Source organism: Cherax quadricarinatus, chromosome 13 (genome assembly GCF_038502225.1).
Source record: "Cherax quadricarinatus isolate ZL_2023a chromosome 13, ASM3850222v1, whole genome shotgun sequence".
NCBI classification, from domain to species: Eukaryota; Metazoa; Arthropoda; class Malacostraca; order Decapoda; family Parastacidae; genus Cherax; species Cherax quadricarinatus.
In genome coordinates, this window is record NC_091304.1 from 3289974 (window position 1) to 3359994 (window position 70021).

At 41.4% G+C, this 70021-nt stretch overlaps 2 protein-coding genes across 8 annotated transcripts in view; one reads left to right on the plus strand and one right to left on the minus strand.

The window, feature by feature from the left end:
• Positions 1-4610, minus strand: part of LOC128684778 (uncharacterized) — a 7514-nt gene extending 2904 nt beyond the window's left edge. Inside the window, exon 1 of the mRNA XM_053771036.2 lies at positions 4389-4610. The gene's annotated coding sequence lies outside the window, so the exon portion shown is untranslated. The remainder of the gene's footprint in view (positions 1-4388) is intronic.
• A 26825-nt stretch (positions 4611-31435) lies between these two features.
• LOC128688673 (protein AAR2 homolog) lies at positions 31436-60673 on the plus strand. 7 transcript variants are annotated; one of them, XM_053776630.2, is made up of 7 exons: positions 31436-31584; positions 35711-35887; positions 44112-44224; positions 47399-47551; positions 48799-49201; positions 56477-56660; positions 60238-60673. In XM_053776630.2, exons 2-7 carry the CDS (start codon positions 35721-35723, stop codon positions 60490-60492), a joined length of 1275 nt encoding a protein of 424 aa, XP_053632605.1. In that variant the 5' UTR covers positions 31436-31584; positions 35711-35720; the 3' UTR covers positions 60493-60673. The 7 variants fall into 7 exon arrangements, with proteins under 7 accessions (XP_053632605.1, XP_053632604.1, XP_053632602.1 ...); XM_053776629.1 differs by having other exon boundaries at positions 31573-31662; XM_053776627.1 differs by having other exon boundaries at positions 31584-31659.
• Positions 60674-70021: the final 9348 nt, after the last annotated feature.

Genomic DNA, 70021 nt, shown 5'->3' on the forward strand with positions numbered 1-70021 from the left:
ATATATAGAGTTGAAGAACAACCTGAGGACTTTTATTATTTATACTTCTAGATATGAAGCTAAGAATTCTGTTAGCTTTATTGCGAACATTAATGCACTGTTGTCTTGGTTTTAGGTTACTGCTAACCAGAACTCCTAAATCCTTTTCGCAATCGGTAGTATTAAGATCTACATTATTTAGTTTATATGTGGCATGGTTATTTAACTGTCCAACATTTAGAACTTTGCATTTGTCAATATTAAACTGCATCTGCCACTTCTCCGACCATTGCGTCAGTCTATTCAAATCATCCTGGAGTGCTCTAATGTCCTCATTAGAATGAATTGGACGGCCTATTTTGGTGTCATCAGCAAATTTGCTTATGTCGCTAATTATTCCCTCATCTGTGTCATTTATGTAAATTGTGAACAACAACGGGCCCAACACTGACCCCTGAGGAACACTGCTTGTGACGTGCCCCCATTCTGATTTCTCCCCATTTATGCAAACTCTCTGCTGTCTATTTGTCAGCCATGCCTCTCTTACACACAAGTTCCTGTTCTTACTGTAATGTATGCAGGGATATAAGGAAATCTGGCTATACATTTTGCCGTGCCTGGGAAATGAACCCGTAAACCTGTGATCATTTAACTGTGATCATGAATTAATGCTCTCACCAATTAGTGATGTTACAACCTTTCAGGCTGAGATCATAGGCGGGGAGAGCTGATAAATCAGCAAGGCTGGTCCTAATATTCTCCCAAGGTAAGTTGCACATACACAAATAACCTGCACATAGGAAAAAGAAGTTTATGACGACGTTTCGGTCCGACTTGGACCACTGACTAGTCACAATAACGTCAATGGTCCAAGTCGGACCGAAACTTTGTTCCAGTCACTGTATTGTGCCTTTCTGTTCTTTGAAAGCTGGACATAGCAAGGATACACTTTAGAGATTGCATGAAGAAAAGCACTTAGTGTATACTGACATTCATCATCCTCGCCGAGGTAGGATTGCACGGTAGATAAAAGCAGCATTGGAGCAAGTGACTAGTCCACAGAATACCATGAAGGCATTTCCCTCTTGCAAAGAGGTACCTTGCAAGAGCTAAATTATTTTTATAATCATAACTAAGCGCTAAACCCACAAGGGTCATACAGCGCTGAGCTAAAGATAGTGGGATGCTGAGTTCGGTGGAAGACCCTTAAAAGAAATGATTGTCTCTTCACCCAAACAGTACTGGGCAGTGATACGTTCATCACTGCCCGGATATAAACAAAGAAAACTTGTTCAATGACCAAAGTAAGGAGAAAGTTCAAACTCAGTAGAAAACAGAGATCAAGCGGAAGACAAGGAACATTGTAGATTTAAGCAGAAAATGGCATAATCCATGCAAGAATTAAAAAGTGCATATAAATGAGCTAGATCAAGTAAGTCTATGTAAAGTTGAGTCGGGTCCAGGATCTGGTGTTCAACTCCATCAAGTTATTTCACTCACAATGACACAACAGTTCTCCACATACACAGGTTTTGCCTCTGGCATACGGAAAATAAAAACTTGAGCATGATATAATTTCCCTTTCAGGAATGAACTAGTTTTGGTTCACCCAGAGCACCTGCTGACCTTCCCCAGCTGATGCTGCAACTGGCCACGTCCACTTTATGTCGTTTGTAGTTGATAGATTTGATTGTAATTTTGTTTTTATCTCAGGGTACATCTGGTCATTTTACATAATCTGGCATTTTAACCTTTCTCTTTTTGCATGCAACTCGGCTAGGTAAATAGGTTTACACTAGTCTGCTCGGCTACAGACCCCCCCCCCTCTCAGGCATCATGGAAAAAAGAAGGGGTTGGAGAAGGGCACAATAGCCGCCTCTATTGGTTGCAAACACAGTAATGTTCAATATAACTTGTTTGGAGACACGGAAATAACGGACGAGGTGAGCAACAAGTGAAAGTCTTTCTACGCCGCCTGCTTGTTTAGCCCCATCAATATTCTCGTCTACCTTCAACGGGGGTGTGAGGCCGGTGAAGAGCTCTTGTTCCAAGGAACCGGAGTTGCCGTTCTTTTTCCTTGGATCGTCTGTTTACCCTCTACGGTTTTAACGCTCTATAACAATACTATTAATATGTTGTTTAGAACTTGAGAGCCTTCATAGCTCGCATAAACTTAACCTGCTTGAAGTCCCTAGGACTGTAGTCCTTAGAATGTGAGAAAGATACATCATAACTTACACCTGGAAAGATACTGGTGGGACTGGTCCCAAACCTGCTCACTGAAATTACTACTTGGCAGGCGGTGCAGGATATCTCCACTGGAAAGCTGGGGAACGATGACTACATTGAAAACAAACACTAACAGAGAGAACTCAATAAGTGTTAAGGGGTCACGACTTTTCAGCGCCATCTCTTCTTGCATAATCACCAACAAACTCTTGACTGTCTTCAAGATGGAACTCGACAGATTCCTCAGAACAATTCGTGATCAGCTGGCTAATGGTGCTTACGTTGAATTGTGGACGGTGGGCACCAACAGTTTGATCGACCTGGCCAGCAACCAGGAGGCCTGGTCTGGGACCGGGCCGCGGGGGCGCTGACCTCCGGAAGTGACTCCAGGTAACCTCCAGGTAGTTCCTAACTTGTCCGGTTATATTATTATTGTGACTGTTCCTATATATTCTGATCATTACTTTTACTAGTATTATAATGAAATTGTTTTACCTGCTTTTGACACTTAAAATACGATTATTATATTCATGGGGAGAGCACCAAATCCGTAGGGGTCATACGAAGCCTGGGGCTGAAGGAATGGGAGTCAATGAAGTTTGATCCAAGGAAGGGGAGGTCAGGTGCAACTCCTGGAATCAAAAGCCCTCAGCCGGCATCATGGAACCTCTTAAAACCATTTACTATATATGAATTATAAGGTAAATAATTAATGACTTAAATATCGATTAACTAGTATTTCCTTACAGGTCTGACGCATATAAATTACACACTACAACAAATAAAAACATTCAAATTAGCATTTGTGATTTTTATTTTCTTTAAAGACGTATATATTATGGAACGTGTATTTTGGAAGTCAATATGTAAACTCCTTCAAGCAGGATTCAAAGTGCACAGTCTCGTCTGAACATTTATATATTGTTTTCACAATCTGAAATCATGACGGAGTATCAGATATAATGGTTTTCACCTTGTAGTCATAAAGACTGGCCACCACGTCATCCTAGTATTACCGGTATATTTATTATACAAAAATGTTCCACTTGTTTCGAAGGACAAGATTTTTGTAGCTACCACTGAAGAATCAGCTCAGCCAAACAACTAGTCAAGGCTCATTCAGAATTGAAATACCTTTTAGGATTAAAAAACGATGTATTTGGAGATCCAATTTTCCAGGTCGTGGCTGGCAATGGTTTCTTTCAGATGGCAACGGATGAGGTTGGGCAGCTTGGCGTTCGTTTTAGTACATATACAATGTTTTTCTTGGCACAGTCAGCTACGAGGTAATGATAGATCGACTCTATAAGTTACCGACTGGGCTAAAACACTGTGCTCAAAAAAAAAAAAAAGCCTCTGCCTCTCCTCCACTCGTGTCTTTTTTTTCGTGACAACCCGTCTGACCTTCAGCCATATGGTGTAGCACCTTACTGGGATAACGGAAAAAAATGCCCTGATTTTTTTGTGCCCTAATTCTATATAAACACTATATTGGGCATATAATAGCAGAAAATGTACTGTATGACTAACATTAATTAACCCATTTCAAACACAAATAACCAATAGATTATCCAAAAAAAAAAATCTACCCAGAATGAAGTCATGTTGATGTTGAGTTTGTAGTCCAGGTGTATACTAGATAAAAGGACACATGTGCAGCTAATGCGACATTTTACCCGTTATGGCTCCTGGAGAGCCAAACACTACCACAATAAAATGTCGGATTAGCTGGACATGTGTTCCTTTACCTAACATATTGTCAGTAATTCTACCAACAGTATTACTGGCGTAATGTTGCTGCCTGCCAGACCTCCAGCCTCCCACCAGCCATCACTCATCAATCGATGTGATTCCTGCTAAACGTTGCAGTTAGATTCTGAGTCGTCCCACATGGTAGTGTGTCAACTTTCATTAATTTCAACTGGTTGATGTAAATATTAATTTTGAAAACGAGGACGGGTTGTGTTAGTAATGTAGCGTTTCGCGGGGGTGATATATAATGTAATATTCACTGCCGGTTACCCATTAACAACAGAACGAAAAAAAAATTGTTAGAAGTACAAGTCATGTCGCCAACCTGAAAAATCGCAATATATCAGATAACAAAATTCTGGGAATAATGAACGACAGCACCACACAATTTAATGAGAACAACGAACAATAATGAAAGCAGCACTCACTGTGAGGCAGGTGTCTGCTGGTCGAGGTGCGGCTGCTGAATGTCTGCTGGTCTGCACCTGCAAGGTGACGAGTGACTGCAAATGTTGACACAACCCGCTCACTCTGTCCAGTCTCAAGTAATGCCGCTTAGCAAAGACGTATATAACTGTCGACTAACTGTTCATGGGTAATATGCTTCAGTGAGATAAAAGAAAAGGAGGTTGTGTTAGCTAATAAAGAAAATGGAGGACAGGTCCTCAATTTCCTGGAGCCCTGGATTGAGCGTGATGAGGCCGCACCCATCCAGTGCCCTGTAGCGAGCGTAGCCATTACACATTTATTATTGCTATTATGATCAGGGGGAAGCGCTAAACCCCTAGGGAGTCATACAGAGTCTGGGAGAATTTGAGGCAATTATATCCATCCAATGAAGAAGGGGTAGGCTCATTTCCAGTGGATCAAGAGCTCCTTACGAGCACCAGGGCGCCTCCCATGAGCGATTATATGATATGAAAAGGGTTATCGAGTTAGGAATTTCTAATCGATACTTTGTGGCTACCAGGATACTTTCTATATTCCTTAGGAATGATACAGTACTTAATGTTGACGATGGGTACGCCTGTACTTTAATATCATATACATGAAGTCCCTCTCACTGCCTTCCATCACAGGTACTCCAGTACAGCCTTGGTACACCGTACCACTTCCACTTTTTCCCGTTTTTTATGTTACTTTTTATCAGCAAATATTATCAGCAACGCAGTGTGGGACGCTGCAGGATCATCCTGGATCCTTCCAGCAGATCTCACCTTCTTACGCCTCGCAATTAGAAAAGTGCAGTATTTACAAAAAACTACAATGCGATCAGTCATAGGTCAAGACTACATCATATTTACAGCATTCTTATTAAGTACATATTTACAAGTTTGTAATATCGGTGAGATATATGTAATTTTTTGAATGATAGCCTATTTATGAATGAAGCAGCTGTCACCTTAATACATGACAGTCCGTCAAGGTTCTTGTTACATTTAATATGGGGACTTTTAATTTAAACACCAACACCTATACATGCATGGCTATACATACACTTATGTATATACATATAACGCACACACACACACACACACACACACACATAAAGATTGGGGGGAGGGGGTAGAGGAAATTTTGTATGCGAGAGGCTTAGACATCCAGCAGGCGTGTGTGAGCCTCTTAAATAGGAGTAAATGGAGACAAGTGGTTTTTATAACTTGACGTGCTGTTAGAGCATGAGCAAGGTAACATATATGAAAGGATTCAGGAAAACCGGTTAGCCCGACCTGAGTCCTGGAGGTGGGAAGCACAGTTCCTGGACTCTAAAGGACGGGTGGAGACATCCGTAGTATGGGTGGTGACGTGTACTTTTGAACTGTAGTATCAACGCGCCTCTGGCAAGACAAGGATGGAGTGAGTGAGGGGTAAAAGTGTCTCTTTCTTCTTTTTCTGGTCACCCTACCTCGGTGGAAGACGGCTGGTGTGTTTATATATATATATATATTTATATTAAATATAGGGGGTGGTAGGAGAAAATTCTCAAACAGCTTCAGGGAGAACCTTGAGTTTTCCCTGAAGCAAGTTTATTCTTTTCTCTGAGGATGAAGGTCCCTAGGACAGTTCTAGAGGTGGTACCTCCCTATATATATATATATATATATATATATATATATATATATATATATATATATATATATATATATATATATATATATATATATATATATATATATATATATATATATATATATATATATATATATATATATATATATATATATATATATATATATATATATATATATATATATATATATATATATATATATATATATATATATTCGAGTGTGTAAAACCATTCTGGTAGCTCATTGTCATCAATCACTTGGCTAAAAACATATCACTGACGTAATTATGTACCGGTAAGTTAGTACATATACATGTATGTATGTTGGGATTGTGTCTCCGTGTGAGGGTGACTGTGTAAGAAATCCCTCTGGATGAATGCCCTTATGTAAGCTGGTGGCTGAATAAAAGTGTCATTTTTACGGATATATTGAAAAAACTCCAGGATTCTACTACTGAACGCTTTGTCTCATTTTTTTTTATGTTCATTATGCGAAGTGATATGCAATATACTCAGCAAAAGACAAGACGGTGAACTTTTGGAAACCAAGTAATGGTTGGGGAGAGAGAAAGAGAGAGAGAACCTTTACTGTGACCTAAATGAGTCAAGTGAAGTCGTGGGGAAAGTCCTGTTCTGGACCCAACAAGTTTTCCCAAGCATTTATACTTGTCCTCCGGTGAAATGTATATATGGCTGCGTCATGGACAAGAAATTTCCTCACCGAGTTGATAAACTATTTTTTTTTAATTCCATTTCATGGCTCAGGATATGTCTGTTTCCAGCGTATATATTAAGGTCTCCCCAGTTTGTCTCCCATATATTGTCAATGAAATACTGTAGTTCACTGGATGCTTATTCAACCTGTACTAGATTATCAGCAAACGGAGCACATATAAGTCCACGTCTTTTCCTAGTATACAAAACACAGCACCTGCACTAGGACTGATCCTTATGGAACCTCACTCATCACATGCACCTATTTCGATTCCTCGTCACGGACCATCACTCGTTGTTCCCTTCTTCCCAGGTATGCCTTCATCCATTGTAGTGCTTTTCCTGTTATTAGTACCTGCTCCTCTAGTTTTTGTACCAGTCTCTTGTGCAGTACTGTGTCAAAAGCCTTCTTACAGTCTAAGAAAATGCAATCTACCCATCCCTCTCTCTCCTGTGTTTTTTTTTCTGTTACCTTGTTGTAGAACTCCAGTAGGTTTGTGACACTGGATTTTCCATCCCTGAAGCCGTGCTGGTTTATGAACCCCGCTTTACCAGGTGCTCCACCACTCTTCTGATAATCTTCTCCATAGTTTTACGTACTATACATGTTATTAACACTAGTCTGCAGATTAATGCTGTCTGTCTGTCCCTCTTCTTAAAAACTGGAACTACATTTGCTGTCTTCCACACCTCTGGCAGTTGTCTGTGTTTCGATAGACTTGTTGACGAATGTTGCAAGCGGTGCACATGGTTCCTCTGCTCCCTCAGGGCCACGGAGAGATATCATCTGGTCCCACCGTCTTCCAGGTATCTAGCTCACTGCTATATGAACTAGATATCTCGTGTGTGTGTGTGTGTGTGTGTGTGTGTGTGTGTGTGTGTGTGTGTGTACTCACCTAGTTGAGGTTGCAGGGGTCGAGTCCAAGCCTCTTCACTGGTCGCTACTAGGTCACTCTCCCTGAACTGAGCTTTATCATACCTCTGCTTAAAGCTATGTATGGATCCTGCCTCCACTACATCGCTTCCCAAACTATTCCACTTCCTGGCAACTCTGTGACTGAAGAAATACTTCCTAACATCCCTGTGATTCATCTGTGTCTTCAACTTCTAACTGAGTCCCCTTGTTGCTGTGTCCAGTCTCTGGAACATCCTGTCTTTGTCCACCTTGTCAATTCCTCTCAGTATTTTGTATGTCGTTATCATGTCCCCCCTATCTCTCCTGTCCTCCAGTGTCGTCAGGTTGATTTCCCTTAACCTCTCCTCGTAGGACATACCTCTTAGCTCTGGGACTAGTCTTGTTGCAAACCTTTGCACTTTCTCTAGTTTCTTTACGTGCTTGGCTAGGTGTGGGTTCCAGGCTGGTGCCCCATACTCCAATATGGGCCTAACGTACACGGTGTACAGGGTCCTGAACGATTCCTTATTAAGATGTCGGAATGCTGTTCTGAGGTTTGCTAGGCGCCCATATGCTGCAGCAGTTATTTGGTTGATGTGCGCTTCAGGAGATGTGCCTGGTGTTATACTCACCCCAAGATCTTTTTCCTTGAGTGAGGTTTGTAGTCTCTGGTCTCCTAGACTGTACTCCATCTGCGATCTTCTTTGGCCTTCCCCAATGTTCATGACTTTGCACTTGGTGGGGTTGAACCCCAGGAGCCAATTGCTGGACCAGGTCTGCAGCCTGTCCAGATCCCTTTGTAGTGTGTGTGTGTGTATGTGTGTGTGTGTACTCACCTATTTGCTGCTGCAGGGGTCGATTCTCAGCTCCTGGCCCCACCTCTTCGCTAGTCGTTACGAGGTCCACTCTGTGTATGTGTGTTTTAGTACGTGTGAACATACATAGATGTACGTATACATATTCACACATACTTACAAACACACACACACACATACACATCGACATGTGCCTAGGACAAAATGGTGACTAACTAACACACACACACACACACACACACACACACACAAAGCTAAGAGGTATGTCCTACGAGGAGAGGTTAAAGGAAATCATCCTGACGACACTGGAGGACAGGAGAGATAGGGGGGACATGATAACGACTTACAAAATACTGAGAGGAATTGACAAGGTGGACAAAGACAGGATGTTCCAGAGACTGGACACAGCAACACGGGGACACAGTTGGAAGCTGAAGACACAGATGAATCACAGGGATGTTAGGAAGTATTTCTTCAGCCACAGAGTAGTCTGGGAGTGGAATAGTTTAGGAAGCGATGTAGTGGAGGCAGGATCCATACATACCTGGAGTTTACCTGGAGAGAGTTTCGGGGGTCAACGCCCCCGCGGCCCGGTCTGTGACCAGGCCTCCTGGTGGATCAGCGCCTGATCAACCAGGCTGTTGCTGCTGGCTGCACGCAAACCAACGTACGAGCCACAGCCCGGCTGATCAGGAACTGACTTTAGGTGCTTGTCCAGTGCCAGCTTGAAGACTGCCAGGGGTCTGTTGGTAATCCCCCTTATGTGTGCTGGGAGGCAGTTGAACAGTCTCGGGCCCCTGACACTTATTGTATGGTCTCTTAACGTGCTAGTGACACCCCTGCTTTTCATTGGGGGGATGGTGCATCGTCTGCCAAGTCTTTTGCTTTCGTAATGAGTGATTTTCGTGTGCAAGTTCGGTACTAGTCCCTCTAGGATTTTCCAGGTGTATATAATCATGTATCTCTCCCTCCTGCGTTCCAGGGAATACAGGTTTAGAAACCTCAAGCGCTCCCAGTAATTGAGGTGTTTTATCTCCGTTATGCGCGCCGTGAAAGTTCTCTGTACATTTTCTAGGTCGGCAATTTCACCTGCCTTGAAAGGTGCTGTTAGAGTGCAGCAATATTCCAGCCTAGATAGAAAAAGTGACCTGAAGAGTGTCATCATGGGCTTGGCCTCCCTAGTTTTGAAGGTTCTCATTATCCATCCTGTCATTTTTCTAGCAGATGCGATTGATACAATGTTATGGTCCTTGAAGGTGAGATCCTCCGACATAATCACTCCCAGGTCTTTGACGTTGGTGTTTCGCTTTATTTTGTGGCCAGAATTTGTTTTGTACTCTGGTGAAGATTTAATTTCCTCATGTTTACCATATCTGAGTAATTGAAATTTCTCATCGTTGAACCTCATATTGTTTTCTGCAGCCCACTGAAAGATTTGGTTGATGTCCGCCTGGAGCCTTGCAGTGTCTGCAATGGAAGACACTGTCATGCAGATTCGGGTGTCATCTGCAAAGGAAGACACGGTGCTGTGGCTGACATCCTTGTCTATGTCGGATATGAGGATGAGGAACAAGATGGGAGCTAGTACTGTGCCTTGTGGAACAGAGCTTTTCACCGTAGCTGCCTCGGACTTTACTCTGTTGACGACTACTCTCTGTGTTCTGTTAGTGAGGAAATTATAGATCCATCGACCGACTTTTCCTGTTATTCCTTTAGCACGCATTTTGTGCGCTATTACGCCATGGTCACACTTGTCGAAGGCTTTTGCAAAGTCTGTATATATTACATCTGCATTCTTTTTGTCTTCTAGTGCATTTAGGACCTTGTCGTAGTGATCCAATAGTTGAGACAGACAGGAGCGACCTGTTCTAAACCCATGTTGCACTGGGTTGTGTAACTGATGGGTTTCTAGATGGGTGGTGATCTTGCTTCTTAGGACTCTTTCAAAGATTTTTATGATATGGGATGTTAGTGCTATTGGTCTGTAGTTCTTTGCTGTTGCTTTACTGCCCCCTTTGTGGAGTGGGGCTATGTCTGTTGTTTTTAGTAACTGAGGGACAACCCCCGTGTCCATGCTCCCTCTCCATAGGATGGAAAAGGCTCGTGATAGGGGCTTCTTGCAGTTCTTGATGAACACAGAGTTCCATGAGTCTGGCCCTGGGGCAGAGTGCATGGGCATGTCATTTATCGCCTGTTCGAAGTCATTTGGCGTCAGGATAACATCGGATAGGCTTGTGTTAATCAAATTTTGTGGCTCTCTCATAAAAAATTCATTTTGATCTTCGACTCTCAGTCTGGTTAGCGGATTGCTAAAAACTGAGTCATATTGGGACTTGAGTAGCTCACTCATTTCCTTGCTGTCATCTGTGTAGGACCCATCTTGTTTAAGTAGGGGCCCAATACTGGAAGTTGTTCTCGATTTTGATTTGGCATAGGAGAAGAAATACTTTGGGTTTCTTTCGATTTCATTTATGGCTTTTAGTTCTTCCCGCGATTCCTGACTCTTAAAGGATTCTTTTAGCTTAAGTTCGATGCTTGCTATTTCTCTGACCAGTGTCTCCCTACGCATTTCAGATATATTGACCTCTTTTAGCCGCTCTGTTATTCTTTTCCGTCGCCTGTAAAGGGAGCGCCTGTCTCTTTCTATTTTACATCTACTCCTCCTTTTTCTTAGAGGAATAAGCCTTGTGCATACATCGAGTGCCACCGAGTTAATCTGTTCGAGGCATAAGTTGGGGTCTGTGTTGCTTAGTATATCTTCCCAGCTTATATCGGTTAGGACTTGGTTTACTTGGTCCCACTTTATGTTTTTGTTATTGAAGTTGAATTTGGTGAATGCTCCCTCGTGACTAGTCTCATTTTGTCGGTCTGGGGCTCCACGCATACATGTCTGAACCTCAATTATGTTGTGATCTGAGTATATTGTTTTTGATATGGTGACATTTCTTATCAGATCATCATTGTTAGTGAAGATGAGGTCTAGTGTATTCTCCAGTCTAGTAGGCTCTATTATTTGCTGGTTTAAATTGAATTTTGTGCAGAGATTTAAAAGCTCGTGTGAGTGTGAGTTTTCATCAGAGCTGCCTCCTGGTGTTATTACTGCAACAATATTATTTGCTATATTCCTCCATTTTAGGTGCCTTAAGTTGAAATCCCCCAGGAGCAAGATGTTGGGTGCAGGAGCTGGAAGATTTTCCAGACAGTGGTCAATTTTTAACAGCTGTTCCTGGAATTGCTGGGATGTTGCATCCGGAGGCTTGTAGACTACCACAATGACTAGGTTTTGGTTCTCGACCTTTACTGCTAAAACTTCCACTACATCATTTGAGGCATTAAGCAGTTCTGTGCAAACAAGTGACTGCAATGTACAGGCCAACCCCCCCACTTTTGCCTGTTCACTCTGTCACATCTGTATAGGAAATATTGGCTGAGTGTTTAGTGAGGGCCGTTGGAAGGGTGAACGGTTGTGTCAGGCCTAAATAGTGTTGCCATAATAACACTGTGGGGTATTTGAAGAATAAGTGCGACTCAAGACCAGGGAGATAAGAGATATGTATAGATGTGTCAGTAAATACAGTGAGTGAGTGAAAAAAAATAGAAGAACTAGAGACTATAGTGCATACAATAAGTTAGTGGAAAAATTACCGAGAAGCATCAAACTTCTTCAACTTCTGGGACAGGACAGACCCGCAACGTTACTCCACTGCCAGCCGCAAGTAATATTCACCTAGTTTGAGTTGCATGGGGTCAATAGTACCTGTCTCTAGCTGGAATTGGGGGTCACTCTCCTCGAGCTATCAGAATTAGAATAAGCAGTATTTACTGGCATTTAATAGAATTTAGAGGTAGCGGCATATAGGCAAAGCCTAGTGTATTTATTTTTTAATGTAATTTTAAACGCATAAGACAATACAGTGGGAACCAAGAGATCGGGTACATATACAATACATTTGTAGTACGTACATGGGAAATAAGGACTGTTTACATAAACATATGCACACACACTAGGTGAGGACAGATCTGCTGTTAGGCACTTGAATAGCTGTAGCACACATACACACACACACACACACACACACACACACACACACACACACACACACACACACACACACACACACACACACACACACACACACACACACACATGCACACACACATTGGAAGTTGAAGTTGAAGACTCAAGTGAATCACATGCACACACACACACACACACACACACACACACACACACACACACACACACACACACACACACACACACACACACACACACACACACACACACACACACACACACACACACACACACATACAGACACACACACACACACACACACATACAGACACACACACACATATACAGGATTTTACACCTTCCTGTGAAGTGACCCTATAACCCTTCCTTTCCCCCCATCTCTCTCCCTCTCCTCTCCTCTCTCTTCCTCTCTCTTTCTCTCTCTCTCTCTTTCTCTCTCCCTTTCATCCTCTCTCTCTTCCTCTATCTCTTCCTCTCTCTCTTCCTCTCACTCTTTCTCTCACTCTTTCTCTCTTCCTCTCTCTCTCCCTCTCCCTCTCCCTCTCTCTCTTCCTCTCTTACTCTCTCTCTTCCTCTTCTTTTATCTCTCTCTCTATTCCCTTGTCACCCCCCTCTCTCTTACCTTTTCCCTCTCTCTCACTTTCTCCCCCTTTTTCCCTTCTTTTCCCCTCCTCCTAGGCTCCCCTTCTCTCTCTCCCTATCTCTCACTCTTTCCCCCTTTTTCTTTTTCTCTTTCTCTCTTTCACTAAAAAAAAAAAAAAATGGTTGGGACTCGCAGGAATCAGGGATCAGATAACAATGGTACTGGTAGGGAGGAATGGATGGAGGAACAGTGGAAAAGGATAGAGCAAGAATGGGAGAGAAAATTAGGAGAGCTTTCTGAAAAAATGGAAAAAGAGCTCTCTGTGAAATGGGAAAAGAGGTTGGAGAAGGAGACGAAGAATTGGGAGGCACAAGTCGAAACTGCAGTAGCCAGGGTAAAGGTCCTAGAATTTGAGGTAAACAGGCTGAAGCAAGTCTCAGGGGTAGTGACCAGAGAAGACACACCATATGAAGATGAGAGGCTGAACAGGAAGGAAGGAGATATGAATTATGCTAAGGTCATATCAGCCTGCAAAGAAGGGCCAGGGAGTGAAAGGGAAGAGCAGATGGGTGCAGATGGAGAGGGAGATAGGTCGAATGCTGAGGCACAACCATGCTACCAAGAGCCACTGGAAAAATCAAGGGAGAAAATGACCACATACAGACAGGAACCAGAGTCACAGAGGGAGAGGCAATGGGAGAAGGAAAGGGCAAAATCAGTGATTATCCATGGGCTTCGGGAGAGAGAGGAAAGGACACACACTGAAAGACGGCAGGAAGAAAGAAAGGAGATTGAGAAAATCATCACGGAAATAGGGGGAGAAGACATGGATGAGATTGTAAATTTTCAGAGAATAGGGGGGTACTTGAAGGGGAGAAACCGACCGATCAAGCTGATTCTCAGGACAGAAACAGTGCGGAACAGGATCCTCCAAGAGAAACCACGGTTGAAAAGCTCGGAAGAGTACAAGAAGGTGTTCCTAGACAGAGACAGAACACAAACAGAGAGACAGCAGCTGAGGGAGAGGACAAAAAAGCGAAAGGAGCTAGGAAAGGAGACAAGGATGGAACCAGCAGAGGTCAGTCAGAGCAGAACAGAGCAGCAAGGGCAAGCATACACACAACTATCCTCAGAACCCCACAACCTATCACACCATCCCAACACACAATACAATCCATACCCACAGCTTCCACCCAACCCCCAACCATAGAATCCCACAGTATGTTACCAGGTCTCCCACCCCCACAGGCCCCCCAAACCACAGTGTTGGAAAGGAAACTGAAGGTATGGTACACAAACGCTGATGGAATAACAAACAAGTGGGAGGAGTGGCACGAAAGAGTCAAAGAGGCATCACCAGACATCATAGCTATCACAGAAACCAAGCTTACAGGTATGATAACAGATGCCATCTTTCCAGCTGGATACCAGATCCTGAGAAAAGACAGAAGGAACAGGGGGGGTGGAGGAGTGGCATTGCTGATCAAACACTGATGGAATTTTGATGAGCTGGAGAGAGGAGACAGCAGAGAAGAAAGTGATTACATAGCAGGAACGCTTCACTCTGGTGGACCCAAGGTGATAATTGCAGTGATGTATAACCCACCACAGAACAGCAGGAGGCCAAGGCAAGAGTACGACGAGAGCAATAGAGCGATGGTTGACACACTGGCTGCAGTGGCGAGAAGAGCTCATGCATGCAGGGCAAAGCTCCTGATCATGGGCGACTTTAACCTCAAGGAGATCGAATGGGAGAACTTGGAGCCACATGGGGGCCAAGATACATGGAGGGCTAAGATGATGGAGGTGGTACTGGAAAACTTCATGTACCAACACGTAAGGGACACTACAAGAGAGAGAGGAGAGGATGAACCAGCAAGACTGGACTTAGTATTCACCTTGAGTAGTGCAGATATTGAGGACATCACATATGAAAAACCCCTTGGGGCCAGCGATCATGTGGTTTTGAGCTTCGAATACACAGTAGAGCTACAAGTGGAGGGGGAAGCAGGAAGGCCAGGACAAATGAAACCAAACTACAGGAAAGGGGACTACACAGGAATGAGGAACTTCCTGAATGAGGTTCAGTGGGACAGAGAACTGGCAGGGAAGCCAGTTAATGAGATGATGGAATATGTAGCAACAATGTGCAAGGAGGCTGAGGAGAGGTTTGTACCCAAGGGTAACAGGAATAATGGAAAAGCCAGGATGAGCCCATGGTTCACCCAAAGATGCAAGGAGGCAAAGACCAAGTGTGCTAGGGAATGGAAGAAATATAGAAGGCAAAGGACCCAGGAGAATAAGGAGAGCAGTCGTAGAGCCAGAAACGAATATGCACAGATAAGAAGGGAGGCCCAACGTCAATATGAAAACGACATAGCAGCAAAAGCCAAATCTGACCCGAAGCTGTTTACAGCCACATTAGGAAGAAAACAACCGTCAAGGACCAGGTAATCAGACTAAGGAAGGAAGGAGGAGAGACAAGAAATGACCGTGAAGTATGTGAGGAATTCAACAAGAGATTCAAAGAAGTGTTCACAGAGGAGACAGAAGGGGCTCCAGAAAGACGGAGAGGTGGGGTACACCACCATGTGCTGGACACAGTACACACAACCGAGGAAGAAGTGAAGAGGCTTCTGAGTGAGCTAGATACCTCAAAGGCAATGGGGCCAGATAACATCTCTCCATGGGTCCTGAGAGAGGGAGCAGAGGCGCTATGTGTACCCCTAACAACAATATTCAATACATCTACCGAAACAGGGAGATTGCCTGAGGCATGGAAGACAGCAAATGTGGTCCCAATCTTTAAAAAAGGAGACAGACATGAAGCACTAAACTACAGACCAGTGTCACTGACATGTATAGCATGCAAAATCATGGAAAAGATTGTCAGGAGAAGAATGGTGGAACATCTAGAAAGGAATGATCTCATCACCAGCAGCCAACATGGTTTCAGAGACGGGAAATCCTGTGTCACAAACCTACTGGAGTTCTATGACATGGTGACAGCAGTAAGACAAGAGAGAGAGGGGTGGGTGGATTGCATTTTCTTGGACTGCAAGAAGGCGTTTGACACAGTACCACACAAGAGATTAGTGCAAAAACTGGAGGACCAAGCAGGGATAACAGGGAAGGCACTGCAATGGATCAGGGAATACTTGTCAGGAAGACAGCAGCGAGTAATGGTACGTGGCGAGGTATCAGAGTGGGCACCTGTGACCAGCGGGGTCCCACAGGGGTCAGTCCTAGGACCAGTGCTGTTTCTGGTATTTGTGAACGACATGACGGAAGGAATAAACTCCGAGGTGTCCCTGTTTGCAGATGACGTGAAGTTGATGAGAAGAGTTCATTCGATCGAAGACCAGGCAGAAATACAAAGGGATCTGGACAGGCTGCAGACCTGGTCCAGCAACTGGCTCCTGGAGTTCAATCCCACCAAGTGCAAAGTCATGAGGATTAGGGAAGGGCAAAGAAGACCGCAGACGGAGTACAGTTTAGGGGGCCAGAGACTACAAACATCACTCAAGGAAAAAGATCTTGGGGTGAGTATAACACCAGGCACATCTCCTGAAGCGCACATCAACCAAATAACTGCCGCAGCATATGGGCGCCTGGCAAACCTCAGAACAGCATTCCGACATCTTAATAAGGAATCGTTCAGGACCCTGTACACCGTGTACGTTAGGCCCATATTGGAGTATGCGGCACCAGTCTGGAACCCACACCTAGCCAAGCATGTAAAGAAACTAGAGAAAGTGCAAAGGTTTGCAACAAGACTACTCCCAGAGTTAAGAGGTATGTCCTATGAGGAGAGGTTAAGGGAAATCAACCTGACGACACTGGAGGACAGGAGAGATAGGGGGAACATGATAACGACTTACAAAATACTGAGAGGAATTGACAAGGTGGGCAAAGACAGGATGTTCCAGAGACTGGACACAGCAACACGGGGACACAGTTGGAAGCTGAAGACACAGATGAATCAAAGGGATGTTAGGAAGTATTTCTTCAGCCACAGAGTAGTCAGGAAGTGGAATAGTTTGGGAAGCGATGTAGTGGAGGCAGGATCCATACATAGCTTTAAGCAGAGGTACGATAAAGCTCATGGTTCAGGGAGAGTGACCTAGTAGCGACCAGTGAAGAGGCGGGGCCAGGAGCTTGGACTCGACCCCTGCAACCTCAACTAGGTGAGTACACATACACACACACACACACACACACACACACACACACACACACACACACACACACACACACACACACACACACACACACACACACACACACACACACACACACACACACACACACAAATACACACATAACGGAAGGGATAGACTCAGAAGTGTCCTTGTTTGCAGATGATGTGAAGTTAATGAGAAGAATCAAATTGGATGAGGATCAGGCAGGACTACAAAGTGACCTGGACAGGCTACAAGCCTGGTCCAGCAACTGGCTCCTTGAGTTTAACCCTGCCAGGTGCAAAGCCATGAAGATTGGGGAAGGGCAAAGAAGACCGCAGACACAATATAGTTTAGACGGCCAAAGACAGCAAACCTCACTCAAGGAAAAAGATCTGGGGGTGAGTATAACACCGAGCATATCTCCTGAGGCGCACATCAATCAGATAACTGCTGCAGCATACGGGCGCCTGCCAAACCTACGGATAGCGTTCCGATACCTCAGTAAGGATTCGTTCAAGACTCTATAACATTTACGTCAGGCCCATACTGGAGTATGCAGCACCAGTTTGGAATCCACACCTAGTCAAGCACGTCAAGAAATTAGAGAAAGTGCAAAGGTTTGCAACAAGACTAGTCCCAGAGCTACGGGGATTGTCCTTCGAAGAAAGGTTGAGGGAAATCGGCCTGACGACACTGGAGGACAGGAGGGTCAGGGGAGACATGATAACGACATATAAAATACTGCGCGTAATAGACAAGGTGGACAAAGACGGGATGTTCCAGAGAAGGGACACAGACACAAGAGGTCACAATTGGAAGTTGAAGACTCAGATGAATCAAAGGGATGTTAGGAAGTATTTCTTCAGTCATAGAGTAGTCAGGCCGTGGAATAGCCTAGAAAGTGACGTAGTGGAGGCGGGAACCATACATAGTTTTAAGGCGAGGTATGATAAAGCTCATGCGGCAGGGAGAGAGAGGACCTAGTAACAATCAGCGAAGAGGCGGGGCCAGGAGCTATGACTCGACCCCTGCAACCACAAATAGGTGAGCACAAATAGGTGAGTACACACACACACACACACACACACACACACACGCACGATGTATGATAAAGCTCATGGAGCAGGGAGAAAGTGAACTTAGTAGCGACCAGTGAAGAGGCCGCCCCTGCAACCCCTGCGACCCCTGCGACCCCTGCGACCCCTCCAACCGCAATTAGGTGATTACAGACAGGTGAGTACACACTCACACACTCGACCCTGCAACCACAATTAGGTGAGTACACACACAGGAGCTATGAATCGACCCCAGCAACCACAATTAGGCAAGTACAAACACAGACACACACACGACTGGTATCGTCTGGTGAAGAGACGGGGCCAGGAGCTATGGATCGACCCCTGCAACCACAATTACGTGAGGAGAATTAAATCAGACGCGAACCAGACAGGTCTACAAAGAGACCTGGACAGGCTGGATGAGTGGTCCAGCAACTGGCTCCTAGAATTTAACCCCGCCAAATGCACAGTCCTGAAGATCAAGGAAGGGCAAAGAAGATCGCAGACAGAGAATAGGCTAGGAGGCCAAAGGCTGCAAACCTCACTCATGGAGAAAGACCTAGGAGTGAGTATAATACCGAGTACATCGCCAGAAGCACACATTAACCAGATAAATGCTGCGGCATATGGGCGCTTGGCAAACCTGAGAATAGAGTTCTGGTACCTCAGTAAGGAATCGTTCAAGACTTTATACACTGTGTACGTCAGGCCCATACTGGAGTACGCAGCATCAGTTTGGAACCCATACCTGGTCAAACACGTCAAGAAATTAGAGAAAGTGTGAAGGTTTGTAACAAAGCTAGCTCCAGAGCTAAGGGGAATGTCCTATGAAGAAAGGTTAAGGGAAATCGGTCTGACGACACTGGAGGACAGGAGGGTCAGGGGAGACATGATAACGACATACAAAATACAGTGTGGAATAGACAAGGTGGACAGAGACAGGATGTTCCACAGATGGGACACAGAAACAAGGGGTCACAATTGGAAGCTGAAGACTCAGATGAGTCAAAGGGATGTTAGGAAGTATTTCTTCAGTCATAGAGTTGTTAGGAAGTGGAATAGTCTGGCAAGCGATGTAGTGGAGGGAGGAACTATACATAGTTTTAAGACGAGGTATTATAAAGCTCTTGAAGCAGGGAGAGGGAGGACCCAGTAGCAGTCAGTGAAGAGGCGGGGCCAGGAGCTGAGTCTCGACCCCTGTAACCACAATTAGGTGAGTACACACACACACACACACACACACACACACACACACACACACACACACACACACACACACACACACACACACACACACACACACACACACACACACACACACACACACAAATCCTGTGTCACAAACCTACTGGAATTTTATGATAAAGTAACAGAAGTAAGACACGAGAGAGAGGGGTGGGTTGATTGCATCTTCTTGGACTGCAGGAAGGCCTTCGACACAGTTCCTCACAGGAGATTGGTGCAGAAGCTAGAGGATCAGGCGCGTATAACAGGGAGGGCGCTGCAATGGATCAGAGAATACCTGACAGGGAGGCAACAACGAGTTATGGTACGTGATGAGGTATCACAGTGGGCACTTGTGACGAGCGGGGTCCCACAGGGGTCGGTCGTAGGATCAGTGCTATTTCTGGTATATGTGAATGACATGATGGAAGGGTTAGACTCAGAAGTGTCCCTGTTCGCAGATGATGTGAAGTTAATGAGGAGAATTAAATCAGATGAGGATCAGGTAAGACTTCAAAAAGACCTGGACAGGCTGGACACCTGGTCCAGCAACTGGCTTCTCAAATTTAACCCCGCCAAATGCAAAGTCATGAAGATCGGGGAAGGGCAAAGAAGACCGCAGACAGAATATAGGCTAGGTGGCCAAAGACTGCAAACTTCGCTCAAGGAGAAAGATCTTGGGGTGAGTATAACACTGAGAACGTCACCGGAAGCACACATCAACCAGATAACTGCTGCAGCATATCGGCGCCTGGCAAATCTGAGAATAGCGTTCCGATACCTATGTAAGGAATCGTTCAAGACACTGTACACCGTGTACGTCAGGTCCATACTGGAGTATTCAGCACCTGTTCGGAACTCACACTTGATCAAGAACGTCAAGAAATTAGAGAAAGTGCAAAGGTTTGCGACAAGGTTAGTTCCAGGGCTAAGGGGAATGTCCTACCAAGAAAGGGGAGACATGATAACAACATACAAAATACTGCGTGGAATAGACAAGGTGGACAGAGACAGGATGTTCCAGAGAGAGGACACAGAAACAAGGGGTCACAATTGGAAGTTGAAGACCCAGATGAGTCAAAGGGATGTTAGGAAGTATTTCTTCAGTCAAAGAGTAGTGAGGACGTGGAATAGCCTAGCAAGTGAGGTAGTGGAGGTAGGAACCACACATAGCTTTCAGATGAGGTATGATAAAGCTCAAGGAGCAGGGAAAGAGAGGACCTAGTAGCACTCAGTGAAGAGGTTTACCTGGAGTTTACCTGGAGAGAGTTCCGGGGGTCAACGCCCCCGCGGCCCGGTCTGTGACCAGGCCTCCTGGTGCATCAGAGCCTGATCAACCAGGCTGTTGCTGCTGGCTGCACGCAAACCAACGTACGAGCCACAGCCCGGCTGGTCAGGAACCGACTTTAGGTGCTTGTCCTGTGCCAGCTTGAAGACTGTCAGGGGTCTGTTGGTAATCCCCCTTATGTATGCTGGGAGGCAGTTGAACAGTCTCGGGCCCCTGACACTTATTGTATGGTCTCTTAACGTGCTAGTGACACCCCTGCTTTTCATTGGGGGGATGTTGCATCGTCTGCCAAATCTTTTGCTTTCATAGTGAGTGATTTTCGTGTGCAAGTTCGGTACTAGTCCCTCTAGGATTTTCCAGGTGTATATAATCATGTATCTCTCCCGCCTGCATTCCAGGGAATACAGGTTTAGGAACCTCAAGCGCTCCCAGTAATTGAGGTGTTTTATCTCCGTTATGCGCGCCGTGAAAGTTCTCTGTACATTTTCTAGGTCAGCAGTTTCACCTGCCTTGAAAGGTGCTGTTAGTGTGCAGCAATATTCCAGCCTAGATAGAAAAAGTGACCTGAAGAGTGTCATCATGGGCTTGGCCTCCCTAGTTTTGAAGGTTCTCATTATCCATCCTGTCATTTTTCTAGCAGATGCGATTGATACAATGTTATGGTCCTTGAAGGTGAGATCCTCCGACATGATCACTCCCAGGTGTTTCGCTCTATTTTGTGGCCAGAATTTGTTTTGTACTCTGATGAAGATTTAATTTCCTCGTGTTTACCATATCTGAGTAATTGAAATTTCTCATCGTTGAACTTCATATTGTTTTCTGCAGCCCACTGAAAGATTTGGCTGATGTACGCCTGGAGCCTTGCAGTGTCTGCAATGGAAGACACTGTCATGCAGATTCGGGTGTCATCTGCAAAGGAAGACACGGTGCTGTGGCTGACATCCTTGTCTATGTCGGATATGAGGATGAGGAACAAGATGGGAGCGAGTACTGTGCCTTGTGGAACAGAGCTTTTCACCGTAGCTGCCTCGGACTTTACTCTGTTGACGACTACTCTCTATGCATATAAGTGGCTTTGGCATGCTGCTCTTACCTGCTCTTAGTGAGGAAATTATAGATCCATCGACCGACTTTTCCTGTTATTCCTTTAGCACGCATTTTGTGCGCTATTACGCCATGGTCACACTTGTCGAAGGCTTTTGCAAAGTCTGTATATATTACATCTGCATTCTTTTTGTCTTCTAGTGCATTTAGGACCTTGTCGTAGTGATCCAATAGTTGAGACAGACAGGAGCGACCTGTTCTAATCCCATGTTGCCCTGGGTTGTGTAACTGATGGGTTTCTAGATGGGTGGTGATCTTGCTTCTTAGGACCCTTTCAAAGATTTTTATGATATGGGATGTTAGTGCTATCGGTCTGTAGTTCTTTGCTGTTGCTTTACTGCCCTCTTTGTGGAGTGGGGCTATGTCTGTTGTTTTTAGTAACTGTGGGACGACCCCCGTGTCCATGCTCCCTCTCCATAGGATGGAAAAGGCTCGTGATAGGGGCTTCTTGCAGTTCTTGATGAACACGGCGTTCCATGAGTCTGGCCCTGGGGCAGACTGCATGGGCATGTCATTTATCGCCTGTTCGAAGTCATTTGGCGTCAGGATAACATCGGATAGGCTTGTGTTAACCAAATTTTGTGGCTCTCTCATAAAAAATTCATTTTGATCTTCGACTCTCAGTCTGGTTAGCGGCTTGCTAAAAACTGAGTCATATTGGGACTTGAGTAGCTCACTCATTTCCTTGCTGTCATCTGTGTAGGACCCATCTTGTTTAAGTAGGGGCCAAGAGCTGAGTCTCGACCCCTGCAACCACAATTAGGTGAGTACACACACACATACACACACACACACACGCACACACACACACACACACACACCTGGAACGGAACAAGAGTATAAATGCCAACCAGCACGGATTCACGGAAGGCAAATCCTGTGTCACAAACCTTCTGGAGTTTTATGATAAAATAACAGAAGTAAGACATGAGAGAGAGGGGTGGGTTGATTGCATCTTCTTGGACTGCAAGAAGGCCTTTGACACAGTTCCTCACAAGAGATTAGTGCAGAAGCTAGAGCATCAGGCGCATATAACAGGAAGGGCACTGCAATGGATCAGAGAATACCTGACAGGGAGGCAACAACGAGTCATGGTACGTAATGATGTATCACAGTGGGCACCTGTGACGAGCGGGGTCCCACAGGGGTCGGTCCTAGGACCAGTGCTATTTTTGGTATATGTGAACGACATGACGGAAGGGTTAGACTCAGAAGTGTCCCTGTTTGCAGATGATGTGAAGTTAATGAGGAGAATTAAATCTGATGAGGACCAGGCAGGACTTCAAAGAGACCTGGACAGACTGGACACCTGGTCCAGCAAATGGCTTCTCGAATTTAATCCTGCCAAATGCAAAGTCATGAAGATGGGGGAGGGGCACAGAAGACCACAGACAGAGTATAGGCTAGGTGGCCAAAGACTGCAAACCTCACTCAAGGAGAAAGATCTTGGGGTGAGTATAACACCGAGCATGTCTCCGGAAGCACACATCAATCAGATAACTGCTGCAGCATATGGGCGCCTGGCAAACCTGAGAACAGCATTCCGATACCTTAGTAAGGAATCATTCAAGACACTGTACACCGTGTATGTCAGGCCTATACTGGAGTATGCAGCACCTGTTTGGAACCCGCACTTGATAAAGCACGTCAAGAAACTAGAGAAAGTACAAAGGTTTGCGACAAGGTTAGTTCCGGAGCTAAGGGGAATGTCCTATGAGGAAAGATTAAGGGAAATCGGCCTGACCACACTGGAGGACAGGAGGGTCAGGGGAGACATGATAACGACATATAAAATACTGCGTGGAATAGACAAGGTGGACAAAGACAGGATGTTCCAGGGAGGGGACACAGAAACACGAGGCCACAATTGGAAGTTGAAGACACAAATGAGTCAGAGAGATAGTAGGAAGTATTTCTTCAGTCATAGAGTTGTAAGGCAGTGGAATAGCCTAGAAAATGACGTAGTGGAGGCAGGAACCATACACAGTTTTAAGACGAGGTTTGATAAAGCTCATGGAGCGGGGAGAGAGAGGGCCTAGTAGCAACCGGTGAAGAGGCGGGGCCAGGAGCTAGGACTCGACCCCTGCAACCACAAATAGGTGAGTACAAATAGGTGAGTACACAAGGATCAGTCCTAGGGCCGGTGCTGTTTCTGGTATTAGTGAAAGACATGACAGAAGGAATAAATTCAGAGGTGTCCTTGTTTGCAGACGATGTGAAGCTAATGTGGAGAATTCAAGTGGATTAGGATCAGGTAGGACTACAAACGGATCTGGACAGGCTGCAAGTCTAATCCAACAACTGGCTCCCGGAGTTTACCCCACTAAGTGTAAAGTCATGAAGATTGGGGAAGGTCAAAGAAGACCACCAAAGACTGCAAACCACAATGCAGTACCAGTTTGGAACCCACACCTCGCCAAGCAAGTCAAGAAATTAGAGAAAGTGCAAAGGTTTGTAACACGACTAGTCCTGGAACTATGAGATATGTCCTATGAGGCGAGGCTAAGGGAAATCAACCTGACGACACTGGAGAAAAGGAGAGATAGAGGAAACATGACAACGACATATATAATACTGAGAGGAATTGACAAGGTGGATAGGGACAGGATGTTTCAGAGATGGGAAATTGAAAATTCAGATGAGTCACAGGGATGTTAGGAAGTATTTGTTCAGTCATAGAGTTGTCAGGAAGTGAAACAATCTGATCTACGAACCTTGGGACAATGTAGATAGTACTCTGCTCACCATACCACACTGGTCAATACTTTGGTGCCTAGCTTACGCTAGACGTTTTGGTCCAAAGTAGCCAGCATTCAGGAAGGCAGCTTCGAGTTTTTCATCTCTTCCCGTGCATGCATCCACCAACGAAAGATTTTTACGTGGTTTAGAATTCACAGAACAAGCAAAATATTCACAAACACTAATCTCAGGCAGAAGGAGACTCGAACCTACGAACTTTGGGATAAGATAAACAAAACGTCTAGCATAAGCTGGGTGCCGAAGTATTGACCAGTGTGGTACTGTAAGCAGAGTACTGTGTACCTTGTCCCAAGGCTCATAGGTTCGAGTCTCCTTTGGCCAGTCAAATACCACAACTGTGGCATTTGTGTGGCCGAGTGGACTAAAGCACTGCTTGGGAATCTTGACTGTCCCCAGTAGTAGTTTTGAATCCTGCTAACTGCAATCTTTCTTTGTATATACCCACTTGTTTCTGCGTGGTGCATTACACACACACACACACACACACACACACACATGTGTATATATATATATATATATATATATATATATATATATATATATATATATATATATATATATATATATATATATATATATATATATATTATAGCTGATAAACACAATACAATATGAAGTTACAGTCTCAAAAACATTTAAGTATCGTATTACCATTAAAACCTTAGTCAATAGAGGTTGCACTCTCTTCAAGAAAGTTTCATATGTCTAGTTGACGCAAAATGTGGGTATTCTCGGAGGATCTCACCTTCAAGGACCATAACATTGTATCAATCGCATCTGCTAGAAAAATGACAGGATGGATAATGAGAACCTTCAGAACTAGGGATGCCAAGCCCAAGATGACACTCTTCAGGTCGCTTTTTCTATCTAGGCTGGAATATTGCTGCACACTAACAGCACCTTTCAAGGCATGTGAAATTGCTGACCTAGAAAATGTACAGAGAACCTTCACGGCGCGCATAACGGAGATAAAGCACCTCAATTACTGGGAGCGCTTGAAGTTCCTGAACCTGTATTCCCTGGAACGCAGGCGGGAGAGATACATGATTATATGCACCTGGAAAATCCTAGAGGGACTAGTACCGAACTTTCACACGAAAATCACTCACAATGAAAGCAAAAGACTCGGCAGACGACATCCTCCCAATGAAAAGCAGGGGTGTCACTAGCACGTTAAGAGACAATACAATAAGTGTCAGGGGCCCTAGACTGTTCAACTGTCTCCCAGCATACATATGGGGGATTACCAATAGACCCCTGGCTGTCTTCAAGCAGGCACTGGACAAGCACCTAAAGTCGGTACCTGACCAGCCGGGCTGTGGATCGTATGTTGGATTGCATGCAGCCAGCAGTAACAGCCTGGCTGATCAGGCTCTGATCCACCATGAGGCCTGGTCCCAGACCGGGCCGCGGGGGCGTTGACCCCCGGAACTCTCTCCAGGTAGCAATGAAGTGTTTTGCCATACGTTGTAAGGTTTGCATGCTCTTTACAAATCCTACAGGATATGGCATCAGTGACATAATACCTATCCGAACCCTGGACTGGTTTCAAACGGTTTCGTTGTGCACCACCTAGCAGGTTATTAATAGAATATTCAAGAGGTTGCTAGTAGAATTGCAGTAAATAAACCATTCAAATCACTATGAAGCTGTGTGTAGTCTGTGGTCAGTCAAACAAACGGGCTTCCACATGCATAAATTGTCATTTCTGTGGTAATTGGTGTCACGCCCCTTGTGCAGATATCCAAGAACTAGCTACAAGCAGTATTAAAACAGGGAAGTGTTTTTGGGTATGCCCAAATGAGATAAATCTGTGGACTAAAATCACAAGGGTATTAAAAGAGGTCAACATCAAAGCTGCTTTCATAGAAAACCTGGAAGCTTTCTACAACAGATGGGAACATAAAAAGTCCGGGCTGAATGGTACTGCCCTTGATACTGGCCATGTAGTCAGAAACTGTAAGGCTGGAGATGATGTCCTGGTAGTCAGTAAATGGGGGGCTGATAGTGCTGTCCTGGGAGACAGTAATGGGGAAGCTGGAGGTGCTGTCCTGGGAGACAGTAATGGTGAAGCTGGAGGTGCTGTCCTGGGAGACAGTAATGGTGAAGCTGGAGATGCTGTCCTGGGAGACAGTAATGGGGAAGCTGGAGATGCTGTCCTGGGAGACAGTAATGGTGAAGCTGGAGATTTTGTCCAGGTAGTCGGGAATTATACGCAGGAAGGAATACATATGAATGACCGCATAGGGGACAGGAGCCATAGTAGGGAAACAAGTGTAGTCAAAGATAAGATAAAACCAATATTGCAAACTAGAAATACCGCAGGAAATAGCAAACAAGAGGACTCCACTAGCAATAGTGAGGATATATTACCAAAAACAAATGGTGGGAGCTCCATTGTTGGTGCTAGGGAGGATAGAAGTAAGACAGGGAAACATGCACCAACAGGGAATACAGTCACAGAAACCCAAGGCAAACGGAAACCAAGCCTGTGCACATACTATGCACTCGGTATCTGCTGGCATGGGAAATCTGGAAAAACAGATGGGACGTGCAACTATGACCACCCTAGGAAATGCCATGCCCATATGAAAACAGGAAAATGCAAACTCCCTTCCTGTAAGCTTTTTCACCCTAAACTGTGTACCTCTTCAGTACAGGAAAGACTGTGCTATAACTTAAATTGCCAGGCATACCATCTAAAGGGGACAAAAAGATACAAAACATCCAGGCCATGGGAAAACCTGGGTAGCCACAGCCACTCAAGAGGGAGAGGTTTTTTAGTGCCAGGAAGGAAAAAAAACTGGCAGGAAATGGCAGAAATCGTACACCAAATCCAGTCATTCCTGGAGTGGAACCACAGTCGATGGCCTCCACTCCAAACCAACAGATACAGATACTAATGCCGGAAAAAAAATCCCCCCCCAGTACCAACAATACCACCAGTCCGATAACATTCTTCTTTGCAAATATACAGGGTCTAAAGCCAGCAACAAACAACAAAATACCTTTCATCCGTGGACTGCTTGCAGAGGCAAAGGCAATGTTCGCGGCTTTCACTGAGACCCACATAAAGGATCACTTGGACAACGAAATATGGATCCCAGGTTACAACCTATACAGATGTGACAGAGTGAACAGGCAAAAGGGGGGGGTTGGCCTGTACATTGCAGAGTCACTTGTTTGCACAGAACTGCTAAATGCCTCAAATGATGTAGTGGAAGTTTTAGCAGTAAAGGTCGAGAACCAAAACCTAGTCATTGTGATAGTCTACAAGCCTCCGGATGCAACATCCCAGCAATTCCAGGAACAGCTGTTAAAAATTGACCACTGTCTGGAAAACCTTCCAGCTCCTGCACCCAACATCTTGCTCCTGGGGGATTTCAACTTAAGGCACCTAAAATGGAGGAATATAGCAAATAATATTGTTGCAGTAATAACACCAGGAGGCAGCTCTGATGAAAACTCACACTCACGCGAGCTTTTAAATCTCTGCACAAAATTCAATTTAAACCAGCAAATAATAGAGCCTACTAGACTGGAGAATACACTAGACCTCATCTTCACTAACAATGATGATCTGTTAAGAAATATCACCATATCAAAAACAATATACTCAGATCACAACATAATTGAGGTTCAGTCATGTATGCGCGGAGCCCCAGACCGACATAATGAGATTAGTCACGAGGGAGCATTCACCAAATTCAACTTCAATAACAAAAACATAAAGTGGGACCAAGTAAACCAAGTCCTAACCGATATAAGCTGGGAAGATATACTAAGCAACACAGACCCCAACTTATGCCTAGAACAGATTAACTCGGTAGCACTCGATGTATGCACAAGGCTTATTCCTCTAAGAAAAAGGAGGAGTAGATGTAAAACAGAAAGAGACAGGCGCTCCCTTTACAGGCGACGGAAAAGAATAACAGAGCGGCTAAAAGAGGTCAATATATCTGAAATGCGTAGGGAGACACTGGTCAGAGAAATAGCAAGCATCGAACTTAAGCTAAAAGAATCCTTTAGGAGTCAGGAATCGCGGGAAGAACTAAAAGCCATAAATGAAATCGAAAGAAACCCAAAGTATTTCTTCTCCTATGCCAAATCAAAATCGAGAACAACGTCCAGTATTGGGCCCCTACTTAAACAAGATGGGTCCTACACAGATGACAACAAGGAAATGAGTGAGCTACTCAAGTCCCAATATGACTCAGTTTTTAGCAAGCCGCTAACCAGACTGAGAGTCGAAGATCAAAATGAATTTTTTATGAGAGAGCCACAAAATTTGATTAACACAAGCCTATCCGATGTTATCCTGACGCCAAATGACTTCGAACAGGCGATAAATGACATGCCCATGCACTCTGCCCCAGGGCCAGACTCATGGAACTCTGTGTTCATCAAGAACTGCAAGAAGCCCCTATCACGAGCCTTTTCCATCCTATGGAGAGGGAGCATGGACACGGGGGTCGTCCCACAGTTACTAAAAACAACAGACATAGCCCCACTCCACAAAGGGGGCAGTAAAGCAACAGCAAAGAACTACAGACCAATAGCACTAACATCCCATATCATAAAAATCTTTGAAAGGGTCCTAAGAAGCAAGATCACCATGCATCTAGAAACCCATCAGTTACACAACCCAGGGCAACATGGGTTTAGAACAGGTCGCTCCTGTCTGTCTCAACTATTGGATCACTACGACAAGGTCCTAAATGCACTAGAAGACAAAAAGAATGCAGATGTAATATATACAGACTTTGCAAAAGCCTTCGACAAGTGTGACCATGGCGTAATAGCGCACAAAATGCGTGCTAAAGGAATAACAGGAAAAGTCGGTCGATGGATCTATAATTTCCTCACTAACAGAACACAGAGAGTAGTCGTCAACAGAGTAAAGTCCGAGGCAGCTACGGTGAAAAGCTCTGTTCCACAAGGCACAGTACTCGCTCCCATCTTGTTCCTCATCCTTATATCCGACATAGACAAGGATGTCAGCCACAGCACCGTGTCTTCCTTTGCAGATGACACCCGAATCTGCATGACAGTGTCTTCCATTGCAGACACTGCAAAGCTCCAGGCAGACATCAACCAAATCTTTCAGTGGGCTGCAGAAAACAATATGAAGTTCAACGATGAGAAATTTCAATTACTCAGATATGGTAAACATGAGGAAATTAAATCTTCATCAGAGTACAAAACAAATTCTGGCCACAAAATAGAGCGAAACACCAACGTCAAAGACCTGGGAGTGATCATGTCGGAGGATCTCACCTTCAAGGACCATAACATTGTATCAATCGCATCTGCTAGAAAAATGACAGGATGGATAATGAGAACCTTCAAAACTAGGGAGGCCAAGCCCATGATGACACTCTTCAGGTCACTTGTTCTATCTAGGCTGGAATATTGCTGCACACTAACAGCACCTTTCAAGGCAGGTGAAATTGCCGACCTAGAAAATGTACAGAGAACTTTCACGGCGCGCATAACGGAGATAAAACACCTCAATTATTGGGAGCGCTTGAGGTTCCTAAACCTGTATTCCCTGGAACGGAGGAGGGAGAGATACATGATTATATACACCTGGAAAATCCTAGAGGGACTAGTACCGAACTTGCACACGAAAATCACCCACTACGAAAGCAAAAGACTTGGCAGACGATGCACCATCCCCCCAATGAAAAGCAGGGGTGTCACTAGCACGTTAAGAGACCATACAATAAGTGTCAGGGGCCCGAGACTGTTCAACTGCCTCCCAGCACACATAAGGGGGATTACCAACAGACCCCTGGCAGTCTTCAAGCTGGCACTGGACAAGCACCTAAAGTCAGTTCCGGATCAGCCGGGCTGTGGCTCGTATGTTGGTTTGCGTGCAGCCAGCAGCAACAGCCTGGTTGATCAGGCTCTGATCCACCAGGAGGCCTGGTCTCAGACCGGGCCGCGGGGGCGTTGACCCCCGGAACTCTCTCCAGGTAAACTCCAGGTAAACTCCAGGTATCCCCGCTAGTCGTGTTCCTTCCACTTTGGATACCAGAAGGCAGGGCTCGATACAACGTAAGCTGTCAATGACCCTATAAACCCAAGAAGAAACTACGGCATAAGCTGTCAGTGGCCCTATAAACATCCAGAAGAAGAAGATACCGTCTTAGCTACTAGTAGCCCTTTAAACCCAAAGGAGAAAATACGTCATCAGCTGCCAGTGGCCCTATAAACCCCAAGAAGAAAATACGGCTTTAGTTGCCAGTGGCCCTATAAACCCAAAAGAGAATTATTATTATTATTATTATTATTATTATTATTAAAATCAAGGGGGAAGCACTAAACCCTTAGGATTATACAGCACCTGTGGTGGGGGTGTGGAAGGTATTCGGGTTTAATTCAGGGAACTGGAGCACATATCCAATTCCCTAGATCAAGAGCCCTTCACCAGCATCAAGGAACCTTCCTTGAGGGGCCCAAAAGAGAAGATACGTCGTAAGCTGTCAGGGGCACTGTCACCCCCCCAGATAACTCTCTGGGGGTTTTATGGCCAGAGACCATAAAACCTCCAGAGAATTTTCCATCCGGCATAACCCAATAAAGTCAGTGAGTTACCGAAGATTGTATTTCTTATTTTCATTAGGGTCCATTAAGCTTGTCCTCCAGGATGGAACCCATAACGGTCGACTAACACCCAGGTACCTACTAATTGCTAGATGAACAAGGGCAACAAGTGTAAGGAAATATGCCAAAGTTTGCATCCGTGACGAGGATCGAACCACAAACACTCAGTATGTGAGTTGAGTGTATTATCAACTATCAGTGGCGCCTAAAAACTCGAAGAAAAAGATGATGATGATGCGGAGTAAGCTGTCAGTGACCTTATAAACCCCAACAAGACGAGGTATCCTGAAGATTTGTATATCGTGTAGTCAGCGGGAAAGAAACCTGCTAAGCGAACTGCTTATATCGTGAAGAAGTAGTAGTATCTCTTTGTGCATCTATGCAGCAAGCAACCAGCAGACATCAGTGAACCAATACACTACAATTTTTTCAGTTACTGGGACGAAGAAATAACTAAACTTCACGTGACTCACGAAATCGTAATAACAGGATTGTAAACAAACTACGGAATAGGAGGGGTTTGAACCCGTGGCTTGCTCACTGACCGGGAGTTTTACGACTCGCTGTCATGGGTACAAACCCACCCGTTCCATGATTTGTTTAAATTGCACGTGGCCTTGTGGCAAAAGCTGTCGCTTCACACATTGAGGGGTCGGGTTCGATTCCCGGCGAAGGGGTGGAAACATGGGCGTGTTTCCTTAACACTGGTTGTCTATGTTCACCCATCAGTAAAATGGATACCTGGGAGTTAGTCAACCGGTGTGGGTCGCATCCTGGGACAAAACTGACCTAATTTGCCCGAAATGCTCTACATAACAAGGCGCTTTCTATATAGTAGTATGTCATTAATGTCAGCTAGGACTGTATACCTTGTACATGTACTTGTAGAAATAAAATTATTATTATTATTATTATTTATTATTATTATTATTATTATTATAAGTATTTGCACTTGCCTATTTTTGGTTACAAGAGTTGATTCTCAGCTCCTGGCCCCACCACTTAATTTGTCACTCTCCAGATTTACTTTCTCCTAACCTCATGGGCACTATTGTACCTGTTCTTAATCATTCTACTTCCCAGTTGCACTGAGACTGAAGAAATACTTCCTGACATCCCTGTGGCTCATTTGTATCTTTTAATGTCCAGCTGTGTCTCCAAGTTCCCATCTCTTGCCTCTCATACAACCTATCTCTGTCTACCATATCAGTTCCTTGAGTATATTGTATGTTATCCTACCTTGATTCTTCTGTCCTCTAGTGTCATTAGATTCATCTGTGTCTATATGTGTATATCTGTATTGTGTTTCTGTTTATCTCTGTACAGTGGACCCTCGACCAACAATGTTAATCCGTTCCTGAGAGTTCATCGTTAGTCAAAATTATCGTTAGTCGAGTTAATTTTCCCCATAAGAAATAATGGAAATCAAATTAATCCGTTCCTGACACCCCAAAGTATTGAAAAAAAAATTTTACCACATGAAATATTAATTTTAATACACGCAAACTGAAGAAGACATGTGCAATTACAAGACACTTACCTTTATTGAAGATCTGGTGATGATTGATGGGATGGGAGGAGGGGAGAGTGGATGGTGTTAGCATTTAGAAGGGGAATCCCCTTCCATTAGGACTTGAGGTGTCAAGTCCTTTTCCGGGGTTACTTCCCTTCTTCTTTTAATGCCACTAGGACCAGCTTGAGAGTCACTGGACCTCTGTCGCACAACATATGTGTCCATAGAGCTCTGTACCTCCCGTTCCTTTACGATTTGTCTAAAATGGGCCACAACATTGTCATTGTGACAGTCACCAGCACGGCTTGCAATAGCTGTGTGAGGGTGATTTTCATCCATAAAGGTTTGCAGTTCAACCCACTTTGCACACATTTCCTTAATCTTTGAAGTAGGCACAATGGATTCCACAACTGGCATAGGCATCTCAGGGTTAGCCCCAAATCCTTCAAAATCTTTCTTAATTTCCATACTAATTCTCACCCTTTTTATCACAGAGATGGCACTAGAAGCTTTCTTGGGGCCCATGGTGACTTATTTTGCAGGTGCAGTCACTAAAAACACTGTGATATGAAATGTTCCGATTGTATGTTTGGATGCGACCGCGGTGGCTGGCTTGTAAACACTGTACAGGCCACACGTGGACGCATCTCGAACGGAACGAATCGCGTTGGTCGAGTTTTTTAGCGCTAGTCGAGGCAAAATTTTTGCATTAAAATGTATCGCTAGTCGGATTTAACGTTATATGATGCCATCATTGGTCGAGGGTCCACTGTATATCTTTGTACTCACCTAATTGTGATTGCAGGGGTCGAGACATAACTGCTGGCTGTGACTGTGTATTTATGTGTATCTGCTTATATCTCACCTGCATATACTTGCCTGTAATCCAAACAAATCTTATATCTGTATCTGTGCTCATCTCTACCTCTGTATGAGTGTTTTTCTCTGTACTGTATTAATGTTTGTATCTATAGTAAGTAATTAAGTTTATTCAGGTACAGGTACACATAATACAGTTACATTAATTATCATACATAGCAGCATATGTGTAGATTACTGAGGATAACCTAAAAAGTCAGACAGACAGATTTATTTCCATTGGGGCCCTTGTACTGTATACCTGGAGAGGGTTTTGGGGGTCAACACCTCTGTGGCCTGGTCTGTGACCAGACCTCATGGTGGATCAGGGCCTGATCAACCAGGCTGTATTGTATGTTTTTCCATTGGGGTCCTTGTATTGCATGTATTTCTGTGTATATACATGGATAGGAGCTTGAGTCTGTGTTTTAGTGATTACAGTGATCTTGGTGTTACTGTCCAGGTAAGTACGGCCTTAAGATATTTATGAGAAAGTGCTAAACCCATAGGTGGTTTAGGGAGAATGGGAAGTAATTAGGTTGGAGGAAAAAGAGACTAACTGTAATTCCTTGAATCAAGAGCTCTTCACCAGCACCAAAATGCCCTGTAAGGATTGCAAGTTTAATGCTCTTCAAGGGGGAGGGGATGCCTTGATACTGATGAATGGCTCTTAATCCATGGAATTGGAGCTACTCATCCCTGTCTTCAGATCAAGACTAATTACTTCTTATTCCTCATTTGCTGTATAAACTTTATGGATTTGGCACTTCCCAAATCCATAAAGAACAATCAAAATTATACCATAATACTAATAATAGTAGTAATAATAATGTAATAATAATAATAATAATAATAATAATAATAATAATAATAATTATGGCCTTATTTCAGCCATTAAGAAAGTTTTAATTTAGTACTGTACTGTATTTCATTCATTAGCATACATTTATTTTTACACTGGTTTGAGAACATGCAGATATTACTGGTACACATGTATAGAACATTATGTAGATGTGACCTGTGATAACTCACTGAAGTCAAATAATGTAACTATTAAAATAATATGTATTAAGTTAATGAATATGATCATTTAAAAAAAAATTAGTGGAGAGTGAAGATAAAACAAATTCTATTTGAAATTGAAATGTTTATTTCTCTGTAAAGATTACAATGTGGGGTTTACATATTATACAATATTAATTACAGTGTGTAGTTTACATACAAAATATTAGTTACAAAGAAAGCCACTAGCATGCCTAGGCATCACTACCTAGGCATTTTGGGTAGAAATCTACAATGCGATACAGTTTTAATTTATTTATGCAGTACAAATAATGTTGTTTACATGTAGTAAAACATTGGTAGTCACAAAAGAAAGCCAGTAATTATGAAATTCTTTTTCTGCAAACTAAAATTTGTACAATGCTCGTGAATATCAACATATTTTAGGGATGCAATAACAGTAGTACATTATCTGCGGGAGATTTATCCCAAGGAAAGCCTTTTAGTCAGTGTGACGTATTTCTGTTAGGATCTTTGTTAATTATCTCATCTTTTGACAGTGATATGCCATATTTATATAGCAGTTAATGTTGGCTGTGTTACATATTCACTAGACACCAATGGATTATTTTTTGACACAGTTTCTGGTGCAGCTTACAAAGCCAGGGCAGCACTGGTGCCATTTTTGTGCTTAACATTATTTTATCACATGTAAACTACATTTTGTATACTACACAAAGAAATAAATTTTGTTTGTTAATGGGTTTAGCACTTAGTTATGTTTATAATAATTACAAAGCCAAGAAGATTTTATTTTGCTTGCTAACATGTATGGTTAGTAACCTGGGATAGCCCAATAAAGGCACCATGTCTGGCTTACTCTCATACTCTCAATATAAACCAAAATAGGCTAGTATAGTACATGGTATTGATAATGTTCATTTGTATTTTCTAGGAACTGTATTGAATGTATACATTACAGTACTGTGTAAATTATTAGATTTAATTACAAATAAATTAATATGCTTTACAGGATTAGAACCATGGATCCAGAGTTGGCCCTCCAGATGTTTGAAGAGGGGGGAACACTAGTCCTCCTTGGCATGCCAATTGGAACAGAGTTTGGCATTGACTTAAGTTCCTGGAATGTTGGTGAAAGATTTAAAGGGGTGAAGATGATTCCTCCAGGTATCCACTTTATTTATTTTAGGTTAGCATCCATAAAAATACTTCATTTTGCTGTTTTTGTAAATATAATAATGTAGCTTGGAGATTAGGAGGTGTGGGGTTACTAAAAGTATTATTCAGAAGATGGGTTGGACATTTAGAGAGGCTGGAACAAAATATGATAACTCAGAGGGCATATAAATCTGTAGTGGACAAAAGGTGGGAAAAGGGTCGTCCTAGGAATGGCTGGACAGAGGAGGTGAAGGAGGTTTTGTGTGTGGGGGCTTAGACATCCAGCAGGCATGTATGAGCATGTTATATAGGAGTGAGCGGAGGCAAGTGATTTTTATGACTTGATGTGCTATTGAAATGTGAGCAGTGTAAAATTTATGGAGAGATTCAAGGAAACTAGTTAGCCAGACTTGAGTCCTGGAGGTGGGAAGCACAGTACCTGCATTCTGAAGGAGGGGTGGAAAGACAGTGATAGTGAAAGTGTTTCTTCTTTTTCTGGGGTCACCCTACCTGGAAATAGGAAGTACAATGCCTGCACTTTAAAGGAGGGGTTTAAGATATTGGCAGTTTGGAGGGATGTCTAAACTGTCATACCTGAGGGCCTCTGCAAAGACAGTTATTATGTATGAGTGATGGTGAAAGCGTTGAATGATGATGAAAGTTTTTTATTCCTTTTGGGGTTTTTCTTTCTTTTTGGGAAACCCTGCCTCGGTGGGAAGCGGCTGACACGTTGAAAATAATAATAATAATAATATACAGTGGACCCCCAGTTTACGATCAGCTCCCAATGCGACCAATTATGTAAGTGTATTTATGTAAGTGCGTTTGTATGTGTATGTTTGGGGGTCTGAAATGGACTAATCTAATTCACAATATTCCTTATGGGAACAAATTTGGTTAGTACTGGCACCTGAACATACTTCTGGAATAAAATAATATTGTAAACCGGGGGCCCACTGTATAATATTTTTTGACATGCTGTCCCCCACCAATGTACAGTGACCTAAGAAAAAGAAAATGCAGTCACTGTCACACTTTCAATAGTTGTCTTGCCAGAATTGTGCAGATATCACAGTTCATTTGACCCTCCTAACTACAACACCCCCACCCCCTCCAGTAGTAAAATCTGACTACCCAGTTTTCATGAATTCCTTCATGAATGTTATCTTACCAACACTCCAACAGCACATCATGCTATAAAAACCACTTTTTTTTTCCATTAACCTTGATCATATGTGCTCACACAAAGCTGCTGGATGCTCAAGACCCAAGCCCTTAAAACTCAAAACACACACTCCCAAGTCAACTTGGTTTCAGAAAGTGCTTTTCCACCATTGCCCCCTTAATCTGCCTCAATACATATTCCCACAATGCCTTCAGTGATAATCAGTTATTGCAGTCTTTTTGATCTGGAAAAAGTTTGACATTTACCCCATTTTTTTCTTTTTGTGGAGCTGATAGACAAACTCTTTGCCAACATTCTGTCATAATCTTATCTTAGCTAGACTACAGAGATCATTTGCTTTTCGCATCCCCCACTACTTTTTCACCAAGGTTACAACTGTCTAAGGGTTTTTAAATCTTTCCCAGTCAAGAGCCTGTATACAGAGGCAAATGTCTTTGCAAAATTGACACAATACCCAATGTCTCTTCTATTTTGCTTCCTTCAGTGACCTTCACAATCCTTACACATACAAAACTATTACATATGTTAGCAATACAATACAATACAGTACAGTACAATTTTTATTTCTTTGCAAAGGTTACAATGTGTGATTTATGTTTTATAAAATGTTGAGTACAAAGAAAACCACAAACATGCCTGAGTATTTTGGACATACAGATCCTAATGCTTACAGACTGTCGCAACCCCCAATCCTGAGGTGTCTCCTGGTGTCGCAGAATTTCAAAAAAAAAAAAAAAAATTCTTATGAAATGATAGAGAATCTTTTTCCGATTGTAAAGACACCAAAAAAAAAACGAAATTTGACGGAAAACTGATGGAATTACACTCTAGCGAAGTTAGCGACCTCGGCAATATTTATAAATCGGCGATTTCGCCCACTTTGAGCCCTATTTTCAGCTAATTCCATTGTTCCATTCGACCAAACTCATAGCTATTTCTTTAGAACTCCATTTTTTCTATCGATTGAGTACAAGAAACTGCCCATTTACCGATTTAACTACCCAATAACGTGGTCAGAAATTTGCAATTTGGCCAATTTCACGAAAATTAAAAAATATGATAATTTCAAAATAAGGTCCAGAATGAACAATGCAGACATTCCTGGCTCTAAAATAACATTTTCTTTGTTCATTAGTCATGTCTCCAAGCCCCTCTGATATTACTCTTGCTTTCTATTTTGAATTTTTATTCAAACTAAAAATAGAAGATTTACTGTTATGCAAACTACTGCAATACTGTAATAAGTGTACAAATAATGTCAACCCATTCATGACTGCTTATTAGAATAGCTAGTTGGACATGTATTGGACAACGACATCATTTGTTTTCTTTTGAACATCGGCAAAAATCAAACATTTCCCCTGCTTTGTGCTCCATTTCCATGTTCTTTTTATAGTAAAACCAATCAAAATCACCTCTATTTCTATAATATGTTTTCCATTCTATCAAATAAGACCAAGAAAACGAGAATACAACTCTAAATACTATACGAAAATAGACCACAAAGTCGGCATTTTAATTAAAAAAATGGTCGGAGTTTTTTTTTTCTCATTATGCACTGCGTGCTCCAGGATTTTTTTTATATGGTGCACACTGACCACACAGACCCATTCTCTCACGTGGGCCTAACAGCTTTCTCCTGCTTGATTTGAAGCCGCTAGAATTTATGAGTATATACAGTGGACCCCGAGTATTCGATATTAATCCGTTCCTGAGAGCTCAGCGAATACCGATAATATCGAAAACCGAATCAATTTTCCTCATAAGAAATAATGGAAATCAAATTAATCCGTGCAAGACGCCCGAAAGTATGAAAAAAAAAATTTACCACATGAAATATTAAGTTTAATGCAATAGAAGAATTACAATAACAACAATAACAATAGATTAATGACAATAGAATAATTGACACTTACCTTTAACCCTTTGAGGGTTTTGGTCATACTAGTATGTCTTAGGCGTAGGGGTTTTTGACATACTAGTACGCATAAATTCTAGCGGCCTCAAATCTCGCAGGAAAAGGCTGATAAGCCTAGATGTGAGAGAATGGGTCTGTGTGGTGGGTGTGCGCAGTAGGAAAAAAATCTGGGACCCAGTGGTGCATTGTGGGAATGCCATCATAGTACACAATTTCCACCGTGCCCTGCGGTAAGAAGTTCCTCACTCCTCGGCGAATTGGGACACTTTTGTTCCCCAGTGACAGTTCTAATACAGATGGAAGTGACAGTGAAGATGAGTTTCAAGGTTCTGGTGAGGTTTTGACCGAAACTAATGACCATAATATGGGTAATAGTGAGGAAAACCCAGACAACCCACAGCCTTCCACCTCTGGTGCTGGGCCGTCTTGTTCACGTTCAGTTGTACAAGAATCAAAGAGGAAACTCCTATTTTCCAAAATCCCAGACTCAGATGTGAGCATTGGTGATGATAGTGATAGTGATTATGAACTACAAGCTCTTCAAACTTGTTCCAAGAATGGAGGAGGAGGAGGCAGAGGAGGAGGAGGCAGAGGAGGAGGAGGCAAGAGGAGGAGGAGGCAAGAGGAGGAGGAGGCAAGAGGAGGAGGAGGCAAGAGGAGGAGGAGGCAAGAGGAGGAGGAGGCAGAGGAGGAGGAGGCAGAGGAGGAGGAGGAGGAAGAAGAAGAGGAGGAGGAGGAAGAAGAGGAGGAGGAAGAAGAGGAGGAGGAGGAGGAAGAAGAAGAATACGTAATGATAACAATAATACATAATAATAATAATAATACATAATAATAATACATAATAATAATAATAGGTAATAATAATATGTAATAATAAATGTTCACCCATGACAGTAACAAGATAAGGGGAGATAACATCTGATAAGTGCTGACGTTTGATGAGGGTAAATGAGGGTAGAGCTGATGCCAAAAGATGAGATAAACATCGCCCTCCCTTTGTTTTTGCTGGTATACTAACATTTGTCTGTCTGTCTATTTGCCTGTCTGTCAAGCTCCCTGTCTATCCGTCTAGCTCTCTGTCTCAGAGAGCCACAAGACTGCGTCATCACTTTTACTCACATCTTCAAGCAGAGTATAGCACTTTGTCTGGGTTTCTTGGGTTATCCTAGGTAATTTATACTATGTATACTTGTATTTATGTGTACCTGTGAGACAGAGATAAAAAGACAGATAGAATGAGGGAGAAAGATAATTAGATAGAATGGAGGAAGGGAAGCAGCATCCGACCCCATTGTTTTGACAGGCGGGAGGGGGAGTGAGTAATGAGACAATATGTCATTTTGACAGCTGCTGACTCCTGGTAATTTACACTATGGAGGAGAAGGAGAAGGAGGAAGAGTAGGGGGAAGAGGAAGAAGAGGAGGAGGAGGAAGAGGAAGAGGAGGAGGAGGAAGAGGAAGAGTAGGAGGAAGAGGAATAAGAGGAAGAGGAGGAGGAAGAGGAATAGTAGGAGGAAGATTAGGGGGAAGAGGAGGAAGAGGAAGAAGAGGAGGAGGAGGAGGAAGAGGAAGAAGAGGAGGAGGAGGAAGAGGAAGAGTAGGAGGAAGAGGAAGAGTATGAGGAAGAGTAGGGGGAAGAGGAGGAAGAGTAGGGGGAAGAGGAAGAAGAGGAGGAGGAGGGTGGAACACTAGTACACTGGTACTGGTACACTAACATTTCTGTCTGTCTATTTGTCTGTCTGTCAAGCTCCCTGTCTATCTGTCTATCCGTCTAGCTCTCTGTCTCAGAGAGCCACAAGACTGTGTCATCACTTTTACTCACATCTTCAAGAAGAGTATAGCACTTTGTCTGGATTTCTTGGGTTATCCTAGGTAATTTATACTATGTATACTTGTATTTATGTGTACCTGTGAGACAGAGATAGACAGACAGATAGAAAGAGAGAGACAGATTGAAAGAGATAGAATGAGGGAGAAAGATAAAACACCATTGTGTATGACACCATGTTTCAGAGTTCCACAAGCTGCAGAACTAATAAGAATATGTTCAGTGACTGTATATTGGTATATATATTATAGAACAATAATAATAAACAATGTTTTGTATTGTTTGTTTTTGTAAACAAGTTTTGTAAACAATATATTGATAATTATGTTTGTGTGCTTATTGTGTTGTATACAACGAGTGTATATATGTACATTGCACCTTACTTTGGTCTCATAGGCCACATAAGTTATGTGAAAAAATAAAATAGTGAAAAAAACAACAAACCTTCAAATACAAGTAAACTAAAGTTTACTGGGTGAGCGGCAGTCGCCGCTGTTGCCATACGCGGCTCATTTTCTGCAAACTTCATGCATCCATATCTCCGTAAGTATTGATGGTAAATTTTTTTTGTTTATCCTATAATGTTTAGAAAAAAAAACACTATTTTTTCATAAGAAAAAATAATTTTTTTTTTTTTTGAAATTTGGCCGACCCTGAGAACGAGTTTCGGAGAGGGCCTGTCGACCCTCAAAGGGTTAATGAAGATCTGGTGATGATTGATGGGATGGGAGGAGGGAAGAGGTGTTAGTGTTTAGAAGGGGAATCCCCTTCCATTAGGACTTGAGGTAGCAAGTCCTTTTCCGGGGTTACTTCCCTCCTTCTTTTAATGCCACTAGGACCAGCTTGAGAGTCACTGGACCTCTGTCGCACAACAAATCTGTCCATAGAGCTCTGTACCTCCTGTTCCTTTACGATTTGTCTAAAATGGGCCACAACATTGTCATTGTAATAGTCACCAGCACGACTTGCAGTAGCTGTGTTAGGGTGATTTTCATCCATAAAGGTTTGCACTTCAACCCACTGTGCACACATTTCCTTAATTTTTGAAGTAGACACAATGGATTCCACAACTGGCATAGGCTTCTCAGGGTTAGCCCCAAGCCCTTCAAAATCTTTCTTAATTTCCATACTAATTCTCACCCTTTTTACCACAGGGTTGGCACTAGAAGCTTTCTTGGGGCCCATGGTGACTTATTTTGCAGAAACAAGCACCAAATACAGTGATAATATGGATAATATGGAATGTACCGAATGTATCCTTAGATGCGCGCACACTGGCTGGCTTGTAAACACTGGCACACGGGGCAGTTCTGGCCACTCATGGACAGGTCTCGTACGAATCGTATCGAATACCGGGTTTTCAATCGAATACCGAGGAAAATTTTTTGCGATATAATGCATCGAATACCGGATTTATCGAATACCGATGCCATCAAATACCAGGGGTCCACTGTATATGTCAAACACGGTACCTCGTAAGACGTATATATACGACTGAAACAGTCAAAGGGTTAAAACTAGACATAGGTTAGGGAGTGGTAAATTTTAAGTATTCATTATTTTACCTTATTACTAAAATGAGATAATCAAAAATTTTATAATTAATAAGATTTATAGTACTAATTTATTCTTTGCCAATAGTATTTATAAAATTCTTTTATTCTCCATATTTGCATTTTAGTAGCATCTCTCAATTTACCTTTCCTTCATGTTCATCCCATACCTTGCTTTTCTACTCCCTACTTGGGATGTTTTACTGATTCAGATTTGCTCCTTGCTCTTCCATGCCAATAGGCTCACATATTTGCTACAAACATGTGCTCAATCTTTCTTGAACACTTTCAATAACTTTCTTGGTCCAGAGTCATGCACACTTATGGTTCCAGATTACTAAATGGAGTAGAGTATACAGTTGTTTTTCCAGTTAGTGATCCAAGGATGTTTACTAGAGTTGGTCAACATTTTCACTGTAGAGTTATATACTATATAGCATTCGTCACTATCGTACACATTGCAACAATGTCTGCCTTATTGTTTGCCGTTTCCTATTCCCAGAGTGTGTTACAGGTTATCTAGAAATATGATTCCCCACATATGTTATCCATATGACTCCCCCACATATGTTGTCCATTGGTCAGCTATCCAGAAAATACCAAGTCGTGCAGGAGTGTTTCTTCTCAAGCTATTTTCTAGCACTCTCAGCAGCAAGGCCTGGTCACAGACTGGGTTGCAGGGGCATCATCCCCCAAAACCCTCTCTAGGCATGCTCTAGTTATACATCAAAATGGCTGGAAACAATGTTGGTCTGATTTAAACCGCAACAAATTGTTTTCTGTCGAAGCACAATTAGGTTTCTGGCCATCTTCCCACCACTCTCTGGTATGGAGAAATTGCTTTCTCACATTTACAAATCCAACACACACTATTTTCATACAAATACCACAAAGAGAAATTCCCAGCACCTCCCTATGAGGACTGCCAGGTTGCATTATCAGTTCATCATATCCTAATAGACTGTCCTGTTCATCAGATCATCCAGCATTCACCATTCACATCTGCAGTGCTCTGACTAACTCGGTCTCATTTATCTCCTCCCTGTAAGTCCCACTTTAATGCAGACTTGCTTTGAAGTACGTATTTAACAAACTAACTTGCACCAACTTTTCCTTCAGTTTTACACTTGCACTAACCTCCCGCTTCCATTAATCTCTACCCTTATACACCCCTGCTTGCAGCTCTGTATGACTCATACAGGTTTAGTGCATTTTTTTTGGTGCAAGTGTAATTCATTATTACATTTATAAAAAAAATGCTTAATGAAGGTAAACTAAAAAATTCAATATAGCCTATTGCCAGACTTACTTTATTTAGCCCAGCTAAATTTGTCAATGTATGTTTTCATTCCTTGAAGTAGTATTATAATTAGCAAAAAAATATACAGCCTTTCCTCACTTAGCGATGGAGTTCTGTTCCTAAGACCGCGTTGGTAAACGAATTCGTCGCCAAATGAGGAGCATACTATAATGGTAGTGGGTTTGTGTCAACCATCTCTGATATTTCTTTAATGTCACCTTTGTACCATTTGTAACATTTATAGTATATTTTTAAATGTTTATACAGTAGTGTACTGTATATTGTAATAAACAGAATAGAGGAAATCTGCTCTAATATACATTATTTAGGTATGCATACTGGTCAGAGAGCCCATCATAAGTCCGAGTTGTCGGTAAACGAGTACACCGCTAAGTGAATAGAGGCTGTATTGTGAGCAATTAAAAGTTCTTGCCACACTTTTGTAGATTAACAGTCACCTTCCCATTGCAGTGCTGTAAGTCGCCAAGGAGACACAGCACCGAGAACAGGATTTTTCCATGTTTTTAAGCAACGAGAAATTGTAGTGCGTCATTATGATGAAAAAGCTGAAGACTTGAAAGAAGGTAAATATAGATTTTATTACATATTATATTTCATTAACCCTATTACATTTTGGAATACTGTATTTAACATTTTAGCATCTCCAATATTATATATTGCTAGCAATGATTCACATATTTGTCTGATCACATATCCCAAGTTTGGGATTGTGTTGCTGCTTGTTATATTTAAGAAAATAGATTGGCAGAATTAACTTACTGTTCTTTCTTATTCTTCCTTGCCAACAGCTGTATATGTATTTTGAAATGTCATTGTACAGTGGAACCTCGGCTTACGAGTGCCCCACCATACGAGTTTTTCAGGATACTACAAGCAGTTGCTCGGTCGATTTTTTATTTCTGGAGATGAGCAAAAATTTAGGATGCTAGCTTCCCCCTCAAACGACTTTTTTTTAGACCTCCAGATCTTACAAAAATAAAAGTGAATATATAATTGTAGTGCATTGTCATAAGTATTATGTAGTTTTTACTGCTTAAGACTATATAACTGCAACAGAAATACGTAATAGTATTTCTTATCTTAAATTGTGGGTGCTGGTGTTTGTAGATGATTGCCAAGAGAGTGGAGTGTTATGCTGTGGCCCTACTGGGCTGAGGTGGATGGTAGAGGTACTGGTACTGAAGTCGATGATTGTACTGGAGTGTGCATAAATTCTGTAATGGATTTCTGTTCTATTTTACCCTACAGTACATTATACAACTGACGGTAAGGTATCAGCTGCTCTAGGCACCGTTTCAGGGTCAGTCAGTCAGTTAAGTCAGTCAAGTCAGTCAGTCAAGTCAGTCAGTCAAGTCAGTCAGTCAAGTCAGTAAGTCAGTCAGTCAAGTCAGTAAATCATTCAGTCAACTTATTTCACCCAGAAATGTGTCACTCATCAGTCCATGAAAGAAAATGCTACAACACATACTGCCAGGCACATCATCTAAAGGGGACTAGCCAGACTATGGGAAACAAAAGAGGATAAGATAAGATAAGATTTCGTTCGGATTTTTAACCCCGGAGGGCTAGCCACCCAGGATAACCCAAGAAAGTCAGTGCATCATCAAGGACTGTCTAACTTATTTCCATTGGGGTCCTTAATCTTGTCCCCCAGGATGTGACCCACACCAGTCGACTATCACCCAGGTACCTATTTGCTGCTAGGTGAACAGGACACCAGGTTTAAGGAAACGTGTCAAAATGTTTCCACCCGCCGGGAATCGAACCTGGGCCCTCCATGTGTGAAGTGGGAGCTTTAGCCACCAGGCCCAGTGGCCTGGTTTTTTAGGGCCAGGAGGGAAAAAAGACTGGCAAGAAATAACAATAATCCTACACCAACTGAAAACACTTCTGGAGCAGAGGCACGGACGTTAGCACTACTCCAGAACAACAGATATTAGAGCCAGCAAATAAAACCTCTCTAAATTCCACCAATACAATGACATTTGTCCTTGCAAACATACAGGGTCTAAAGCCATCAAAAAACAACAAAATTACTTACATCAAGGAACTGCTCGTGGAGTCAAATGCAATGTTTGCAGCATTCACAGAGACTCACGTAAAGAATCATTATGACAACGAAATATGGATCCCGGGTTATAACCTATTCCGATGCGACAGACTAAACAGGCAACAAAGGGGGGTTGGCCTGTATGTCACAGAGTCGCTCATTTGCACAGAACTACTGAACACCTCAAATGATGTAGTTGAAGTTTTGGCCGTAAAGATTGAAAACCAAAACATTGTCATTGTGGTAGTATGCAAACCTCCAGATGCAACTTTCCAGCAATTCCAGGAGGAACTTGAGAAAATTGACCACTGTCTGGAAAATCTCCCAACTCCTGCGCCAGACATCTTATTACTAGGAGATTTCAACTTGAGACACCTAAAATGGAGGAATATAGCAAACAATGTTTTAGCAGAGATCACCCCGGGAGGCATCTCAGATGAAAATTCACACACACACAAACTATTAAATCTCGGCACCAAATTCACCTTAAACCAGCAAATAGTAGAGCCTACAAGACTAGAAAATACGCTGGACCTCATCTTCACTAACAATGGTGATCTGATACGTAATATAACTGTATCAAAGACAATACACTCAGATCACAACATAATGGAGGTACAGACATGTATGCACAGGGCTCCTGACCAGCAAAAGGTGAGCAGTCATGAAGGTCTCTTCACGAAATTCAATTTCAATAACAAAAACATACAATGGGATCAAGTAAACCATGTCCTAAATGAAACAAGCTGGGAAGATATCCTAAACAACATGGATCCGAACATTTGCCTTGAAAAAATTAATTCTGTGGTTTTTGAGATCTGTTCAAGATACATTCCATTAAGAAAAAGACAGAGAAGATCTAAACTAGAAAGAGAGAGACATTCATTATACAAACTGCTGAGTGAGGCCAACATATCTGAAATACGAAGGGAGGACTAGTCAATGAAATTGAAAATATCGAACTTAAGCTGAAGAAATCTTACAGGAGACAAGAATCACAGGAAGAACTAAAAGTGATAAAGGAAATTCATTCTAGAATATATACATTTCAGGTTTCTATGTTATTTATATGGTTTATTATGTCATATTAGATGAATTGCGATAGATAAATAAGTCAGAGTTGATATTAGGGTCATGTTCAAGTATTTTGTCCTGCCTCCTGAGAGCAGGAATTCAGCTGAAACGGATTAATCTCATTTCAATTCATTTAAATGAGGAAAATTGACTTAGCATACGAGCAGATCGGGATACGAGCAAGGTCATGGAACTGATTAAACTCATAAGCCGAGGTTCCCCTGTACTTGTGTAGTATTTACAAAAAAATATGCTGTGCAGATTTATTTCTGAATGACAAACGAAAAATTATTGGAAGTTTGTAAGATACCATATGTGTAAATACTGCAACACAAAATATAGAGAGAAAAAACCCAAATACAGTGGACCCCCACATAACGATCACCTCCGAATGCGACCAATTATGTAAGTGTATTTATGTAAGTGCGTTTGTACGTGTATGTTTGGGGGTCTGAAATGGACTAATCTACTTCACAATATTCCTTATGGGAACAAATTCGGTCAGTACTGGCACCTGAACATACTTCTGGAGTGAAAAAATATCGTTAACCGGGGGTCCACCGTACTTTGTTTACCTAAGAGTTCTTTATTATTTTTCATATTGTTATCTCAGATGTAGACCCAGAAGAAGTGGAAAGAGTTCGTGCCAGCCTACGTGATTTGGACAGATGTCTTGGAGCATATCCCATAGAGTCCTGGGAAAAGTGGATCTCACTGACACAATATATTCCTTCTGCAGAGTTAGAAAGAATGATTCCAAAATCAGGTAGGTATATTATATACAATCAAGTACCAAACTTCTATAGGTCATACAGCAGGTAGGGACATCTTATGAATGAATGATATTTTCAAGAACTTTGTAGACTGTTGTGATTAAAATTATGAAGGTGAAGTTTTTTTTTTAAATATCTGAAGTACACCAAATCATATTGCATCAGATTACTTTGAGGCTAGGAATGTATCAGATACCATTTACATGAATTGCATTACTGTAGATTTGTTTTTGCAAAACCATAGAGTTTTACACTAATATGCATGTATGCACTGAATATTTTGTAACGTTTACTTGCCTTAAAACATAGCAAAATCTGTATTATGGCTTGTACAGCACAGCATATGTAACTTATCTGAGCAAAATCTCATGCAAGCCCACCACCCCTCTGCCAACCATTACCATCACCACCATCTTTACAGCAATTTAGCTCTTCCTAATAGCTACAATAATGGGTCATTCAGCACTGTTTGTTAATGAGGGTTGTCCTTTGATTAAATATTTGTTTATCAATGTTAATGCATACACTTGAAATACCTACATTGACTGATTATAGAAGAAGGCTTTTTTCTTGTGGGAGTAGAGTTAGTATTTCATTTTTTTTCATGCTATCCATCTTCCACCAAGGTAGGGTGACACCAAGAAAAGAGAAACATCATAAAGTAACATTTATGAAACTGGTTAGCCAGACTTGAGTCCTGGAGATGGAAAGTACAGTGCCTGCACTTTGAAGGAGGGGTGGGGATATATTGCAGTTTTTTAACTGTAGTTTTAGTGTGCCTCTGGCAAGACAGTGATGGAGTGAGTGATGATGAAAGTGTTTCTTCTTTTTCAAGTCACCCTCAGTGGGAAATGGCCAGTGTGTTAAAAAAATCACTCTATTATAGTAGTGTTCAGAAAATACTCATTCCTGATGATGCAAAGATTGTGTTATTATTAGCTGATGCCTTTTTTGGTGTTAACCTTTTATTGATATCTTTATTTAGAAAAAGGGGAAAAAGAATTTTGTTCAATGATGTGCATGCTGCTTGCCTAACCATGCTGCATATAAAACTACATCTATTACCTCTGAACATTTTATCCACAGGTTTTTGTCAGCACAATATTTACCATAAGATAAAATAAATTCTTATGTTTATGCTACCCCATAATAATAGTTTAAGGCAGAGATACAGTAGTCAGATTGGGAGCATAAGAAAAATATAGTAATTATTAATTGCAGTTGTTTTAAAATTTTACAGGCAGGATTTGTTCAGTAATTGAATTAGCATCAGTAAATGCTTGGCATGGAACAAGAAAGAAGTCAAAAAGCACAAGCACTACCTCTGCTACAGACAACCAGCCAACATGTTCTGGTGATCAGTTTAATGAATGTTTAGATTTAAGTAACATGGACCAGCAGCCAAGCAAATCACGAATCAACACCCACAATTCCAGTGCGTGTCCAGAGATAGTTTTGAGCTCTGAACCTGAGATAGAACCGAGGCAAGTTCTCCCTGACATGATACCCAAACCAGGCACAGAGTTTCGGTTTAGCAAATTTCCAGCTCGACCATATCGTGATGGAGCCACACCCAGTGAAGTGACACAATATAGCCTTGACTCTTCCTACAGCATCAGACAAATGATAGCCAAAGTTGATAAGTAAGTTACTTAATTTTTTTGAAGTTTAACACAATAATTATATTTATTTTTCCATTTAATACACATAAATATGCAAATAACCCACGCATAGGAAAGAGAGAAACTTATGACAACATTTCAGTCCAACTTGGGCCATTTACAAACACTCCCTCATGTAGAACAGACCAGCAAGGGGAAGGAACAGCTATGTACTACTCAAATCAACTCGAATGTATCAAAAAATCTTGCACAAGGGATGAACATGGTGAATATATCATAGCCAAATTTAAATCAAAAGACCTGCAAAAAACCCTCACAATTATAAACTTCTACAGAGTACCACAGTCAAACATTTACCACTTTAGTGAAAAACTAGGAAACATGACTACTGATGCACACATGAATAAAGACCACCTGCTACTAACAGAAGATTTCAACATAAACTTACTACACAACCAGGACCCACAAGTAACCGAATTCACAAATACTATGAGCAACTGCCTGTTGCTACCAACAATATCTAAACCTACAAGAATCACCGAGACAAGTATCTCCTTAATAGACCACATCTGGACTAACACCATATCCCCTTTAAAATCAGGCATAATCACAGACAACACTACAGACCACTACCCAACCTTTCTCATAACTAATCTAGGTAAATTGCCCCAAGACATTATACTAAAGCTACCTTCACACTACATAACGAGACAGCTGTTAACAACTTTATAGCAGCTATGAATAACATCGACTGGCAAAATGAGCTCGAAACATATACAGATATGAATGAATGTATAAATAATTTTCTAAAAATAGCCCATCACCTCTACAACAAACATTGTCCCAAAAAAACTAAACAGATCACAGCAAAGAGACTGAATAGTCCCTGGCTAACACCAAGCATCCTCAAATCCATTAACACAAAGAACAAATATGAAAAACAGTATAGAATGGGTCAAATAACTAGAGACCAGTCTAAACGTTACTCGTCAGCTCTTACCAGCCTGATAAGAAGATCTAAAAAATTGTATTATGAAAATAGATTACATAGCATCAAAGGTGATATGAAAAAGACCTGGAAAACTCTATCTGAAGTTCTTGGAACTAAAAAGTTATCCAAAAACAAAACAATCAAATTAACAAAAGAACCCGTACTCACACCAACTGAAACAGCAAACAGACTCAATGTTTTCTTCTCCACCATAGAAAAAAAATCTAGCAAATAAAATACCAAGCTCAAACACTTGTCCATTAGACTACCTCATAGGTACCTACCCAGATACGCTATTCCTAGCTCCAACCACCTCACCAGAAGTTTCGCTCATCATCAACATCCTTAAAAACAAGGCAGGAGACATAAACAACTTGCCTGCTTTTATGTACAAAAAAGCTTCTCAAGTATTGTCACCAATTATTGCAACACTCTAACAAATCCATAGAATCATCTACCTTCCCAACAATCCTCAAAATAACGAGGGTCACTCTGATCCATAAAGGAGGTGGCCAAGCTGACTTGAATAACTATAGACCTATATCTAACTTACCACTGCCCTCTAAAATCTTTGAAAAATTAATTCATAGACGGATCTATTCCTACCTCATCTCACACAACATATTAAACCCTTGTCACTTTGGATTCAGGAATAATAACAGCACAAATGATGCTATCATACACATGCTAGAACTAATATATACCACACTCGAAAAGAAAGAAGTCCCGCAGGGCATTTCCATTGATTTATGTAAAGCTTTCGATACAGTCGACCATGAACTGCTGTACTCTAAATTAACGCACTATGGTATCAGAGACCACTCCCTCAACTACCTAAAGTCATACCTTAGTAGCAGAATTCAATATGTGTACACAAATGGTGCAAACTCTTCCACCCAACCAATCACAGTAGGAGTCCCATAGGGAAGTGCCCTTGGACCACTCCTCTTTCTCATCTACATCAATGATCTACCGAATGCATCACAGCTACTCAAACCCATATTATTTGCAGATGACACTACATACGTCTTCTCCCACCCAAACCCACTCATACTCGCCAACACCGTCAATGCCGAATTGCAGAAAATATCTGCCTGGATGATGATTAATAAACTTACCCTGAATACTGATAAAACCTATTTTATTCAGTTTGGAAACAAAGCTGCAAATGTTCCACTTAACATAACGCTAAACGGATCATCAGTCATGAGACTTGCAGAGGGAAAATTCTTTGGTATCCACCTTGACAGTAACCTTAAGTTCCAGACACATATACAACAAATCACCAAGAAAATCTCTAAGACTGTAGGCATACTATCCTAGATACAGTACATGTACTACGTTCCACAATCAGCTCTCCTGGCACTACCATTCACTCATATACCCTTATCTCATATATGGAATTTGTGCATGGGGACCAACAACATTAAATCACCTAAGACTTCTAATAACCCAGCAAAAGGCAGCAGTCAGAATGATAACAAATTCCCACTCCCGACAGCAAACTCCACCAATTTTCAAAAGTCTAAATTTGCTCACCATTAAGAACATCCATACTTATTCATGTGCCTACTACATACACAGAACAATACACTCAAATATAAACCCACAACTCAAACTTATCCTCACCAACCTTAACAGGACACATGACCATAACACAAGACACAGATCTCTTTTTGATGTACCCCTTGTCCATATCACACTGTGTAAAAACTCTATGCACATAAAGGGCCCCAAAATATGGAATTCATTACCAGAAGATACTAAAGTAACCCGGTCTGAAAATCAGTTTAAGACTCCTCTCAAAAGCCACTTAATCACCCTAGACTAAATACTCAATACTCAGTACTCACATACTCAATACGTATTCCCATATCATAATTTCAACAATTACTTTTGAACCTTTTATCCATTGTCGACAGGAATATAATTGAATCATTGTTCCACAAAAAAACGTTTTTTAATATATGAATATATCTTTTGTCTTACATAAATTAGATTCGCTTATAATTAATAATCTACTGTACAACTATGATATAATTAATAATGTACTGTACAACTCTGATATAATTCTTAGTGTTAAGTAGTCAGTAAGCCAATAATGTTAAGTCAGCCCATAATGCCTAGGCATAATAGAGGCTCTCTTTGCATTACTACCCATTATTGTAAATACATAATCTCAGTGTTCTGTTTGCAAAGACATAAATAAATAAATAAAGGCTTTGGCCGACTAGTGTCCAAGACCCCGACTATGGTCCAAGTTGGACCGAAACATCATTGTAAGCTCCTCCTCCTCTCCTATATGCAGGTTATTTGTGTATTGTTCAAGTCATGGTATTGTCTCTTTTTTTTTTTCTTTAATACATGTAAAATATGGTGTTTAGTTAGATGTGAATCTTGATATGCATGACAGATTCCATCAAATTCTTTGAAGGAAATTTTGAATTTGGTAAAAATTTTAACTTAATGTTGATTCAAGTTTTGTGCATTTATATTCAGTACTTCTCTTTGCTTATTTATCAGCCAAACTATATTCATAATAGTTGGTAAGATGATAATCTGTCTTTCTTTCAACAAACTAGCCATATCCCGCTGAAGCAGGGTGGCCCAAAAAGTAAAACAAAAGTTTCTTTTTAACTTTAGTAATATGTACAGGAGAAGGGGTTACTAGTTCCTTGTTCCTGGCATTTTAGTCGCCTCTTACGACACGCATGGCTTACAGAGGAAGAATTCTGTTCCACTTCCCGACGGAGATAAGAGAAAATAAACAAGAACAAGAACTATTAAGAAAATGGAAGAAAACCCTGAAGGGTCTGTATACAGTGGACCCTCGGGTAACGATTTTAATCCGTTCCAGAGAGCTTGTCCTTAGCCGATTTTATTGTTATCCGAATTAATTTTCCCCATAAGAAATGATGGAAATCCAATTAATCCATTCCAGACACCCAAAAGTATTAAAAAAAAAAATTTTCACATGAAATATACATTTTCCTACACAGAAAACAATGAGACATGAAGAATAAATAGTACATGAAGAATAAATAGTAACATGAAGAATAAATGACACTTACCTTTATTGAAGATTTATTGATGAGTGATGAGATGGGAGGAGGGGAGATGATGGAGGTGTCTATTGTTTGGAAGGGGAACCCCCTTCCATAAGGACTTTAGGTAGCAAGTCTTTTTCCGGGGTTACTTCCCTTCTTTGTTTTTTAATGCCACTGGGAACAACTTGACAGTCACTGGACCTCTGTCGTACCAAAAATCTGTCCATAGAGCTCTGTTTCTGGCGTTTCTTTAAGATTTCCCTAAAATGGGACACAACATTGTCATTGTAAATGTCACCAGCACAGCTTGCAATAGCTGTGTCAGGGTGAGTTCCTCCATAAAGGCTTGCATCTTTGTCCACATTGTACAAATGTCCTAAATCATTGAAGAAGGCAACTTCCTCCATCTCTCTCTCCCCTCCTCTGAAGCAATTTCCTCAGCTGTGGTCTCTTGCTGTTGCAGATGCTCTTGCAGCTCATCAGTGGTTAGCTCTTCATTGTCGTCCTCCACCAACTCTTCCACATCCTTGCCACTAACCTCCAACCCCATGGACTTCCTCAATGACACAACAGTTTCTACAACTGGTATAGGCTCCTCAGGGGTAGCCCCAAACCCTTCAAAATCCCTCTCTTGTACACATTCTGGCCACAATTTCCTCCAAGCAGAGTACAAAGTCCTACAAGTCACTCCCTCCTAAGCCTTATCTATAAGGTTTATGCAATTGAGGATACTGAAGTGATCTTTCCAAAACTCTCTTAGAGTCAATTCAGTGTCTGAGGTCACTTCAAAGCACTTTTGAAACACTGCTTTGGTGTACAGTTTGAAATGACCTGCTGGTCTATGGGCTGGAGGAGAGGAGTGGTATTAGGAGGCAAAAAACCTCACTTTGATAAAGGTCAACTCCCCCACAATTTGCTCTTGCAAGTCTGGAGGATGAGCAGGAACATTGTCTAATACCAGGAGTTACTTGAGGTCCAATTTATTTTCCAGGAGGTATTTTTTCACAGTGGGGCCAAACACATGATAGAACCAATCATGGAAAATGTGCCTAGTGACCCATGCCTTACTGTTTGCCTTCCACATCACACACAAATTAGCCTTGACGACACTGTTTTTCTTGAACACACTGGGAATTTCAGAGTGATACACAAGTAAAGGCTTCACTTTGCAATTCCCACTAGCATTACTACAAAACATGAGAGTTAGCCTGTCTTTCATAGGCTTGTGTCCTGGGAGTGCCTTTTCCTCTTGAGTAATGTAGGTCCTGTTTGGCATTTTCTTCCAAAACAGGCCTGTTTTGTCACAATTGAACACTTGTTGGGGTTTTAATTTTTCAGCCTCTATGTACCCTTAAAGTCCTGCACATATTTTTCAGCCGCTTTTTGATCAGAACTGGCAGCCTCACCATGCCTTATCACACTGTGTATACCACTACGATTCTTAAATCTCTCAAACCAACCTTTGCTGGCCTTAAATTCACTAACATCACCACTAGTTCCAGGCATTTTCTTAATGAGATCCACATGCAACTGCTTTGCCTTTTCACATGTGATTGACTGTGAAACACTATCTCCTGATAATAATTTGTCGTTGATCCACACCAATAACAAGTCTCTCCACATCTTCGAGTATTTGCGATCTCTTTTTTGTAAGCATACTTGCACCTTCCGCACCAACAGCTTCCTTGATTGCCTTTCTGTTGGCCAAGATAGTAGCGATGGTTGATTGGGGTTTGTTATACAACTGGGCCAGCTCGGAGGCACGCACTCCACTTTTATACTTTGCAATTACATATCTCTTTCTTCAATTCGATAGTATTTCTCACCCTTTTTACCACAGGGTTGGCACTAGAAGCTTTCTTTGGGCCAATGGTGGCTTATTTAGCAGTTACAAGCACTAAAAACAGTGGAATAATACAAAATGTATTGAATGTATGCTGGAACCGTCCGCCCTGGCTTCTAAACAATGGCACACTGGGTGTACATAGTGGCTGAGCAGCGATGGGTGGGCCAGGCCATGCGGACGTGTTTGGGACGAATGTCCCTAACTGAGTTTTTCATCACTGGCCGAGCCAATATTTTTACGCAAAGACGCATCGATATCAGATTTTATCGCTATCCAGTGGCATTGTTACCTGAGGGTCCACTGTATATATGCTTGTACATGCATGTGTAGCGAAACCTAAGTGTAAGTAGAAGTAGCAAAACGTACTTGAAATCTTGAATGTTTATGAGACAGAAAAAGACATCAGCAATCCTACCATCATGTAAAACAATTACAGGCTTTAGTTTTACACTCACTTGGCAGGACGGTAGTACCTCCCTGGGTGGCTGCTGTCAGTTGGTAAGATATTTTAATTATTAAAGTACAGTAGCCCTTTACATAAGGGACTATGAAGGGGGATTTTTTTTTTTATTAACACATTGGCCATGTCCCACCAAGGCAGGGTGGCCCAAAAAAGAAAAACTTTCATCATCATTCACTCCATTACTGTCTGCTTGAGGGATGCTTACACTACAGTTATAAAACTGGAACATTAACACCTCAATGAAGGAGGATTGCCAGAATATTAAAACATGGCAAAAAAGCACTTAGTTATTCTACTGTATATCCTTCTTTTCTTTCTTCTTTCAACGTACATATAATATTATATTGTACACGTTTTACAGTTATAATACAATAAACCTTAAGAATAAAAGAGTTAAAATTACAATTTGCCTAGTGAATTTTACCCATTATTTTAAGTCTGTTATATAAAGAGTTTTCTGTTACTGTATCAGTATTATATCCAGAGGGAAGCACAAAACTTATAGAGGTCACACAGCACTTTGGAATGGAAGGTAATCCAGTTTGATCCATGGAAGGGTAGGGTATCACCAGCACCTTTGATCAAGAATACTTTAACAGTCTCGAGGCATTTCCCCACTTTGATGGCTGGGATGCCAAAACTCAAGCTTGAAGATGGCAATCACAATGATATCTGATTTAAATTGTCTCATCTATTATTACTGTGAATTCATAGGGAAAGTGGTAAACCCATAGGCATCATGCGGTGCTTGGGGTAATATGAGGCAATCGGATTTGATCCAGTAAAAGTAAGATTAGTTCATTTCTTTGGATAAAGAACTCCTCACTGGTATCCAGGTACTCACACAACTGAGTAATGCTTTTTCACTAAAATACTGAATGCAGTGCAAAATGTCCTGAGGATGTATAGCTTACAATTAATGTTAAAAAGTGCAGTTCATTTCTTTCAGCCCTGAGAGTATGCTGGCAGAGCTGCAGCTGGCTTTTGTATCTTTCTTAGTGGGCCAAGTATGGGATGGTTGGGAGCACTGGAAGCGCCTCTTGTCAGAAATGTGTCGTGCAGAAGAACTTTTGCAGCAGTACCCTGATCTGTACAACAAATTCCTCTCCATCATACATTTTCAGATACATGAGGTAAAAAAACTGTAAACTAACACAGTATTATATTAAGGTTTTATACTGATTTTTTCTTACCATTTTGTAGTTATGAAGTAGGGTGTTGGCTGAATCTAATCCTCACTAAAAAATTATATCAGGCTCTCTTATAAAGTGTGATTTAATGTAAATGCAATTGAAAAAGTGCATCTAAAATTGAATAGTGTGTACTATGAAGGCCTTTCTACACATTATACAAAAAAATTGCACTATATAGAGGAGCTTTATAAGAGAGCTTACTGTATTTACAAAAGGCAATAGACCTATATGGGTTATTCTGCACTTTTCACTAAAAGAAAATGTTGGTTGTAGTAGTATTACTATTATTCCTCTTTGAGGAGGTTTCCTTGCCATAGCAAAGGGAAAATCCAAGGAATCAGATCACTTATGACATTGCTAAGCCTAGCTCTGTTCATTTCTGGAGGTGCCATTCTGCTGTTCTGCACTAGGTAGGGTTTCCAGAGAACAGCACACTACATATTGCATCGGTGACCATAGTTCAGGGAGGGTACATGGTTTCTGCTCGTTGATTTACTGAGCTGTACTCTGCCCCTTTACTTTTTAACACCCAGGCTATTTTATCCAAGGTAGTAACCCCCCCCCTTCCTTTCCCAAAAAAAGAAAACACATTCACCATTATTCATGCAATAGTTGTCTTGCCAGAAGTATGCAGATATGTATCACATTTCTAGTGATCCTCTGAAATATGACATCCTCACATCTACCTCAGAGTGTACACACTGTACTCTCTGAATCCCTTTTTTTTTTTTTTTAACAAAAAATAAAATTTTTCACTAACTCTGATGTTGATTTTACATCATCTCTAACCATCAACTTCACTAACACTTATCCTTTACTGCTTAACCCTTAAACGGTCCAAACGTATATATACGTTTTTTCGACATTTGAAAGTATGTAAAAAAATGTACATCATCATTTTTTTTTTTACATTTGAAAATGTGTAAAAAAAACTTTTATCTACATTTTTTTTTTTGTTATATTTGAAAATATGTAAAAAAAACATAGATCTACTTTTGGAGCACTGTGGATTTGAACGTCGATCTATTTGGACCGTTTAAGGGTTAAACTAACCCTGTGCTATATGACCCATTTGGATTTGGTGCTTGTTTCAGAATATAGTATAGCAAGAATAATACTATCCTGTATTATTCTTATAATCATGGGGAAGCACTATTTTTAGATTAATGGAGTATGGGAGAAGGGGGAGGAGTGCTAAACCTGTAGGGGTTGTATAACACCTAAGACAATGGGAGGCAATTAGGATTGATCCAAGGAAGAGAAGTCTGGTTCCTTGGATCAAGAGCCCTTGTCAGCATCAAGGCACATTCCATATGGGGTATTGGTTACACAACACCTGAGGAATGGGAGGTAATCAGATATGATCCAAGAGAGGGAAAGGCAACTCTAATTTCTTAGATCAAGAGCCCTTCACCAGCATGAAGGCAACCCCCCTGAAGGGAAAAAATTGGCTTGTAGAAATCCACACTGCAGATTACTAATACATTACATGAAGACACTTGATACCATATGTTTATATCAAAGAATTACATTTATCATTACAGTATTACATTCATGGAGGGACACACTATGCCTGTATGGGACATATAGCACCTGGGGAAATGGAAGGAAATCAGTTTCAATCCAAGGGAGAATTGTCCTACCTTATCTCCCAAAACATACTCAACCCCTGCCAATTTGGATTCAGGCCTAATAAAAATACTAATGATGCTATTATACACATGCTAGAACATATATACACTGCAATAGAGAAAAAAGAAGTCCCACTGGGGATCTTCATTGACTTACGTAAAGCTTTTGATACAGTTGACCATGACTTGCTCCACGTAAAATTATCACACTATGGTATAAGAGGGCACTCCCTCAACTACCTCAAGTCATACCTCAGCAACAGAAGCCAATATGTGTACGCAAATGGGGCAAACTCTTCTGCACAACCAATTACAGTTGGTGTCCCACAGGGAAGTGTCCTTGGCCCTCTTCTCTTTCTCCTATACATAAATGACCTACCAAATGCTTCTCAATTACTCAAACCCACACTATTTGCTGATGACACAACATACGTCTTCTCCCACCCGAGCCCAGTCACGCTAGCCAATACTGTAAATACCGAATTACAGAAAATATCTACCTGGATGAGTACTAACAAACTTACACTAAACATTGACAAAACCTACTTCATTCAGTTTGGTAACAGAGCTACAGATGTCCCTCTTAACATAATGATAAACGGATCACCTATCACAAAGCTAACAGAGGGAAAATTCTTAGGAATCCACCTTGATAATAGACTCAAATTTCATACACATATACAACAAATTTCTAAGAAAATTTCCAAGACTGTAGGCATACTATCGAAGATACGGTACTATGCTCCACAGTCAGCCCTCCTGGCCCTATATCACTCTCTTATTTACCCCTATCTCACCTATGGAATTTGTGCATGGGGCTCAACAACAAGTAACCATCTCAGACCACTAATTACCCAACAAAAGGCTGCAGTTAGAATGATAACAAATTCTCACTACAGGCAGCACACTCCACCAATATTCAATACACTCAACCTACTCACCATACAAAACATCCATACTTATTACTGCACCTATTACATACATAGAACACTCAACTCTGATATTAACCCTCCCCTCAAACATCTCCTTGCCAACCTCAACAGAACACATGACCATAACACAAGGCACAGATCACTCTTTGATATTCCTCGTGTCCATCTCACGCTATGCAAAAACTCAATGCACATAAAAGGCCCTAAAATCTGGAATTCATTACCTGTAAATATAAAAGAAACACTACCTGTTTATAAATTCAAGTCTCTTCTCAAAGATCACTTACTCACCCAAAACCAAATAAATACTGAATAACTGAACCTTATAAATTGTATATCTTAAATGTTTCTCACAATTATATCACATAAATGTTAAACCTAAAACCCAATCTAACTTTATTATTTTTTAAATTCACTACCTAACAGAATACTCCATTCTACTGAATTTACAACAATGCATGCAACCATATGACCTGTCTTTGTAATACTCACTTGTGCTTTATAGTAATCAGTTTACATTAATGTTTTTCACTGATTTCATCATTGCTTAGTTAATCTTAAGTTAATTTTAAGCCAGCCTGTAATGCTATGCATAGTATAAGTGGCTTTGGCATGCTGCTCTTATCTGTATTTTTTTTGTACCTCTGTAAGTGTGCTCAAATTATAAATAAATAAATAAATAATTGAATCAAGGAAAGGGGGAGGTAAGAATGAGTGAGAAAGGTAAAAAATTTATCAATAAGGGTACTAAGGAAAAGGAAAAATATGCTTTTGAACTGAAATGCTCACTCAATCAAATACACTCTGATCATCTTTTTCTATGGTTCTCTATGGCTTTTGTGCCTCCCTTCATGAATGTAAATAATTTTCTCAGTTATGGTGCCAGTTTGATTTTTGGTGCTTTTTTTGCATTGTTCCAATATATATTTTTCTAATCAGTGTTTACATTGGCAGGTCCCAGAAGATTTGTTTGTTGATATTGTTGAGAGCAACAATTTCTTGGCAGCTGCATTGAGATCCTTGTTTGCTAATGTTAATGACAATGCTGTATCCCTCCCAGCAACATTAGTAAAAAAGGCTCACCGGTTTAAAGCCCACATAACTAGTAAGTTTAAGTGGGATCTCAATTTAGAGGATGATGGAGAAGATGCTCCAGTCATTGTGGAAACAGAGGAAGATTCTCCAGTCATTGTCGAGCTGAAGACTTAATAGCAAATGAAAAAGCTGAACTTGGAGCACTACCAATGTTCCAACTTGATCATAGCAGCATTACAAAAATTTAAGTACAGTACTTTAATACAAAGGTTTATAAATGCTTTAAATTTATATGTAACGGAATACAGTAAAAAACTGTACTTATTCTGAGAAGTCATTAAAGCAGTAAATATTATGTTTGTGGTTTACTTGTAACACTTAAAATAATTTGTTTACACATTCAGTTCCCTATATTTTGTCTGCAGACTTTACTGTAAGTTAATATTGCATTACCTATTGTTCTTGAGGACGGTTTGTCGTTTTTCCCTATTTTTACTTTAATTTGTTTTTGTTTGGCATCTAGGATTCTGTCTATGTGAGGGAAAAGTTCAACAGATAGGAGTAGCGAGCGAGTATATGGTAACGATAGTTTGATTGCCAGGTGGTTTTTATGTAGTTAGTTGATGGGGTATATCAGGGAGATAAGATGTTTTCTAACAGTAGTTTTGAAGGTGATGAATGTGTCTGCTGTTCTAGAGTTTTCAGGTAGGGTGTTCCAGATTTTAGGGCCTTTGACATACATTGAGTTTTTGTAAAGGTTTAGTCGGACACGGGGAATGTCGTAGAGATGTTTGTGTCTGGTGTTATGCCTGTGGGTCCTGTCACAACTATCAAGAAAGCATTTTAGGTCAAGGTTAATATTGGAATTTAAGGTCCTGTATATGTAGATTGCACAGTAGTAAGTGTGGATGTTCTGAACAGGGAGTAAGTTTAGATCTATGAAGAGTGGGGGGGGGTGTTGCCAGGGATGGGAATTAGTGATTATTCTTATTGCAGCTTTTTGTTGAGTTATAATTGGCTTTAGGTGTATTGCTGTAGTTGATCCCCAAGCACAAATAGCATAGGTGAGGTATGGATAAATGAGTGAATGGTATATTGTGAGAAGGGCATTTTGCAGCACATAGTATCATATCTTGGAGAGGATCCCAACTGTTTTGGATACATTTTTTTGATATGTGTTGGATATGGTTGCTGAAATTCAGGTTGTTGTCGAGGTATAGGCCTAGGAATTTGCCCTCATTATGTCTGGCAATTTGAGTGCTGTCGATCTTAATGTTAAGTTGCGCAGCACCTGCTCTGCTACCAAACATAATAGAGTAGGTCTTGTCAGTGTTAAGTGTAAGTTTATTGGCTGTCATCCAAGTTCATATTTTGAGCAGCTCCTCATTAACAAAGGTGTTGAGGGTGGCAAGATTAGGGCGAGAGATGACATAAGTTGTGTCGTCAGCAAAGAGAATGGGTTTCAGGTGTTGGGATACGTTTGGAAGATCATTGATGTAAATGAGGAAGAGCAGGGGTCCAAGGACACTTCCCTGTGGAACTCCAGTATCAAGTGGCCATGTTGATGATGCTGTGTCTTTAATGGTGACATACTGATACCTATTAGTAAGGTAGGATTTGAAATATGCAAGCGCATGGCCTCTTATACCATAATGGTCAAGTTTGCGGAGTAGGATGCCATGGTCTACTGTGTCAAAAGCTTTTCTTAAGTCAATAAAAATTCCTATCAGATATTCCTTATTTTCCAATGCTGAGTAAAGCAGATCTAGCATTTTTACAATTGCATCATTAATGCTTTTATTTTTCCTGAATCCAAATTGGGAGGGGTTGAGTATGTTTTGTGCCATTATAAATGAATACAGTCTCCTGTGCACGAGTTTCTCGAAGATTTTGGATAGCAATAGTAAGTTTGATATTGGCCTATAGTTGGTTACATCTGTAGGGTCGCCACCTTTATGTATTGATGTAACCCTTGCTGTCTTGAGTAGTTTCGGGAAGGTGCTAGTTTCTAGTGACTTGTTAAAAAGTAATGAAATAGCATGCGAAAGGACATGGGCCGCTCGCTTGTACAATAATGGTGGGACATGAGACAGGCTCCCTGAGTTATTTTTAAGTGACTTTATAATCTCAGTGACTTTGGTGGGTTCAGTTGGAACAAGATAGAAGGAATTTGGGAAATTCCCATCTAGATAGTCCCCAGCATGGGCATTGGTATGTGGGATTTTACTGGCAAGATTAGATCCTATGGTTGAGAAGAAGTCGTTTATCTTGTTAGCTGTTTCAGTGGGATGCAGTGGTGTTTCATTAGGTTTAGTTAGTGATGAGAGTATCAAATGATTTAGATAAAGAAAAATTGGATATCAGATTGGGGAGGAGGAGTATGGAAGAAGTGAATGTTTTCAGATACTTGGGAGTTGACGTGTCGGCAGATGGATTTATGAAGGATGAGGTTAATCATAGAATTGATAAGGAAAAAAGGTGAGTGGTGCATTGAGGTATATATTTTTATTATATTTATTATCACACCGGCCGATTCCCACCAAGGCAGGGTGGCCCGAAAAAGAAAAACTTTCACCATCATTCACTCCATCACTGTCTTGCCAGAAGGGTGCTTTACACTACAGTTTTTAAACTGCAACATTAACACCCCTCCTTCAGAGTGCAGGCACTGTACTTCCCATCTCCAGGACTCAAGTCCGGCCTGCCGGTTTCCCTGAATCCCTTCATAAATGTTACTTTGCTCACACTCCAACAGCACGTCAAGTATTAAAAACCATTTGTCTCCATTCACTCCTATCAAACACGCTCACGCATGCCTGCTGGAAGTCCAAGCCCCTCGCACACAAAACCTCCTTTACCCCCTCCCTCCAACCCTTCCTAGGCCGACCCCTACCCCGCCTTCCTTCCACTACAGACTGATACACTCTTGAAGTCAGGTATATGTGGAGGCAAAAAATGTTATCTATGGAGGCAAAGAAGGGAATGTATGAAAGTATAGTAGTACCAACACTCTTATATGGGTGTGAAGCTTGGGTTGTAAATGCTGCAGCAAGGAGGCGGTTGGAGGCAGTGGAGATGTCCTGTCTAAGAGCAGTGTGTGGTGTAAATATTATGCAGAAAATTCAGAGTGTGGAAATTAGGAGAAGGTGTGGAGTTAATAAAAGTATTAGTCAGAGGGCTGAAGAGGGTTTGTTGAGGTGGTTTGGTCATTTAGAGAGAATGGATCAAAGTAGAATGATATGGAGAGCGTATAAATCTGTAGGGGAAGGAAGGCAGGGTAGGGATCGTCCTCGAAAAGGCTGGAGGGAGGGGGTAAAGGAGGTGTTGTGGGCGAGGGGTTTGGACTTCCAGCAAGCGTGCGTGAGCGTGTTAGATAGGAGTGAATGGAGACAAATGGTATTTGGGACCTGACGATCTGTTGGAGTGTGAGCAGGGTAATATTTAGTGAAGGGATTCAGGGAAATTGGTTATTTTATATAACCGGACTTGAGTCCTGGAAATGGGAAGTACAATGCCTGCATTCTAAAGGAGGAGTTTGGGATATTGGCAGTTTGGAGAGATATATTGTGTATTTTTATATGTTATTATTTATTATCACACTGGCTGATTCCCACCAAGGCAGGGTGGCCCGAAAAAGAAAAACTTTCACCATCATTCACTCCATCACTGTCTTGCCAGAAGGGTGCTTTACACTACAGTTTTTAAACTGCAACATTAACACCCCTCCTTCAGAGTGCAGGCACTGTACTTCCCATCTCCAGGACTCAAGTCCGGCCTGCCGGTTTCCCTGAACCCCTTCATAAATGTTACTTTGCTCACACTCCAACAGCACATCAAGTATTAAATACCATTTGTCTCCATTCACTCCTATCAAACACGCTCACGCATGCCTGCTGGAAGTCCAAGCCCCTTGCACACAAAACCTCCTTTACCCCCTCCCTCCAACCTTTCCTAGGCCGACCCCTACCCTGCCTTCCTTCCACTACAGACTGATACACTCTTGAAGTCATTCTGTTTCGCTCCATTCTCTCTACATGTCCGAACCACCTCAACAACCCTTCCTCAGCCCTCTGGACAACAGTTTTGGTAATCCCGCACCTCCTCCTAACTTCCAAACTACGAATTCTCTGCATTATATTCACACCACACATTGTCCTCAGACATGACATCTCCACTGCCTCCAGCCTTCTCCTCGCTGCAACATTCATCACCCATGCTTCACTCCCATATAAGAGCGTTGGTAAAACTATACTCTCATACATTCCCCTCTTTGCCTCCAAGGACAAAGTTCTTTGTCTCCACAGACTCCTAAGTGCACCACTCACCCTTTTCCCCTCATCAATTCTATGATTCACCTCATCTTTCATAGACCCATCCGCTGACACGTCCACTCCCAAATATCTGAATACATTCACCTCCTCCATACTCTTTCCCTCCAATCTGATATCCAATCTTTCATCACCTAATCTTTTTGTTATCCTCATAACCTTACTCTTTCCTGTATTCACCTTTAATTTTCTTCTTTTGCACACCCTACCAAATTCATCCACCAATCTCTGCAACTTCTCTTCAAAATCTCCCAAGAGCACAGTGTCATCAGCAAAGAGCAGCTGTGACAACTCCCACTTTGTGTGTGATTCTTTATCTTTTAACTCCACACCTCTTGCCAAGACCCTCGCATTTACTTCTCTTACAACACCATCTATAAATATATTAAACAACCATGGTGACATCACACATCCTTGTCTAAGGCCTACTTTTACTGGGAAATAATTTCCCTCTTTCCTACATACTCTAACTTGAGCCTCACTATCCTCGTAAAAACTCTTCACTACTTTCAGTAACCTACCTCCTACACCATACACCTGCAACATCTGCCACATTGCCCCCCTATCCACCCTGTCATATGCCTTTTCCAAATCCATAAATGCCACAAAGACCTCTTTAGCCTTATCTAAATACTGTTCACTTATATGTTTCACTTTAAACACCTGGTCCACACACCCCCTTCCTTTCCTAAAGCCTCCTTGTTCATCTGCTATCCTATTCTCCGTCTTACTCTTAATTCTTTCAATAATAACTCTACCATACTCTTTACCAGGTACACTCAACAGACTTATCCCCCTATAATTTTTGCACTCTCTTTTATCCCCTTTGCCTTTATACAAAGGAACTATGCATGCTCTCTGCCAATCCCTAGGTACCTTACCCTCTTCCATACATATATTAAATAATTGCACCAACCACTCCAAAACTATATCCCCACCTGCTTTTAACATTTCTATCTTTATCCCATCAATCCCGGCTGCCTTACTCCCTTTCATTTTACCTACTGCCTCACGAGCTTCCCCCACACTCACAACTGGCTCTTCCTCACTCCTACAAGATGTTATTCCTCCTTGCCCTATACACGAAATCACAGCTTCCCTATCTTCATCAACATTTAACAATTCCTCAAAATATTCCCTCCATCTTCCCAATACCTCTAACTCTCCATTAATAACTCTCCTCTCCTATTTTTAACTGACAAATCCATTTGTTCTCTAGGCTTTCTTGTTAATCTCACTCCAAAACTTTTTCTTATTTTCAACAAAATTTGTTGATAACATCTCACCCACTCTCTCATTTGCTCTCTTTTTACATTGCTTCACCACTCTCTTAACCTCTCTCTTTTTCTCCATATACTCTTCCCTCCTTGCATCACTTCTACTTTGTAAAAACTTCTCATATGCTAACTTTTTCTCCCTTACTACTCTCTTTACATCATCATTCCACCAATCGCTCCTCTTCCCTCCCGCACCCACTTTCCTGTAACCACAAACTTCTGCTGAACACTCTAACACTACATTTTTAAACCTACCCCATACCTCTTCGACCCCATTGCCTATGCTCTCATGAGCCCATCTATCCTCCAATAGCTGTTTATATCTTACCCTAACTGCCTCCTCTTTTAGTTTATAAACCTTCACCTCTCTCTTCCCTGATGCTTCTATTCTCCTTGTATCCCATCTACCTTTTACTCTCGGTGTAACTACAACCAGAAAGTGATCTGATATATCTGTGGCCCCTCTATAAACATGTACATCCTGAAGTCTACTCAACAGTCTTTTATCTACCAATACATAATCCAACAAACTACTGTCATTTTGCCCTACATCATATCTTGTATACTTATTTATCCTCTTTTTTCTTAAAATATGTATTACCTATAACTAAACCCCTTTCTATACAAAGTTCAATCAAAGGGCTCCCATTATCATTTACACCTGGCACCCCAAACTTACCTACCACACCCTCTCTAAAAGTTTCTCCTACTTTAGCATTCAGGTCCCCTACCACAATTACTCTCTCACTTGGTTCAAAGGCTCCTATACATTCACTTAACATCTCCCAAAATCTCTCTCTCTCCTCTGCATTCCTCTCTTCTCCAGGTGCATACACGCTTATTATGGCCCACTTCTCGCATCCAACCTTTACTTTAATCCACATAATTCTTGAATTTTCACATTCATATTCTCTTTTCTCCTTCCATAACTGATCATTCAACATTACTGCTACGCCTTCCTTTGCTCTAACTCTCTCAGATACTCCAGATTTAATCCCAATTATTTCCCCCACTGAAACTCTCCTACCCCCTTCAGCTTTGTTTCGCTTAGGGCCAGGACATCCAACTTCTTTTCATTCATAACATCAGCAATCATCTGTTTCTTGTCATCCGCACTACATCCACGCACATTCAAGCATCCCAGTTTTATAAAGTTTTTCTTCTTCTCTTTTTTAGTAAATGTTTACAGGAGAAGGGGTTACTAGCCCATTGCTCCCGGCATTTTAGTCGCCTCATACGACACGCATGGCTTACGGAGGAAAGATTCTTTTCCACTTCCCCATGGACAATAGAAGAAATAAAGAAGAACAAGAGCTATTTAGAAAAAGGAGAAAAACCTAGATGTATGTATATATATATATATATGCATGTGCGTGTCTGTGAAGTGTGACCAAAGTGTAAGTAGGAGTAGCAAGATATCCCTGTTATCTAGCGTGTTTATGAGACAGAAAAAGAAACCAGCAATCCTACCACCATGCAAAACAGTTACAGGTTTCTGTTTCACAGTCATCTGGCAGGACGGTAGTACTTCCCTGGGTGGTTGCTGTCTACCAACCTACTACCTATGTATATACTTCTAAACTGTTGTATTCTGGGCACCGATGCAAAAACAGTGATTATGTGTAAGGTGAAAGTGTTGAATGATGATGAAAGTATTTTCTTTTTGGGGATTTTCTTTCTCTTTGGGTCACCCTGCCTTGGTGGGAGACAGCTGACTTGTTGGAAAAAAAAAAAACTCATAATTCTCTGCATATTGCTCTCAAACATGACATTTCTACTGCCTATAGCCTTCTTTTTACTGCAGCATTCAACACCCATGCCTCACACCCATAGTATCATAATCATTTATTTTTATTATTATACTGTAGGGTCCCACTTATACGGCAGGTTAAGTTCCAGGCTACTGCCGCAAAGCAGATATCGCTCGAAAGCAGAACATCATTTTTTCTACTTATAAATGCATATAAATGCCAAATAACAAGTTTACACTAACAAATATTAAGTTAGCAATAGAAATAGGCATTAAAAACAATAAAAAGTAAAACACACACACAGTACACTCATTATTTACCTCAAAATATTTGTAGTCTTAATGTAGGGTGAGAGGTGAAAAGTATTTATTTGTAGAAAGCCATGTGGGAGGTATGGTAGCCCTCCTAGCCATCCCACCCACACATAATATACTATGACACTTAACCCTTTGACTGTTTCAGGCCCCTCTCTGAAACTGTCATTCTATGTCGCTCAATTTTTGAAAAAAAAAAAAATTATTTTTTCTTATGAAATGATAGAGAATCTTTTCCCGATGGTAATGACACCAAAAGTTCGAAATTTGGTTGAAAACTCGTGGAATTATGCTCCCGCGAAGTTAGCGGTCTCGGCGACATATGCGTATCGGCGATTTCGCCGACTTTGAGCCCAATTTTCAGCCAATTCCATTGTTCCAGTTGACCAAACTCATAGCTATTTCTTTAGAACTCCATTTTATCTATCAGCTGAGTACAAGAAACCTCCCATTTACTAAATTGGACTACCCAATATGGTGATCAGAAATTGGCAATTTGGCCAATTTCACGCAAAATAAAAAAGATGCCAATTTCAAAATAGGGTCCAGAATAAACAAGGTAGACATTCGTGGCACTAAAATAACATATGCTCTGTTCATTAGTCACATCTCTAGCCCCCTCTTATATTATTATTGCTTTCTATTTTTATTTTTTATTCATACAAAAAAATACAAAATTTACTGTTATACAGACGACTGCATTATTGTAAAAATGGTATAAATAATATCAGTGCACTAGTGAAAGAATATTAGACTCCCCAGTTGACGTGTATTGGACGTGTGGTGTGATTTATTTACTCTTGAACATTGGTAAAAATCGAACATTTCCGCTACTTTGAGCTCAGTTTCAACGTCGTTTTCATCGTAAAAGTAACGAAAATCATCTCCATTTCTGTAACATGTTTTCCATTTTATCACCTAAGATCATGAAAACGCGAATACAACGATAAATACTATACGAAAATACACCTCAAAGTCGGCGTTTTATTCCAAAAAAACGATCAGAGTTTTTTTTTTCTCATTACGCAATGTGTGCTGCAAGATTTTTTTTATGTGGTGCACACTGACCACACAGACCCATTCTCTCACATGTGGGCCTACCAGCTTTCTCCCACTTGATTTGAAGCCGCTAGAATTATTGAGTATATATACGTCAGAAACATTGGCTCGTAAGACGTATTTATACGTCGAAAACAGTCAAAGGGTTAAAGTGCCCTAGAGCAATAAAATGCATATACAGTACACTCATTATTTACCTTAAAATATTTGTAGTCTTAATGTAGGGTGAGAGGTGAAAAGTATTTATTTGTAGAAAGTCGTGTGGGAGGTATGATAGCTCTCCTGGCCACCCCACCCACACATAATATACTGTGATGCTTACAGTGCCCTAGAGTGATAAAATGCATATGTGTACAGTACACTCATTTTTTTTTTTTTTTCAACGTCGGCCGTCTCCCACCGAGGCAAGGTGACCCAAAAAAGAAAGAAAATCCCCAAAAAGAAAATACTTTCATCATCATTCAACACTTTCACATCACTCACACATTATCACTGTTTTTGCAGAGGTGCTCAGAATACAACAGTTTAGAAGCATATACATATAAAGATACACAACATATCACTCATTACTTACCTTAAAATATTTGTAGTCTTAATGGCCTTCATGTAGGGTCAGAGGTGAAAAGTATTCATTTGTAGAAAGTCGTCTGAGAGGTATGGTAGCCTGCCTGGCCACCCCACCTACTACAACATTTAAAGCGCCCTAGAGCGATAAAATGCATATACAGTACACTCATTACTTACCTTAAAATATTTGTAGTCTTAATGTAGGGTGAGAGGTAGGTAAGCGAGATAAAAATGAATAAACGAGAGAGAGAGAGAGAGAGAACCAGTAAGAGGACAGAGCCACAGAGTACTTATGTAAACAAACACATCTGGTTATGGTTGATACACATTCATACAAACACCTTACATTGTGTGCAAGTTGTCACCACAGTGGTACAGTAGAATAAATAAAGACCAGCACTTCCATT

Bases quoted from the DNA above. Each gene is read 5' to 3' on its own strand.
- LOC128688673 (XM_053776630.2), top strand. From the start codon at position 35,721: ATGGATCCAGAGTTGGCCCTCCAGATGTTTGAAGAGGGGGGAACACTA. The intron at 35,888-44,111 runs GTTAGCATCCAT...TTCCCATTGCAG, and splicing joins ATCCACTTTATTTATTTTAG to TGCTGTAAGTCGCCAAGGAG. The intron at 44,225-47,398 runs GTAAATATAGAT...TTGTTATCTCAG, and splicing joins AGCTGAAGACTTGAAAGAAG to ATGTAGACCCAGAAGAAGTG.